The 72089-nt window shown below is 43.7% G+C and overlaps 2 protein-coding genes across 3 annotated transcripts in view; one reads left to right on the forward strand and one right to left on the reverse strand.

Annotated features, from left to right (window-relative positions):
• Window positions 1-22522: 22522 nt before the first annotated feature.
• LOC115149950 (uncharacterized) lies at window positions 22523-32977 on the forward strand. The gene is made up of 2 exons (XM_029692783.1): window positions 22523-22593; window positions 30260-32977. Exon 2 carries the CDS (start codon window positions 30319-30321, stop codon window positions 31249-31251), a length of 933 nt encoding a protein of 310 aa, XP_029548643.1. The 5' UTR covers window positions 22523-22593; window positions 30260-30318; the 3' UTR covers window positions 31252-32977.
• Window positions 32978-60131: 27154 nt separating this feature from the next.
• The window catches only part of nisch (nischarin), a 36496-nt gene continuing 24538 nt past the window's right edge, over window positions 60132-72089 (reverse strand). For both annotated transcript variants that reach the window (XM_029692785.1, XM_029692784.1), the window contains exons 16-21: window positions 70593-72089; window positions 70030-70213; window positions 66170-66320; window positions 64663-64791; window positions 62912-63073; window positions 60132-62684 (exon numbers count right to left, since the gene is read on the reverse strand). The exon at window positions 70593-72089 is cut by the window's right edge and continues 78 nt beyond it. In XM_029692785.1, the coding sequence (XP_029548645.1) occupies window positions 61828-62684; window positions 62912-63073; window positions 64663-64791; window positions 66170-66320; window positions 70030-70213; window positions 70593-72089 (2980 nt within the window). In that variant the 3' untranslated portion in view covers window positions 60132-61827. The remainder of the gene's footprint in view (window positions 62685-62911; window positions 63074-64662; window positions 64792-66169; window positions 66321-70029; window positions 70214-70592) is intronic.

Raw genomic sequence — 72089 nt, forward strand, 5'->3', positions numbered from 1 at the left:
TCACCCTCAGACACAATTCATGTCTCGGCTTAAAAATCCTATTTTAATCATGTCTCCTCCCCGTCATCGACACTGATTTTGAAGTAGATTTAACAAGTGACATCAATAAAGAATCCAAGCTTTCACCTGGATTCACCTGGTCAGTCTGTCATAGAAAAATCAGGTGTTCCTAATGTTTTGTACAGTCCGTGTTTTTTTACAAAGCCATTCTCCACATAGGACTTTTTATTTTGGACTTTTCCACAGCTCAATAACGTAGTCCGCACAGAGCCTGATTCAACAGACGTCCTAGTGCCATTTTCAAAATGTCCTATGTGGCTTCTGCTACCTAGCTTGAGGACGAAAAGGTCAGCATCAGTAGTCAGTATTGGGAAAAGTTCAGGAAAACATCAGGGAAGCTCATCGGGCAGGCTATAGGCCTAGTGTGTGTGTGTGTGTGTGTGTGTGTGTGTACACACAGAAGATCTGCATTGCTTTCAATTGCTAGACTAATGATCATGAGCACTCACCTCTACTTCGCTAACGTTTCCCAGTCTAAATGTAACCAAATATCCAAACGGAGATGCGCGATATCTAATCGTGCTGCTCCTCTAACACGGTTTAGACTGATGTTGATTAGGTTGTTTGCATTCAACTTTTTGATGTCTTTCATACTTTTTAAACTATTCAACTTTTTGTCTTTCTTTTTGTCTGTCTTAATTTACTTTTAACATTAAATATTAAAGTAATATTAACAGGTCGCAGTTGTAAATGAGAACTTGTTCTCAACTTGCCTACCTGGTTAAATAAAGGTGAAATAAATAAAAAATAAAATTAAAATATTTTTTTTTTCCAACATTCTAAAGCTTCCCGTTGCGACATCGTCACTTCCAACATTCACTGAAAAACAATGTCACTTTTGACACATCAGCTACTTTGACCACTTTGCAACCAACATAGACAAAACTTTAAAACAAATGAAATATTCCTTTACTTCTCTGCTTTTCAAATCTGAAATAATAACAGAATTATCTGGTACCGATCAAACGCTACAGCTGTTTAAGTGACCGTATCAACAACATTTTCTCTATCTTTTTTTTATGAACAATGAATTTTTGACCACTTCACCAACAAGTTAAACAAAAAAGTTATAGGGTATGACAACTTTGTCTACTTCTCTATATTCAAATCTGTTCACGGAACAAAAATGTCCACTACGGATCTAACGATACAGCTGTTTTATTAACTGTAGAAATAACAACAACAAAAAACACGAAAGTTGTGCACTGGGCCTTTACTAGTCCCGTATTAGCAGACAGATATAGCTTTCTGTAAGGTGGGCAACAACAAAAATGTCAGCATAAAATAACTCACCAACAGTAGTTCTTGAACCTTTCAAGCTAGGGACACCAAACCAGCTGTCACATGTTCAGGCTATACTCATTTCTAATTCTTTAAATTTTTTATCAACTATAACTATATACATTTGCATAAAATAACCCACCAACAGTAACTCTTGAACCGTTCAGGCTAGATACAGCAAACCAACTTTCATTGTGGTCAGTAGCTGAGGGCAACAAGGCCACCTGCCAGGGCACCAAGGCCACCTGCCAGGGCACCAAGGCCAGCTGCCAGGGCACCAAGGCCAGCTGCCAGGGCAGCAAGGCCAGCTGCCAGGGCAGCAAGGCCACCTGCCATCTGAAGTTTGGAATCACTTAGAAATGTTCTTGTTTTCCATGAAAACATACATGAAATGAGTTGCAAAATGAATAGGAAATATAGTCAAGACGTTAACAAGGTTATAAATAATGATTTTTAATTTAAATAATATTTGTGTCCTTCAAACTTTGCTTTCGTCAAGTAATCCTCCATTTGCAGCAATTACAGCCTTGCAGACCTTTGGTATTCTAGTCGTCAATTTGTTGAGGTAATCTGAAGAGATTTCACTCCATGCTTCCTGAAGCACCTCCCACAAGTTGGATTGGCTTGATGGGCACTTCTTACGTACCATACGGTCAAGCTGCTCCCACAACAGCTCTATAGGGTTGAGATCCGGTGACTGTGCTGGCCGCTCCATTATAGACAGAATACCAGCTGACTGCTTCTTCCCTAAATATACTGCTCAAAAAAATAAAGGGAACACTTAAACAACACAACCTAGATCTGAATGAAAGAAATAATCTTATTAAATACTTTTTTCTTTACATAGTTGAATGTGCTGACAACAAAATCACACAAAAAGAATCAATGGAAATCCAATTTATCAACCCATGGAGGTCTGGATTTGGAGTCACACTCAAAATTAAAGTGGAAAACCACACTACAGGCTGATCCAACTTTGATGTAATGTCCTTAAAACAAGTCAAAATGAGGCTCAGTAGTGTGTGTGGCCTCCACGTGCCTGTATGACCTCCCTACAACGCCTGGGCATGCTCCTGATGAGGTGGCGGATGGTCTCCTGAGGGATCTCCTCCCAGACCTGGACTAAAGCATCCGCCAACTCCTGGACAGTCTGTGGTGCAATGTGGCGTTGGTGGATGGAGCGATACATGATGTCCCAGATGTGCTCAATTGGATTCAGGTCTGGGGAACGGGCGGGCCAGTCCATAGCATCAATGCCTTCATCTTGCAGGAACTGCTGACACACTCCAGCCACATGAGGTCTAGCATTGTCTTGCATTAGGAGGAACCCAGGGCCAACCGCACCAGCATATGGTCTCACAAGGGGTCTGAGGATCTCATCTCGGTACCTAATGGCAGTCAGACTACCTCTGGCGAGCACATGGAGGGCTGTGCGGCCCCCCCAAAGAAATGCCACCCCACACCATCACTGACCCACCGCCAAACCGGTCATGCTGGAGGATGTTGCAGGCTGCAGAACGTTCTCCACGGCGTCTCCAGACTCTGTCACGTCTGTCACGTGCTCAGTGTGAACCTGCTTTCATCTGTGAAGAGCACAGGGCGCCAGTGGCGAATTTGCCAATCTTGGTGTTCTCTGGCAAATGCCAAACGTCCTGCACGGTGTTGGGCTGTAAGCACAACCCCCACCTGTGGACGTCGGCCCTCATACCACCCTCATGGAGTCTGTTTCTGACCGTTTGAGCAGACACATGCACATTTGTGGCCTGCTGGAGGTCATTTTGCAGGGCTCTGGCAGTGTTTCTCCTGCTCCTCCTTGCACAAAGGCGGAGGTAGCGGTCCTGCTGCTGGGTTGTTGCCCTCCTACGGCCTCCTCCGCGTCCCCTGATGTACTGGCCTGTCTCCTGGTAGTGCCTCCACGCTCTGGACACTACGCTGACAGACACAGCAAACCTTCTTGCCACAGCTCGCATTGATGTGCCATCCTGGATGAGCTGCACTACCTGAGCCACTTGTGTGGGTTGTAGACTCCGTCTCATGCTACCACTAGAGTGAAAGCACTGCCAGCATTCAAAAGTGACCAAAACATCAGCCAGGAAGCATAGGAACTGAGAAGTGGTCTGTGGTCCCCACCTGCAGAACCACTCCTTTATTGGGGGTGTCTTGCTAATTGCCTATAATTTCCACCTGCTGTCTATTCCATTTGCACAACAGCATGTGAAATGTATTGTCAATCAGTGTTGCTTCCTAAGTGGACAGTTTGATTTCACAGAAGTGTGATTGACTTGGAGTTACATTGTGTTGTTTAAGTGTTCCCTTTATTTTTTTGAGCAGTGTAGTTCTTGCATAGTTTGGAGCTGTGCTTTGGGTCATTGTCCTGTTGTAGGAGGGAATTGGCTCCAGTTAACCGCCGTCCACAGGGTATGACATGACACTGTTGACGCCTATTCATTGCCTTCCCTCCTTAATCCATTTGCACACACTATATATAGATTTTTCTATTGTGTTATTGACTGTAGGCTTGTTTATTCCATGTGTAACTGTGTTGTTTGTGTCAAACTGCTTTGCTTTATCTTGGCCAGGTCGCAGTTGTAAATGAGAACTTGTTCTCAACAGGCCTACCTGGTTAAATTAAGGAGAAATATATTTTTTTTAATTGCAAAATGGAGTGATAGCCTTCATTCTTCAAGATCCCTTTTACCCTGTACAATTTTTTTTACCAGCACCAAAGCACCCCCAGACCATCACATTGCCTCCACCATGATGACAGATGTAGTTAAGCACTCCTCCAGCATCTTTTCATTTTTTCTGCGTCTCACAAATGTTCTTCTTTGTGATCTGAACACCTCAAGCTTAGATTCGTCTGTCCATAACACTTTTTTTTCCAATCTTCCTCTGTCCAGTGTCTGTGTTCTTTTGTCCATCTTAATCTTTTATTTTTATTGGCCAGTCTGAGATATGGCTTTTTCTTTGCAACTCTGCCTAGAAGGCCAGCATCCCGGAGTCGCCTCTTCACTGTTGACGTTGAGACTGGTGTTTTGCGGGTACCTATTTAATGAAGCTGCCAGTTGAGGACTTGTGAGGCGTCTGTTTCTCAAACTAGACACAATAATGTACTTGTCCTCTTGCTCAGTTGTGCAGAGGGGCCTCCCACTCTTTCTATTCTGGTTAGAGCAAGTTTGCGCTGTTCTGTGAAGGGAGTAGTACACAGCGTTGTACGAGATCTTCAGTTTCTTGGCAATTTCTCGCATGGAATAGCCTTCATTTCTCAGAACGAATAGACTGACGAGTTTCAGGAGAAAGTTATTTGTTTCTGGCCATTTTGAGCCTGTAATCGAACCCACAAATGCTGATGCTCCAGGCCAGTTTTATTGCTTCTTTAATTAGCACAACAGTTTTCAGCTGTGCCAACATAACTGCAAAAGGGTTTCTAATGATCAATTAGCCTTTTAATTAGCCTTTTAAAATGATAAACTTGGATTAGCTAACACAACGTGCCATTGGAACACAGGAGTGATGGTTGCTGATAATGGGCCTCTGTAGATATTCCATTAAAAACCAGACGTTACCAGCTGCAATAGTCATTTACAACATTAACAATGTCTACACTGTATTTTTGATCAATTTGAGGTTATTTTAATGGACCAAAAAAATTTTGCTTTTCTTTCAAAAACAAGGACATTTATAAGTGACCCCAAACTTTTGAACGGTAGTGTAAATTTTATGTTTGAGATTCTTCAAAGATGCAAGCTCCAGCGGGGTGTCTGGAGGAGGAGCGGGATGACATGAGGAGCAGCGGGGTGGCATGAGGAGCAGCGGGGTGGCATGAGGAGCAGCGGGGTGACATGAGGAGCAGCGGGGTGGCATGAGGAGCAGCGGGGTGACATGAGGAGCAGCGGGGGGACATGAGGAGCAGCGGGGTGGCATGAGGAGCAGCGGGGTGGCATGAGGAGCAGCGGGGTAAAATGAGGAGCAGTGGGGTGAAATGAGGAGCAGCGGGGTGGCATTAGGAGCAACGGGGTGAAATGAGGAGCAGCGGGGTGGCATGAGGAGCAGCGGGGTGGCATGAGGAGCAGCGGGGTGAAATGAGGAGCAGCGGGGTGGCATGAGGAGCAGCGGGGTGGCATGAGGAGCAGCGGGGTGGCATGAGGAGCAGCGGGGTGAAATGAGGAGCAGCGGGGTGGCATGAGGAGCAGCGGGGTGACATGAGGAGCAGCGGGGTGGCATGAGGAGCAGCGGGGTGGCATGAGGAGCAGCGGAGTGGCATGAGGAGCAGCGGGGTGAAATGAGGAGCAGCGGGGAGACATGAGGAGCAGCGGGGTGGCATGAGGAGCAGCGGGGTGGCATGAGGAGCAGCGGGTGACATGAGGAGCAGCGGAGTGACATGAGGAGCAGCGGGGTGGCATGAGGAGCAGCGGGGTTGCATGAGGAGCAGCGGGGTGACATGAGGAGCAGCGGGGTGGCATGAGGAGCAGCGGGGGACATCCAAGTTGAAATATCTGCCAGGCATGCAGAGATGTGGGGAAGGAGAAAAGTAGTTGAGTGTCATCCGCATAGCAATGATAGTAGAGACCATGTGAGGACATGACGGAGTAACTTAGTTAATAAAGAGAAGGTGGCCTAGAACTGAGCCCTGGGGGACACCAGTAGTGGGAGTGCGTGGTCCATACACAAATCCTCTCCATGTCACTTGGTAGGAGCGGCCTGCCAGGTCGGATGCAATCCTATCGCTGCAACTCCCCTACGGACTCGGGAGAGGCAAAGGTCGAGAGCCGTGCGTCCTCTGAAACACGACCCTGCCAAGCCGCACTGCTTCTTGACACACTGCTTCGCTTAACCCCGGAAGCCAGCCGCACCAATGTGTCGGAGGAAACACCGTACAGTTAGCGACCAAAGTTTGCGTGCATGCGCCCGGCATGCCACAAGGAGTCGCTAGAGCGCGATGGGACAAGAACATACCGGCCGACCAAACCTTCCCCTAACCCGGACGAGGCTGGGCCAATTGTGCGCCTAATGGGTCTCCCGGTCGCGGCCGGCTGCGACACAGCCTGGGATTAAACCCGGTTCTGTAGTGATGCCTCTAGCACTGCGATGCAGTGCCTTAGACCGCTGCGCCACTTGGGAGGCCTATCTATGGCAATTTGAATGCCGTGACGATATCCTGAGGCCAATTGTCGTGCCATTCATCCACCACCATCACCTCATGTTTCAGCATGATAATGTACGGCTCCATGTCGCAAGGATCTGGACACAATTCCTGGAAGCTGAAAATGTCCCAGTCCCATGGTCTGCATACTCACCAGACATTTCACTCATTGAGCATGTTTGAGATGCTCCAGTTCTCGCCAATATCTAGTAACTTCGCACAGACATTGAAGACAAGTGGGACAACTACTGACACAACTACTGACCACACAACTACTGACCACAGCTACTGACCACAACTACTGACCACACAACTACTGACCACAGCTACTGACCACAACTACTGACCACACAACTACTGACCACAACTACTGACCACAACTACTGACCCCACAACTACTGACCACACAACTACTGACCACACAACTACTGACCACAACTACTGACCACAACTACTGACCACACAACTACTGACCACACAACTACTGACCACAACTACTGACCACACAACTACTGACCACAACTACTGACCACAACTACTGACCACACAACTACTGACCACAACTACTGACCGCACAACTACCGACCACACAACTACTGACCACACAACTACTGACCACACAACTACTGACCACAACTACTGACCACAACTACTGACCACACAACTACTGACCACAACTACTGGCCACACAACTACTGACCACAACTACTGGCCACACAACTACTGACCACACAACTACTGACCACACAACTACTGACCGCAACTACTGACCACACAACTACTGACCACACAACTACTGACCACACAACTACTGTCGGATGGGGCCACAGTGTCTCCTGACCCCTCCTGTCTCAGCCTCCAGTATTTATGCTGCAGTAGTTTATGTGTCGGGGGGCTAGGGTCAGTCTCTGGTCCTGGGCGTAGCTAGCTAGCTAGCTCTGGTCCTGGGCGTAGCTAGCTATCTAGCTCTGGTCCTGGGCGTAGCTAACTAGCTAGCTCTGGTCCTGGGCGTAGCTAGCTAGCTCTGGTTCGTACTAGCTATAGTTTAGCTCTGGTCTGCACTATATAAATGAAAACCACTTAATTGTACATAAATTAGCATATAATATCCACCAACAATAATTGTAACTCTTGAACCGTTCAAGTTAGAGACATCAAACCAACTTTCACATGTTCAGACTATCCTATCCACTGCTACAAAAAAATACTTCCAAAGTGCTGAATCAAGTCGCACAATTTTCCTTCATAGGAAATTACCATCTAGTTTTATTTTTACTAATGACCTGCCACTGACATTAAACAAAGTCTGTGTGTCTATGTATGCTGATGATTCAACCAACCACAGCTAGTTAAATCACTGCAACCCTCAACAAAGAGTAATAAATGAGTCCTAAACATCTCTAAAACTAAGAGCATTGTATTTCAAATCAAATTTTATTAGTCACATGCGCCGAATACAACAGGTGTAGACCTTACAGTGAAATGCTTTACTTATGAGCCCCTAACCGACAGTGCAGGTTAAAAAAATACAGATAAGAATAAGAGATAAAAGTAACAAGTAATTAAAGAGCAGCAGTAAAATAACAATATATACGGGGGTGTCGTTTAGTAGAGGTAGTATGTAGTACATGTGGGTAGAGTTAATTAAAGTGACTATGCATAGATGACAACAGAGAGTAGCAGTGGTGTGGAGAGGAGAGGGGAGGGGAGGGGAGGGAGAGGGGAGGGGAGGGAGTGAGTGGGGCAATGTGAATAGTCTGGGTAGCCATTTGACTAGATGTTCAGAAGTCTTATGGCTTGGGGGTAGAAGCTGTTTAGAAGCCTCTTGGACCTAGACTTGGCGCTCCGGTACCGCTTGCCGTGCGGTAGCAGAGAGAACAGTCTATGACTAGGGTGGCTGGAGTCTTTAGGGGCCTTCCTCTGACACCGCCTGGTATAGAGGTCCTGGATGGCAGGAAGCTTGTACAAATCATTCCGTAAGTTCTAGACCTCAGCTGAATCTGAAAATGAATAACGTGGCTATTTAAAAAAAATTTAACCCTTATTTTTCCGTGGTAACGACCTGGAGAATAGTTACAGGGGAGAGGAGGGGGGCTGAATGATCCATTTGTAAGCCGGGGTTGATGCAATCTCTATTGCACTCCACACTGCTCTTTCCCACCTGGACAAAAGGAACACCTTTGTGTGAATGCTATTCATTGACTACAGCTCAGTGTTTTCAAAGCTCATCACTAAGCTAAGGATCCTGGGACTAAACACCTCCCTCTGCAACTGGATCCTGGATTTCCTGACTGGCTGCCCCCAGGTGGTAAGGGTAGGTCTATACCAGGACCTCTATATCAGGCGGTGTCAGAGGAAGGCCCTAAAAATTGTCATAGACTGTTCTCTCTGCTACTGCATGGCAAACGGTACCGGTGTGCCAAGTCTAGGTCCAAGAGGCTTCTAAACAGCTTCTACCCCCAAGCTTTAAGACTCCTGAGCATCTAATCAAATGGGTACTCAGACTATTTGCATTGCCCCCCCCCCCCACCCCACTATTTTACTCTCTATAGTAACTCTACCTACATGTCAATATTACCTTAACTAACCAGTGGCTCCACACATTGATTCTGTATGAGTTCCCCCTGTATATAGCCTCGCTATTTTACTGCTGCTCTTTAATTATTTGTTACTTTTATTATTATTTAAACTGCATTGTTGGTTAAGGGCTTGTAAGTAAGCATTTCACTGTAAGGTCCTGAATACCTGTTTTATTCAGCACATGTGACAAATAACATTTAATTTGATGACAATGATGGTATGAAGAACAGATTGGGAATTTAGCCAGGACACCAGAGTTAACACCCCGACTTAGTGACTACAGAGAGCTTAACGTCCCATCTGAAAGACATTACCTTACACAGGGCAATGTCCCCAATTACTGCCCTGGGGCATTTTCTTTAGACCAGAGGAAAGGGTTCCTCCTACTGGCCCTCCAACACCTCTTCCAGCAGCATCAGGTCTCCCATCCAGGGACCAACCAGGACTAACCAGGACCATCCAGGGACCAACCAGGACCAACCCTACTTAGCTTCAGAAGCAAGCCAGCAGTGGGATGCAGGGTGATCTGCTGTTGGCCAAGTTGAGGAAACTAAATTACTTGGTGTTACCTTGGATTGTAAACTGTCATGTTTAAAACATATAGATTCAATGGTTGTAAAGGTATCGAGAGGTCTGTCCGTGATAAAGAGATGCTCTGCTTTTTTTTTGACACCACACTCCACCAAGCAAGACCTGCAGGCTCTAGTTTTATCTTATCTTGATGTTTGTCCAGTCATATGGTTCAAGTGCTGCAAAGAAAGTCCTGGTTAAGCTGCAGCTGGACCAGAACAGAACAGCACATCTTGCTCGTCACTGTAATCAGAGGGTTAATATAAATACTATGCATGCCAGTCTCTCTTGGCTAAAAAATAAATAAAGGAGAGACTGACTGCATCACATTTACTAGAAACATTGTGTTGAAAATTCCAAATTGTTTGCATAGTCTAACACACACACTTACCCCACCAGACATACCACAAGGGGTTTTTCCACAGTCCACAAATCCAGAACAAATTCAAGAAAACATACAGTATTATATAGAGACATGATTGAATGGAACACCCTTCGATCTCAGATTGCTCAAGTGATTTATAAAGCAACAGCTCATGGCACAACGCCTCTCCCCTAATTGACCTCGATAGTTTGGTTTAATGTACTGTAGTTAATGTACTGTAGTTTGGTTTAATGTACTGTAGTTAATGTACTGTAGTTTGGTTTAATGTACTGTAGTTAATGTACTGTAGTTTGGTTTAATGTACTGTAGTTAATGTACTGTAGTTTGGTTTAATGTACTGTAGTTAATGTACTGTAGTTAATGTACTGTAGTTTGGTTTAATGTACTGTGGTTAATGTACTGTAGTTTGGTTTAATGTACTGTAGTTAATGTACTGTAGTTTGGTTTAATGTACTGTGGCTCAGCTGGTAGAGCATGGTGTTTGCAATGCCAGCATGGTGTTTGCAACGCCGGGGTTGTGGGTTCGATTCCCACGGGGGGCCAGTACAAACCTACACATACGCTACGGTCACAAGACGCAGGCCTCCTAATTGTCCCTAGAATTTCTAAGCAAACGGCTGGAGGTAGGGCTTTCTCCTATAGAGCTCCATTTTTATGGAATGGTCTGCCTACCCATGTGAGAGACGCAGACTCAGTCTCAACCTTTAAGTCTTTACTGAAGACTTATCTCTTCAGTAGGTCCTATGATTGAGTATAGTCTGGCCAAGGAGTGTGAAGGTGAACGGAAAGGCTGGAGCAACGAACCGCCCTTGCTGTCTCTGCCTGGCCGGTTCCCCTCTCTCCACTGGGATTCTCTGCCTCTAACCCTATTACAGGGGCTGAGTCACTGGCTTACTGGTGTTCTTCCATGCCGTCCATGGGAGGGGTGCGTCACTTGAGTGGGTTGAGTCACTGACGTGGTCTTCCTGTCTGGGTTGGCGCCCCCCCCTTGGGTTGTGCCGTGCCGGAGATCTTTGTGGGCTATACTCGGCCTTGTCTTAGGACGGTAAGTTGGTGGTTGGAGACATCCCTCTAGTGGTGTGGGGGCTGTGCTTTGGTGGGGCTGTGCAAAGTGGGTGGTGTTATATCCTGCCTGTTTGGCCCTGTCCGGGGGTATCATCGGATGGGGCCACAGTGTCTTCTGATCCCTCCTGTCTCAGCCTCCAGTATTTATGCTGCAGTAGTTTATGTGTCGGGGGGCTAGGGTCAGTCTGTTACATCTGGAGTATTTCTCTTGTCTTATACGGTGTCCTGTGTGAATTTAAATATGCTCTCTCTAATTCTCTCTTTCTTTCTTTCTCTCGGAGGACCTGAGCCCTAGGACCATGCCTCAGGACTACCTGGCATGATGACTCCTTGCTGTCCCCAGTCCACCTGGCCGTGCTGCTGCTCCAGTTTCAACTGTTCTGCCTGCGGCTATGGAACCCTGACCTGTTCACCGGACGTCCTTGTTGCACCCTCGACAACTACTATGATTATTATTATTTGACCATGCTGGTCATTTATGAACATTTTAACATCTTGACCATGTTCTGTTATAATATCCACCCGGCACAGCCAGAAGAGGACTGGCCACCCCTCATAGCCTGGTTCCTCTCTAGGTTTCTTCCTAGGTTTTTGGCCTTTCTAGGGAGTTTTTCCTAGGGAGTTTTTCCTAGCCACCGTGCTTCTTTCACATGCATTGCTTGCTGTTTGGGGTTTTAGGCTGGGTTTCTGTACAGCACTTTGAGATATCAGCTGATGTACGAAGGGCTATATAAATAAATTTGATTTGATTTTTGATGAAATGAAATGTATGCATTCACTACTGTAAGTCGCTCGTGATAAGAGCGTCTGCCAAATGACTAAAATGTAAAAAATTTAAAATGTATGTAGGCTATGTGTGACGTTTTAAATGTATCTAGTTCTGTCCTTGAGCTGTTCTTGTCTATTAATGTTCTGTATTACAGTGCCTTGCAAAAGTATTCCTCCCCCGTGGCGTTTTTCCTATTTTATTACAATACAACCTGGAATTTAAATAGATTTTTATTTGGATTTCATGTCATGGACATACACAACATAGTCCAAATTGGTGAAGTGAAATTAAAAAAATAACTGGTTTCAAATAATTAAAAATAGAATAATTATGTAAAAGTGGTGCGTACATATGTATTCACACCCTTTTGCTATGAAGCCCCTAAATAAGATCTGGTGCGACCAATTACCTTCAGAAGTCACATAATTAGTTAGATTGCACACAGATGGACTTTATTTAAGTGTCACATGATCTGTCACATGATCTCAGTATATATATACACCTGTTCTGAAAGGCCCCAGAGTCTGCAACACCACCAAGCAAGCAGCACTATGAAGACCAAGGAACTCTCCAAACAGGTCAGGGACAAAGTTGTGGAGAAGTACAGATCAAGGTTGGGTTATAAAAAAAATCGGAAACTTTGAACATCCCACGTAGCACCATTAAATCCATTATTAAAAAATGGAAATATGGCACCACAACAAACCTGCCAAGAGAGGGTCGCTCACCAAAACTCACAGACCAGGCAAGGAGGGCATTAATCAGAGAGGCAACAAAGAGACCACACACTGCTGTAATTGCTGCAAAAGGTGGCTCTACAAACTATTGACTTTGGGGGAGTGAATAGTTATGCACGCTCAAGTTTTCTGGGGTTTTTTTGTCTTATTTCTTGTTTGTTTCACAATAAATAAATAAAAATTTGCATCTTCAAAGTGGGTAGGCATGTTGTGTAAATCAAATGATACAAACCCCCCAAAATTCCATTTTAATTCCAGGTTGTAATGCAACAAAAAAAGGAAAAATGCCAAGGGGGGTGAATACTTTCGCAAGCCACTGTATGTCATGTTTAGTAATAGCAGCTGCTGCAACAGCTAATGGGGATCCTAATCAAATACAAAAAAAATCCCTAAATCCCAATGCAGCTCAGTGTAAAACAAGCGTAACAACAGTGGGGTCTGTATCTTCTGTCAAGCTAGCTACCTGTGATAACTAGCTAGGCTACATAATGAGCTTTCTAATGAACTAGCAAAGGATTGCTATCTAGCTAATTAGCACAGGATAGCTATCTAGCTAGTTAGCTAGGCCAAAATGAAATGAAATAACTTTAAATTTAATTTGTTCATTGAACAGGTGACAGATCCAAGGTCTGAGAAGAGTAGAGCCTGGAATAACAGAAGGAAGAAGGGGCCGCATGGTAGTCAATAGGAATATTCAATTCAATATAGTGGTGCAGCTGGAAAATGGAGGCTGAGTGTCAACAGTAACGGATTATCAATTTCTTTAGTTTTACAGTTACCTTGGTGATCTGAGTGGTGGGTTGGTTTTACAGTTACCTTGGTGATCTGAGTGGTGGGTTGGTTTTACAGTTACCTTGGTGATCTGACTGGTGGGTTGGTTTTACAGTTACCTTGGTGATCTGATTGGTGGGTTGGTTTTACAGTTACCTTGGTGTTCGTTCTGAGTGGTGGGTTGGTTTTACAGTTACCTTGGTGATCTGATTGGTGGGTTGGTTTTACAGTTACCTTGGTGATCTGAGTGGTGGGTTGGTTTTACAGTTACCTTGGTGTTCTGAGTGGTGAGTTGGTTTTACAGTTACCTTGGTGATCTGAGTGGTGGGTTGGTTTTACAGTTACCTTGGTGTTCTGATTGGTCGGTTGGTTTTACAGTTACCTTGGTGATCTGAGTGGTGGGTTGGTTTTACAGTTACCTTGGTGATCTGAGTGGTCGGTTGGTTTTACAGTTACCTTGGTGATCTGAGTGGTGGGTTGGTTTTACAGTTACCTTGGTGATCTGAGTGGTGGGTTGGTTTTACAGTTACCTTGGTGATCTGAGTGGTCGGTTGGTTTTACAGTTACCTTGGTGATATGAGTGGTGGGTTGGTTTTACAGTTACCTTGGTGTTCTGAGTGGTGGGTTGGTTTTACAGTTACCTTGGTGATCTGAGTGGTCGGTTGGTTTTACAGTTACCTTGGTGATCTGAGTGGTGGGTTGGTTTTACAGTTACCTTGGTAATCTGAGTGGTCGGTTGGTTTTACAGTTACCTTGGTGTTCTGATTGGTCGGTTGGTTTTACAGTTACCTTGGTGATCTGAGTGGTGGGTTGGTTTTACAGTTACCTTGGTGTTCTGAGTGGTGGGTTGGTTTTACAGTTACCTTGGTGTTCTGAGTGGTGGGTTGGTTTTACAGTTACCTTGGTGTTGTGATTGGTCCATTGGTTTTACAGTTACCTTGGTGTTCTGATTGGTGGGTTGGACTTTGATAGCCTGGTTCTGGATGTGTTTATTCTGACTTTTGTGAGAGCCCTCACGACAGCACAAACAGATTTTTGACCAGGCTAGAAATGTGACCCTGGACCAATAGAAATGGATAGCCAGTTTTGTTTTTATCTCCATGTCTCTAGATGACTGACCCGGTGACCCTGAATGTGGGTGGCAGACCTGTATATTAGAGCTGGGCGATACCTGCACATTAGAGCTGGGGTGATACCTGCACATTAGAGCTGGGGCGATACCTGTATATTAGAGCTGGGCGATACCTGCACATTAGAGCTGGGGCGATACCTGCACATTAGAGCTGGGGTGATACCTGCACATTAGAGCATGGGTGATACCTGCACATTAGAGCTGGGGCGATACCTGCACATTAGAGCTGGGGCAATACCTGTATACTGGAGCATGGGCGATACCTGCACACGAGAGCTGGGGCGATACCTGCACACGAGAGCTGGGGCGATACCTGCACACGAGAGCTGGGGCGATACCTGTATATTAGAGCTGGGCGATACCTGCACATTAGAGCTGGGGCGATACCTGCACATTAGAGCTGGGGCGATACCTGCACATTAGAGCTGGGGCGATACCTGCACATTAGAGCTGGGGCGATACCTGCACATTAGAGCTGGGGCAATACCTGCACATTAGAGCTGGGGCAATACCTGCACATTAGAGCTGGGGCGATACCTGCACATTAGAGGGGGGGCGATACCTGCAAACGAGAGCTGGGGCGATACCTGCACACGAGAGCTGGGGTGATACCTGTATATTAGAGCTGGGGGGATACCTTCACATTAGAGCTGGGGCGATACCTGTATATTAGAGCTGGGGCGATACCTGCACACGAGAGCTGGGGCGATACCTGCACACGAGAGCTGGGGTGATACCTGTATATTAGAGCTGGGGTGATACCTGCACATTAGAGCTGGGGCGATACCTGTATATTAGAGCTGGGGTGATACCTGCACATTAGAGCTGGGGTGATACCTGCACATTAGAGCTGGGGCGATACCTGCACACGAGAGCTGGGGCGATACCTGTATATTAGAGCTGGGGTGATACCTGCACACGAGAGCTGGGGCGATACCTGTATATTAGAGCTGGGGCGATACCTGCACATTAGAGCTGGGGCGATACCTGTATATTAGAGCTGGGGTGATACCTGCACATTAGAGCTGGGGCGATACCTGCACATTAGAGCTGGGGCGATACCTGCACATTAGAGCTGGGGCGATACCTGCACATTAGAGCTGGGGCGATACCTGCACACGAGAGCTGGGGCGATACCTGCACATTAGAGCTGGGGCGATACCTGTATACTAGAGCTGGGGCGATACCTGTATACTAGAGCTGGGGCGATACCTGTATACTAGAGCTGGGGCGATACCTGTATACTAGAGCTGGGGCGATACCTGTATGCTAGAGCTGGGGCGATACCTGTATACTAGAGCTGGGCGATACCTGCACACTAGAGCTGGGCGATACCTGTATACTAGAGCTGGGCGATACCTGTATACTAGAGCTGGGCGATACCTGCACATTAAAGGGGGGGGGCGATACCTGTATACTAGAGCTGGGGCGATACCTGCACACGAGAGCTGGGGCGATACCTGCACACGAGAGCTGGGGCGATACCTGCACACGAGAGCTGGGGCGATATGGACAAAAATTAATATCACAATAAATTGACAGAATTATCACAATAACGATAAATAGAACAATACGTTTATAACAATGTGCCCTGTCACAGGCCGGCTCATAGCCTGTGGCAAAAATGAGAGGACATCAACAACCGGTATAGGCCAATTCAAAAAGTTCTTTATTATCAAACAAAACTATTAACTCTAAACAAAGAAAAAGGAATGAGGTGTGGAAATGTCATAATGCAAGGTGTATGTAGGGTGCATGGATGCATGAATATGTGTGTGTAAACATGACTGAGTGGAAACTAACTAAACCAACAAAGGAACCAACAAAACAGGATCATACGAGGAGGAGGAGGAGGAGGAGGAGGGAGGGAGGGAGGGAGGGAGGGAGGGAGGGAGGGAGCCAAGCAAGAAGACAGAGAGGTTAGTGGAGCAGTTTGTTAAATACCCAGAGCCCAGGTGGCTCCAATCACACCAGCTGCAATCACTAACGACCCTCCTCTGCCTGCAGGAGGAACCGCCCCTGCACTGCAGAGGAGGAGCGGTGACAGCCCCTAAACTTTTCATATAACTATTAAAACTATTACTACTACTGCTGCTGCTGCTACTATTAAAACTACTACTACTACTGCTGCTGCTGCTACTATTAAAACTACTACTACTGCTGCTGCTGCTGCTACTATTAAAACTACTACTACTGCTGCTGCTGCTACTATTAAAACTCCTACTACTACTGCTGCTGCTGCTACTATTAAAACTACTACTACTGCTGCTGCTGCTACTATTAAAACTACTATTACTACTGCTGCTACTATTAAAACTACTATTACTACTGCTGCTACTATTAAAACTACTATTACTACTGCTGCTACTATTAAAACTACTACTATTACTACTATTACTACTGTCATTGAAAATAAGAATGTGATCTTAACTGACTTGCCTTGGTAAAATAAAATCTGTAAAATGGCCTCAATAAGTGTTCTGTTAGGTCGTCATGATAATCTGTCTGTGTGATATAGGAATATGACACTACTTCATCAACTGACACCTTGTTCCGCTACGTCCTCAACTTCCTCCTCTCCTTGGAGCTGACGTTACCTTACAACTTAACGGAGATGGATCTGCTGCAGAAGGTAGCCTAGAGGTTAGAGAGGCGGGCTAGCAACCAGAGAGTTGCTGGTTCAAATCTCGGGCACCGACTGGGCAAAATCTGTTGGGGAGTGAACTTTCAAAGCGTGTGTTCCTGGTATCAGTATCCTAGATACAATATCCTACCGTTGTGCCCTTGAGCAAAGAGCTTAACCCCTCAACTGTGAGAGGGCTGAAGGGAACACAGTGGAGCACCACTGGACTTTATTCCGGCTAGCTCGCAAGGTCGACGGCTGACAACGGGTACATTTATTGCTGAATGAATTGCAAATGTTATCTCAAGCACCCAGAACCAAATCTCAAAATTGTATTACTGTAAACCTGAAAGGATTTCATGGAATATTGTACATTTTTAATCTTGCGTTTTAATGTTTTGAAAGACTTCACCATATTGCATCCAAATGTTTCGGATCTACAGGGGTGCTAAGGATGTTGGTATGGAATTCAGCAACAGTGTTTGTAGTGATTGGAGTCTACAGTCCTCAAAGGCCTAAGTGGGGCTCAGTTGATGACTGCCTTGACTGTATGTGGTACATACTGATATTATAATTATGATGGCAATAATCATGAACCTTTATAAAGAGCTTTTCATCATATAGCAGCGCTTTAATTATATAGCACTTTTCCACCATGTTTAGACACGAGTGAGTGATGGGGTACGAAGGTATGTTGAGATCATAGGTTACGTCCCAAATGGCACCCTATTCCTTACATAATACACTACTTTTGGCCAGAGCCCTATGGACCCAATTGGGACGCATGAGATAATCTCAATTGGTTTTGCTCACCTCTTGCCTCCTCTCCTACTCCTATCGTCCTTCCGCTACACCCTCCTCTCCTCCCTCCTCTTCTTGTTTCTCCTACCGTCTCTCCTTGCCCCCTCTCCACCCTCCTCTCGACCCTTCTCTCCTCCTGTCTCTCCTTGCCCCCTCTCCTGCCTCCTCTCCTGCCTCCTCTCCTCCCATCTCTCCTTGCCCCCTCTCCTTTCCCCCTCTCCTTGCCCCCTCTCCTGCCTCCTCTCCTCCTGTCTCTCCTTGCCGCCTCTCCTGCCTCCTCTCCTCTCCACCCTCCTCTCCTGCCTCCTCTCCACCCTCCTCTCCTCCTGTCTCTCCTTGCCCCTCTCCTCCCTCCTCTCCTCTCCTCCCTCCTCTCCTCCCTCCTCTCCTCTCCTGCTTCCTCTCCTCCCTCTTTTTGAACATTTTTAAATGTTAATCGAGGAGAGACAGCAAGGAGGGAACATGGAAACAAATGCTCTTGTACAAGTGAGTGAGCGTGTGTATGCGTGCGTACGTCGCTTTCAGCACTATGAAATGCACTCACACGCACCGCAATGGAGACCACACTGATTCGTGTACTGACCACACCCCTGAGACGAACGCTCTCTGCCAGACCTGTGTGCGCGCGTCGGCACACCAGCCTCATCCTCCACGCCCGCTCTACCCCATCTCTTCGTACACACACCCACTGTCCTCTTCAGCATACACATTGAAACCACACTGTAAACCCCCCCCCCACTCTCCAACCCTCCAACCCCCACCCCAAACTCAGCCACCACCCTTACCACCCAGAATCCAACATCCAAAAGTACAAATGTTGGATTGTATTTTTTTTTACATTTGGGTTCATAGTGCTCAGTATATTATTTTCAGACTTCACTATTACAGGTGAATCACTATTACAGATGAATAAATATTACAGATGAATCACTATTACTGATGAATCACTATTACAGGTGAATCACTATTACTGATGAATCACTATTACAGATGAATCACTATTACGGATGATGAATAACTATTACAGGTGAATACATATTACAGGTGAATCACTATTACAGATGAATAACTATTACAGATGAATCACTATTACAGATGAATAAATTTTACAGATGAATCACTATTACAGGTGAATCACTATTACAGATGAATAACTATTACAGGTGAATCACTATTACAGATGAATCACTATTACAGGTGAATCACTATTACAGGTGAATAACTATTACTGGTGAATCACTATTACTGATGAATCACTATTACTGGTGAATCACTATTACTGGTGAATCACTATTACAGATGAATCACTATTACTGATGAATCACTATTACAGGTGAATCACTATTACAGGTGAATCACTATTACAGGTGAATAACTATTACAGGTGAATAACTATTACTGGTGAATCACTATTACAGGTGAATCACTATTACAGGTGAATCACTATTACTGATGAATAAATATTACTGATGATGAATCACTATAACTATTTTGAACCTTTCTAATCGCTTATTATCAACAGATTGTGATTTAAAAATGAATATTTTTGCTAAAAGTAATATTATGTTGTTGATCGATTGACTATGGCTTTCCAGATCACCCAACATTGCTATTTGTAGGATTCATTTTAGAACAATGTTTTGACTTTTTAGCCACTGCTGAACCTGTGACCCGAAACCAGCTACAGTACCAAAATAGATATCTGCACAGCTGTCACATCCTGACCAGTAAAAGGGGTTATTTGTTATTGTAGGTTGGTCAGGGCGTGGCAGGGGGTGTTTGTTTTGTGTGGTTCGGGGTTTTTGGTTTATGTTCTATATTTTCTATTTCTATGTTGGGGTTTTGGTAGGACCTCCAATTAGAGGAAGCTGGTTGTCGTTGTCTCTAATTGGAGGCCATATTTAAGTGGGTTAATTTTCTCTTGTGTTTATGGGTGGTTATTTTCTGTTTAGTCTGTACCTGATGGGACTGTTTCGTTGTTTGTTTTGTTCATATGTTTTTCCTTCAATAAAATAAGAAGATGATAAATATACCCGCTGCATTTTGGTCTACCTACAACGACGCATGTTACAACAGCTAAATCTGCTGACATGGTTGTATGCCTCATGATATAACATTTGGTTGGTAGCAAGAATTTGGTATAATAATTTATATTGAAAAACTTGAATTGTTGAATCAATCATTGTTTTGTACAGTACCAATCAAAAGTTTGGACACACCTACTCATTCAAGGGTTTTTCTTTTCTTTTTACTATTTTCTACAATGTCGAATAATAGTGAAGACGTCAAAACTATGAAATAACACATATGGAATCATGTAGTAACCAAAAAATGTTAAACAAATCAAAATATATTTTAGATGTTAGATTCTTCAAAGTAGCCACCCTTTGCCTTGATGACAGCTTTGCACACTCTTGGCATTCTCTCAACCAGCTTCACCTGGAATGCTTTTCCAACAGTCTTGAAGGATTCCCACATATGCTGAGCACTTGTTGGCTGCTTTTCCTTCACTCTGCAGTCCAACTCATCCCAAACCATCTCAATTGGGTTGAGGTCAGGTGATGCAGCACTCCATCACTCGCTATCTTGGTCAAATAGCCCTTACACAGCCTGGAGGTGTGTTGGGTCATTGTCCTTTTGAAAAACAAATGATAGTCCCACTAAGCGCAAACCAGATGGGATGGCGTATCACTGCAGAATGCTGAGGTAGCCATGCTGGTTAAGTGTGCCTTGAATTCTAAGTAAATCACTGACAGTGTCACCAGCAAAGCACCCTGCCCAAACAAGTCTCTTCTTCTTATTGGTGTCCTTTAGTAGTGGTTTCTTTGCAGCAATTCGACCATGAAGGCCTGATTCACAGTCTCCTCTGAACAGTTGATGTTGAGATGTGTCTGTTACTTTAATTTGGTCTGCATTCTGAGGTGCAGTTAACTCTAATGAACTTATCCTCTGCAGCAGAGGGAACTCTGGGTCTTCCTTTCCTGTGGCGGTCCTCATGAGAGCCAGTTTCATCATAGCGCACAATGGTTTTTGCGACTGCACTTGAAGAAACTTTCAAAGTTCTTGAAATTTTCTGAATTGGCTGACCTTCATGTCTTACAGTAATGATGGACTGTTGTTTCTCTTTGCTTATTTGAGCTGTTCTTGCCATAATATGGACTTAGCCCTATTTGATAAAATACCATCTTCTGTATACCACCCCTACCTTGTCACAACACAACTAATTGGCTGAAACGCATTACGAAGGAAAGAAATTCCACAAATGTACTTTTAACAAGGCACACCTGTTAATTGAAATGCATTCCAGGTGACTACCTCATGAAGCTGGTTGAGAGACTGCCAAGAGTGTGCAAAGCTGTCATCAAGGCAAAGGGTGGCTACTTTGAAGAATTTCAAATATAAAATATGTTTTGATTTGTTTAACACTTTTTTTATGTTACTACATGATTCCATATGTGTTATTTCATAGTGTTGATGTCTTCACTATTATTATACAATGTAGAAAATAGTAAAAATAAAGAAAAATCCTTGAATGAGTAGGTGTATCCAAATTTTTGACTGGTACTCTATATCAGTTCATAAACCAAAGTGCCATTGGATCGGAACATCGAAGATGTCTTCACAGCTTTTTTGTAACCTGTGTGGCGCAGCTGTCAGCATTTTTGTCCTCAAATGGAATAGGTAAAAAAAAAAAATAATAATTTTATGCCAATACATTTTCGTGTGAATGTGCATTGTACAAGAGAGTCCATCTTCAGTGTGTCTGTCTTGCTGTCTTTCTTGTGTCAATACTGTAACCGTATTGTCTTTTAAAGTGCCAGAGCCTTTATGACATGAAATTCACTGTAAAAACAATAACCATAAAAAGATGCTAACGTCAAGCTATGCACGCCTCATTAGTCTGAAAACACCATGCATGATATGTATCATTAGATCTAAATTGTATACAATATGGCAAATATATTCACAGATGTATTATGTCAACAACAAAAAATCCCCCCAAAAAACCTTGTCCACTGAATTGCATAATTTCATCAACCTACACAACATGGAAAATCCATTGCAATGTTGCTTCTTAGTGAATTTATGTATATTCTTTGATGTAAAGATGCCCCTAATAAATCCATATATCAGAATTGCCATTAAATTGCATTGAAACAAGAGTTGCCTAATATATCATGTGTGTACATATTTAATATCAAATATACCACATGTTCAAGATGCAAGTATTTTCTATGTACTAAAAACCATTTCTGAGCACCCCCATTTATCCGCATATCTAATGAAACATTGCAATCGAAGAACGTGCCATCTTTTTTTTCTTCTTCTTCTTCTGGCGTCCATTGCGCTTATCGAAACGCTTTCGAAATCCGTGAGGTCGAGTGAACGATGACTTAGATAGGGAGGAGAAACGCGGAGAAAATTATACTAGAATCGGAACTCAAATCAAGCCTAAATGGGAACGGAACCGAATGGAACGTTCATAAAACGCCCCTTCTTCCTTATATGGGTTTTCATTCCACCCGGTTTCCTGTTTTTTTTCTTCTTCTCCCCTTCTAAAGCCCCGCCTTTTTTTTTTAACTGACTGTCAATTCGCACCACTGTTGTTGCGGCCATTTTAATCTACACTTCAGTTGTAACTAGACCGAATGATGGTTGCCTAGGACCGTAGAAAGGTAACGTTTCATTTTGGATTTTTTGTTGTTGTTGTTGCTTGTTTGTATTTCTCGGTCGCTGTCGTGTGCTTCAACTAATGACATTTCCCCTCAAAATATTTCGGCGCCAACTTTATCGTTGAACGCAGAGAAAGCGTTTTAGGAAACATCATAAATAGCATAGCAAACTGTGGCTGGCTAACTGTGGGAGGGAAGTGTGGTATAGTGGCCCGGTTAAAGACGCTAGCTAGCTTTGTGTGAAGTCGAATTTACGTCGTATTACTGAGGTTTTATTTGGAAAATAAATGTGATTTTCATTGTTTTGTAACTCAATGTAATCCCCTTTGTTTTCTTAGTAAGATTATTTGGTCATATTTCAATGAAATCTAAAACCACACTGTCTAGCTTTGAAATGGGACTAACCAAAAATGTTTATACCCACTCAAGAAAGGGCACCTGACACTAAGAGAAATTCGGAATAATATTTTTTTTTTTTTGGGGGGGGGGATTTGAGAACAGACGATTGGCTGTCTGAATTTGTTCCTCCCTACCACAAGGGGCGCTACCAGTGTTTGGGTCATTAGTTGTAAAAAGTAATACAGATGACTTGTTACTTCTAAGAACAGTAGGCTAATGTGTTATGTTTTAAGCCAAATTTAAAACCTACGCAAAACGCAACAAACTACACACGCTAACTAACGTTAGCTATCTCCGTTAACCTCCCTGGGCTAGGTTTTGCTCACCTAGGTCAACAGCCAGTGGAATCGCGTGGCGCGAAATACAAATACCCCAAAAATGCTATAACTTAAATTTCTCAAACATATGACTATTTTACACCATTTTAAAGATAAGACTCGTTAATCTAACCACGTTGTCCGATTTCAAAAGGCTTTACAGTGAAAGCAAAAAATTAGATTATTTCAGGAGAGTACCCAGCCAAAAATAATCACACAGCCATTTTCCAAACAAGCATATATGTCATAAAAACCAAAACCACAGCTAAATGCAGCACTAGCCTTTGATCTTCATCAGATGACACTCCTAGGACATTGTTATACAATACATGCATGTTTTGTTCAATCAAGTTCATATATCAAAAACCAGCTTTTTACATTAGCATGTGATGTTCAGAACTGGCATACCCACCGAAAGCTTCCGGTGAATTTACTAAATTACTCATGATAAACTTTCACAAAATACATAACAATTATTTAAAGAATTATAGATACAAAACTCCTTAATGCAATCACGGTGTCAGATTTTAAAATAGCTTTTCGGCGAAAGCACATTTTGCAATATTCTGAGTACATAGCTCGGCCATCACGGCTAGCTATTTTGACACCCACCAAGTTTGGGGCTCATTAAACTCAGAATTACTATTAGAAAAATTGTATTACCTTTGCTGTTCTTTGTCAGAATGCACTCCCAGGACTTCTACTTCAACAACAAATGTTGTTTTGGTTCCAAATAATCCATAGTTATATTCAAATAGCTCCGTTTTGCTCGTGCGTTCAGGTCACTATCCGAAGGGTGACGCGCGAGCGCATTTCGTGACAAAAAAATTCAAAATATTCCATTACCGTACTTAGAAGCATGTCAAATGCTGTTTAAAATCTAATTTTCTCGTAAAATAGCGATAATATTCCAACCGGGCAACGTTGTATTCATTCAAAGGCTGAAAGAAAAAAATGGAGTAGTCTCTTGAACGCGCATCTGTCTCACTGTCCCCAGGCTGACCACTCACAGAGCTGCTGTACTTTGCCCAGAGACAGCAGACACCCCATTCCACTTTCTGGCGGCTTTAGAGAGCCAATGGAAGCCTTAGAAAATGTCACGTTACAGCACAGATGCTGTATTTTCGATAGAGATGCAACAGAAGGTCAACAAATTGTCAGACAGGGCACTTCCTGTATGGAATCTTCTCAGGTTTTGGCCTGCCATATGAGTTCTGTTATACTCACAGACACCATTCAAACAGTTTTAGAAACTTTAGAGTGTTTTCTATCCAAATCTACTAATTATATGCATATTCTCGTTTCTGGGCAAGAATAGTAACCAGTTTAAATCGGGTACGTTTTTTATCCGGCCGTGCAAATACTGCCCCCTAGCCCAGACAGGTTAATAAACTCTGTAAATTTGGGCGACCGCGGCATTCAAACGAGGCTGCAATGAAAACGAATGGGACTGTAGCAACTGTGTTGGCATCAAAAAGCAGGGTGTCAACTAAGTTTCTATTCAGCGTTAATTGACATGGTAATGGTCCAATAGTATTGGAGAAAAGTTGAAAAAAAAGACCCCCTCTGACGCTGTACGTTAAAGTGCGATGTGTCACGATGTAACGTACTTTAAACAATTATGCAACTCATTCTGTGCCGTACACAATTTCCACCAGGCGCAGATTTAAAAACAAGAAGTGATCAATGGTGAGTGTAAAGTGAATTACTCGTGAGTATATCAATAGTTAATTTAATCAATTGTTAATTTTTTGGGGCGTCGTCACTGCGAGCCATCATGACTCTCAAAAGCCGTAACAGCCGCAGTTAACTTCTGAAGATAAATTTAGCCCTAAAAACACTATTAACATTAGACACGAACCTTCAAATAGGTATGTAATGAGACATTATATAAACTATTTTTAGAGTTAGTGTTTTATTTACATTTTAGAGGTGATAAGTTGGACAAATCGGGTGAAAAAGCCGTTTCCCCACACATCTCCCCCTTTCACTATCACTCAGTAGCTTTTGCTTCTCCGCCCGCCATTTTGAAAAAGACCCAGATAGGACTCCATTGCCTTCTTCAATCATGCAGAGACTGGCAGCGTGAGGGTCTCATCATTGATTTAGCTGGAAAGGGGACAAATTGTGCGTTACAATGGTATTTCATATTACAGTTGACCTGCAAGTATGGAACAGAGCGATGTACAAAAGTTTGTTAGCTACACAAAATAGCTATCCTGCGTAGCTATAGTGTGCAGCCCCACAATTTGTAACTCGACACGTAGGATCACAATTTTATCAAGCTAATTGCATTCTTGCGTAAGTACATATGGAATAAATTAGTCTTTACTTTCCATGGAAACTACCGAGTTATATTACTTCATTACTACAACAACATTTCTAATTATCACTGTTCGACTGTCATGGGGCACGCCGACTGCATCCCTGTGCTAATGTGCTGTTCCTTTTCCTCAGAGTAATAACAGGTGTTTCAGACTAACGAGCAAATTCATTTCAATTGGACGTTTGGCGTCAAAACACTGGCAGTCCAAAAAGCGCTTCAGCTGTGAGAATTAAAAAAGAAAAATTGAGATTGAGGATAAGGTGCAAAAATCAACAGGCAAGCTCTGTAAAAACGTTGACGTCGAGCATTATTGTGGATAGTCAGGTTAATATAATAGTTTTGTTTAAAACGTTTTGACAGTGACCGTGTTATTTTTGCGAAGACTATTTAGTTCTGAGTTTGAACATAAAGTTTGTATGTGAAAACCGTAAAATTAATACTTTAGTTTTTTTTTTTTTTTCCCGAACTCATTTCATTCGCACGTAAGAGGGAAGCTTGCGTTACCCATGTGCAGATCAAATACACTACTGGAACTCCTCTTAAGCTGTTTACATGTCTGAGTAATGTGACAGCTTGCTCAGAAAACCTGGCGTTTTAATCACCGTATGCTTACTTAGATTATGACCATATGCCGATTTAAGGTGTTTGAGTAATGCCATACTCTGCCTTGTGCCATAATCAGTTTAATATTGAATTATTAGTGTGCATGTAAACGTACTCATCGTTTGCTAAGCTAACGTGAGCTAACATGGAGGAAGGCTCTTAGCTACGTAGCCAACCAAAGCCACTTGGCTTGAGGGAGAGAGGCACACAAGCGTAAACAGCTTCTGCTCCTATTCTGAAGGCCTTTAAGGCCGATGCACAGATCACTCTGTCATTTACCATGTGTGCGCTTGGGTGGAGTCCGATTGTTTAAAGCAACGGTCGTCTTTTGGCAACATGATGCCCTCGCCGGTCCATGTGATCCTGGACCCCCGAATAGCAGCATTCACAAGGGTACGATAGCAGAGATTCTAATGTTGTCCTCCCATTTTGTGGTGAGAACATCACCACTGTTAGCTAATATCAAAGAAAACCAACTGCATATTTGAACAGTGGCTACATGTAATGAAAATGTAGGTTTGCTTTACATTACCTTGTTTTGTGGCTGAAAATTGGCTGTAGGCTACTCCTCTAGAAGCTTGCTAGCTAGTTTAAAATGGCTGCAAGCCTTTAAGCTTCCCACATCTCCTCCATGTGAAATAATACGATTTAGAATTCAAATAATATGTGACCGACCGGCTCGATTCGGTCTTGTGTAGCAATTTTTTTTATTTCTTTAATTTTTTTACATTGGATAGAAGTAGAGACTCTGAGCTGGAAAATGGTATATCATACACTACAGTTGAAGTACAATGAGAAAGTAATTCTGCTTTGAAAGTTGATGAACTTGTAACTTAACTGGCTAATGTTGGCTAGCTTGCTAGCTACTTCCAGACACAAATGGGAGAACACCTCACTCTGACCATTTTACTCGTCCTAGCAGAGCTGGTTAGGCTGTTTTCATGTTATCCAGAGTGTTGGTGACTGTGCTGCTGGAAACAATTTAATTACGCTTTTTTGCCGACGTTTGCTGACACCAGCCATATTCTGCGGGTGTTGAGCGTTCGTAAACTCATCACTTATTCTGCGCACTCAGGCGAGAGTGCTCTAAAATCAGAGTAGATTTACCAGCTACGTCTATCGACAGTCGCAGTGGCATCAAACATTCTATTGATATAGTTACTTGCATAGTGGAGTCTTTTTTGTTTAGACATGCAGCGGAACAATGAACCATAATACCAACTCATAATGTTACTACCCTGCATGCATCTGTAGGTAGCTTACCAACCAGGTTCAATGTTAGCTAGCTAACATTAGGATTTAACTAGCAATGCAAATGGCTCTGAGATACGAATAATATTACTACACAAATAATACATGTAATGTTAGCTAGCTAGCCAGCTAGCTAGGTAACAGTACACTTTAACTTGAAATGAAAATGACTTTCTGACAATTTAGAAACATGTAATATCTGAAAATGTAGCTAGCTAGACTCTCTTACCCGTATACATGGATGGACGCTTCTCCCTCTGTCACGGATGCCACGGTTGCCCTTAGTTTAAAGATGTAATGCGGAGACAGCTGTTTTATACGACAGCCTTCTGTGTTGTCTTTTCAAAGCAAAGAATTTTCTCCATCTCCATAGCTTCATACTCTAGTTCTGTTGATTTAAAAACTCGGTCCTCCAGGAAGTGTAGAGCAACACTTAAGCATTTCTACTACATGATATCGTTAAAAAAAAGCTACGTTCGAAAGGATTACCTTCACAGGGCCTCCCGAGTGGCGCAGTGGTCTAAGGCACTGCATCGCAGTGCTAGCTGTGCCACTAGAGATCCTAGTTCGAGTCCAGGCTCTGCCACAACCGGGAGACCCATGGTGCGGCGCACAATTGGCCCAGCGTTGTTAGGGGAGGGTTTGGCCGGGATGTCTTTGTCCCATCGCGCTCTAACGACTCCTGTGCCGGGCCGGGCGCATGCACACTGACGCGGTTGCCAGTGTTTCCTCCGACACATTGATGCGGCTGGCTTCCGGTTTAAGCGGATATTGTGTCAAGAAGAAGTGCGGCTTGGCGGGGTTGTGTTTCTGAATACGCATGGCTCTCTACCTTCGCTTCTCCCGAGTCCGTATGGGAGTTGCAGCTATGGGACAAGACTAACTACCAATTAGATACCACAAAATTGGGGAAGAAAAGGGATTTTTTTTTTTAGTTAAAGGATTACCAGCTCATATTATAGACAGACGCGTGCCACATGGCAGACCAATCTGAACTCATCTGTCGGCATGTCCAGCACATCTCAGCCAATCATGGCTAGCGGGAAGGTTGCTCTCACTTTTTCCATTGCTTAGGCTCATAATTTAACTATTGTATTCATATTTACAGATGACATACAAGTTTGTTATTAAGGCACATGAAAGTTCACATGTTCCAGAAGGCATTTTTGCACAAAAAAAATGCATTTTGAAAAACTAAACTAAAAAGTACGCTCAAATGGCGCTCCTGTGAAGTAGTAACGCGCGACATGCGCGTAGTTTCCTGAAATGAATCACGTATGCCCTGGCAAATATTCTTGCACTTGCCGGTGTACCCTACAACAATATCCCAGTTTAATATGCTGCTTGAATGTGTTCGCACCCATATCAGCAAAAAAATTAAATGTCAGAATTTTTGCTCACAGACAAAAAGCACATGGCTCGAAGGTGTTTTTACAGTCACCACCGCCACTAGGCTACCTGGCGGCAGCGTTGGACTAGTAACCGAAAGGTTGCAAGATTGAATCCCTGAGCTGACAAGGTAAAAGTCTGTCGTTCTGCCCCTGAACAAGGCAGTTAACCCACTGTTCCTAGGCCGTCATTAAAAATAAGAATTTGTTCTTAACTGACTTGCCTGGTTAAATAAAACAAGGAGTCGCTAGAGTGCGATGAGCCAGCCTGGGATCGAACCCAGGACTGTAGTGACGCCTCAAGCACTGCGATGCAGTGCCTTAGGCCGCTGCGCCACTCCGGAGGCCCCTTGCTAACTTCTTTAACAGATTTATAACGCTAGTGCATATTTCTTAGAGCAGTTTTATATTGATAAATGTAGAGTTCATTCTTTTGGGAAACACTTTGTCAAAGCTGGCTTCCGAGAGTGTCCCTCCACTGATTTGATTATCGAGATTTAAATAAACGTAACTTTCTCAGCTCTGGTTGTAAAATGTCTCGTCAGTAATGCTCAAATCGCACATTGTCTCCTCTTATCACCTTCCATTAAAATGTAGCCTACCGATTTTCAGTCGCTCAAAGTGTAAGGCTATACAATATGAATCTAGTGACTGCAGTGCGTGCTTCGCTGTAAATCACAAGAATCAACAAAGCTTAACCATTTTTGATTTGTGAAACTTCATAATTTTTGTACGTTCTTTGTGGAGTATCAGTACAGTAGCGCCCCCTCTGGTAGGGGAGGATCAATGTCCAAAGTCATCCCTTTGCCCCAGTTTAGGCTAGACCAATTAATGCCCCTCTCTATCGAAAATAACTGTTAAGCAACACGGCAGTTTTTCACCTAGCTAAATATTTTGGATAATACGACACTTACTAATTTCTGAAAACACACTAATTGAAACAAATGTTATGGTAGCTTGCAAAAGAGTGTAAGTGCGGTTGCTAACTAACTGTAAATTCATTTAGTGCTAACTTGGCTGTGGGGTGAAACAATTCACTTATTTACAGCTAGTTAGCTAATGCACCACTCTTAACAAGCGAACGTAATGCAGCCACCGAAATTGACGTCTCCGCTAATGTTTAGCCTCCATTTTAACTTTTGTGATGTGTTGTCTCCGCTTTCCAAGCTTATTGCCAAGATGTCTGTGCAGATGCAGTCCATATTGCTGCAGCTTATGCATCTGAATTTAGAAGTCTAAATCAGAGTCCCACCCCCCCATAGAATTGATCCCGTTAGGGACCCTTACCATCCGTTACATCAGTAAGCATGCAATGTTTATTTTTATTTTTTAGTTGGTCTTGTTTTATTTGTTGGAAACTGCTACTCTCTGCTTTCTCTCAACAGGGTGAAGAGAAAGACTTGACTTCAGGAGCTCTCAATGGTTTCACCTGAAGGCAGATGTCATGAATTACACAGAACCGGTTGTGGAGAAGGCCATCAACTCCTGGTCCAGAATAGCCTCAGCGGGACAGACTGTCCTTTTCGAGGCATTACAGATCCTCAACCCTATGTCGAAAGATCTTTCAGACACTGAGGAACTGGTATCCTTTCTGCAAGGACTTAAGGAAGAGGGCCATAAGCCCAAAGTGCTACGGAGCAAAGATGTGTACGGCTACAGGTCGTGTACAGCAAAAACCCTCCCGGCAGAGATGTGCCCTATGGACATGGCCAGCAAGGGTCCAAGGCCAGGCAAGAAGAGGGGACGGAAGAATAATAATAATAAGAAGAAGAAAAAGGAGTCTAACAATTACGCATCGTGGAGTAGTGCAAGTGCATCAGAATCTCACAAGAGATCTGTTTTTTCCAGACCTCCGATTCTGACTATTCAACCTTCCCAGGTGCAGCAGCAGTACCTGAAACTAACGAACATTACAGGTTTAATGAGAGGTCACACTGCGAGAATGCAGATTCACTCTCAACCTCCAACACTTTCAGGAATACCGTTACTGCCATCGCCGAACGCCGGTAGAACACCTAAAGCTGTGGCCTTGGTTGGTCAAAGGTACCATGCCTCATGTCCGGAATGGAACAGAGCCCTTATCGGAGATTCTGTCCCCGTGATCTATCAGAACGGTCGAGGAGTTTACAACTACAAGACTGATGTGTCAAACCACAGACGGTCCTGGACGGACGAACAATCTCTGTGGATGATGAGCCGTCAGGAGGAGTGTCGGCTGGACGAGAACAGTTTGCGGTGGAAGGTGATCAAAGTGGACGATTGCGTCACGGTTGAGGAACTGAGGAGGAAGGCCCAACGGATCCTGCAGGTGAACCTATCCCCTGTGATACAGATACGCCCGCTGTATGAAACTCTAGCTGAATACCAGCGTGAATGATGATGATATCTCCAGAGATCTTCTTGGTTTAGCCCAAGGGGTCCATTTTTGCAACGAGGCTTAGCTAAGTCCAGAGGTCTTTCTTTACTGTTGAAGCCAGAAGAAAACATCAGGACGGCATCGTCTAACTGACTACAGTAAAATACGTTCCTTGTATTGAGCAGTGACGGGATGATGTCATGACTACCGCGTCAACAAGACTGAAGGGACTAACGTTGATCAGAAGTTCTACACGGTGCAGCTTTCAGACACTCAAGCATAGACATTGCTGGTCAGAATGTAACTTTAAAAATGTTTTTTTTTTTTTTTTTTTTACCAGCTTCTGTTTTGTACACTGAGGATGGACTGAAACTTGGTAAGCAGTGTCACGGCGCATTGTAGAATAAATATTATTTTTTTGTTGCGAGAATAAAAAAAAAATTACATTTTTACTCTTAGGTACAGTCTACATGACAAATTAAAACAATTTGGTCCCCTGAAATTGTGTAAATGGGCAACCTAATCATTATCCCTTTAATCTACTTTTGTGTTTCCTCTTTTATAGAGTTTGAACTTTCGACAGCCTCAAAATGTTTGCTGAATGTAAGCACTTAAATCTTAACAATTCCATTTTGCAGGGCAGAGTTAAAACGGCCTTATTCTTTTCATTAAACCTAAAATAATGTCTTACATTTTTTTTGTAGTGACTGATTTTTATTTTCTCTGAGTAAAGAATTTGAAACCACCCTATTCTTGTATTTCTTTTTTGTATTTTTATTTTTTTACCTTGAATTTGCTAAAAAAAAAATCCCGACGCCAGACGTTTGAAAAAGGAAACTCGAACAGATATTAGCTTTGACTCTGTCGTAGATCGGGTGCAAACTGCCCATCGGCGCTAACTGGTAATCGGTGAAAGTGCATAGTAAACTAAATCTGTCCGTTTTGTGTAGAAGTTGCCACAGTGTTTTGCGATCTTTCATTAGTTCAGTTGACTGGTTTATGATGAGCTTCTTCATCAGTTATTTTAAGTTAGACACGTTGTATTTTAGTGGCACAGTCAATCAAGGGTACTTCACAGGGACTGTTATCGGTTACGTCCAAAACAGCACCCTATTCCCTTTACACTAGTATAGGGAATAGGGTCCCATTTGAGACTCGCTCTTCATGTTGGTTTAACCTCTCTTAGTGTTTTTTTGTTGTTGTGCCAAACATGTCGTTGGTTCTCTTGCTGTCTTTTTACAGTTACAGCACAACCCGGGATGTTAGGCCACATGATACGATTCACTGTTCTGATTGGATAGCTGCCCCTTCATCCCGCCTCACTCTGGATTTAATTGGTGCATCGTTTTAGTTGCCAATTTCACCATCCCAGAAGTTGCAACAAAAAAAAATCAGGCAAAAACTACAAGTCTAATTTAATTAAGGAATTGGTTAAGTTGAAGGATTTTTGTCAGGTTTATCGTAAGGGAAAGTGAAGAGTTTTTGTTCAAATCGCTTGAATCATCATGTTGTAGCCCAAAATCAGGGCCTTTTTTAAATGGATAATTTGTTGCCATATGTTGAAAATACCGTAAATATTACTGAATGGTTGTGTTCAAGCCAGGGACCAAACAGTCATTGTGATTTGCTGAAGGCATTCAGAAATACAATAAGAACAGATTGGTATGGCTGTAACATGTCTTTTTCGGCCCTTACTATTAATCTTGATTTCATTGTACCGGTATGAAATAAAATCATGAGATGAGCATAGCTGTCTTTTTTTATAAAGCCTAGTTTATGCAATGCAAAAACACAATTAGTTACTTTAAAATGGCAGACCTGAGTTTGCAGGGCTCCACATCTTTGCCCCGAAGGACCCAGAATGGCCATTTTTTTTTACGTTAAGGTATACATTAGGATAAAGTCTAGAGTCACATGGTAGTGATTAATTTATGCAGGTTCTCAACCAACTATTTATTTTGTATCCTAACAGATGTGTCCAATTCTTGCAGTTTGTTGATTTTGGAGTCTATTGGATAATTTTTTTGAAATGGTTTAATAAAATATCTTATCTTTAGGAGCGGTAGAGACACTCTCAAAGATCGGCTATGAAAAAGCCAACAACATCTAGGCCATGTGCTGCTATAATCTCCACCCGGCACAGCCAGAAGAGGACTGGCCACCCCTCATAGCCTGGTTCCTCTCTAGGTTTCTTCCTAGGTTTTGGCCTTTCTAGGGAGTTTTTCCTAGGGAGTTTTTCCTAGCCACCGTGCTTCTACACCTGCATTACTTGCTGTTTGGGTTTTTTTGGCTGGGTTTCTGTACAGCACTTTGAGATATCAGCTGATGTAAGAAGGGCTATATAAATAAATTCGATTTGATTTTGACTAATTTAATTTTCCAGGAGGTGTTTGAATGAGATGTACCCCAACGATGTGGCGTAGTCTGGACACCACTATTTGACTTTAAGCTTATTCAGATTAACTAAAATTGGAAGAGGGGCATCGGGACGGAATGTAAAATGTACGTAAAGCATTTGAATTTACATTAGCGATGGAATATTCCGGGCCAAGAGAAGGTTTAGGTGATGTTCTTGCTTCGTAGCTTAAATGTACTGCAAATATCACAGTAGCACTTTTCATGCATCTACAATATTACACTTTTGATTTATGTAACAAAACCATATTACACTCTTGAAAATTGCATCAATTCACATGCAGACATTTTTAAATGGTTTCTTTTTTTTCATCCATACACTAAGTTAGCTACAAGACAGCTGAAGTGGCACAGCTACTAGATGGCTAACGTTAGCTAATTTACGTTTTCTTCAAGTAACTTCAGCGTAGCAAAAATGTACTTTAACACCTTCGTACAAATATAAAAGTACAGTAACGTTATCATGCAGTGTTATTCATATTATACAGAGCTAGGTAGCAAGCTAAACAAAATATCTACATTCTCCTCACATACGAATTTACTAGCTAGTTAGCTAATGTTAGCCAACATTAGCCCGTAGTTTGATTTGCATTTCAAGAGCAAACCATGCTTCATTTTATCAATATCATGCAAATCATTACACGGGGGGGATCAAATTGCAACAAAATGCCATGTTCTGAGATTCCCTTAAAGCTACAATGTCAATTTCAGGTAAAACTCAAAACAAGTCCCCTAATGTAAGGAAAATGCTTAGACATTTCAGTTGTTTCAAAAACATTGCTCTGCCATTACGGCTCAACGAGACAATCGTGTTTACACTGCCCTGCTTGGAAGGGAGGCAAGTGTCGTGGGCAACCTCCCAGAGGTAGCGGTCGAGACGTGACATGTTTCCAACTTTTACATTTCAGTAAAAGGCCAAGCAGAGACTATTTTCTTAACATCTCTAGGCAATCTTAGTGAGAAGTGGCTATTTCAGACTAATACATTTTTGTTAAATGTCAAATATTTTAAATACTTGAACTGTGTTATTTAGTTATCCCAGTACAATGGAACCAATGAACTAGGCTTTGTCCCAAAACTAGATCCACAGAGCCTTCTGTGTTTTTGATCTAGGTTTACTTAGCAGTCTAACACAGCTGGTGAAACCAAGCTTAACTGGACCCTGGCAGGCTGGAGCTATAGGCTGATAAGGCCCTGGGAGCAAATGGTGGAAATTGGCTGTGTTTACTGAGCGGGAACTGCCAAGGATAAGCAGTGGTCACGGGCCAGCCTCCATTTTCTCATTTAGCAGTGGTGTGTGTGTGTGGCCCAAATGGTACCCTATTCCCTAGGTAGTGCCCTACTTTAGACCGGGGCCCTATTCCCTAGGTAGTGCCCTACTTTAGACCGGGGCCCTATTCCCTAGGTAGTGACCTACTTTAGGCCGGGGCCCTATTCCCTAGGTAGTGCCCTACTCTAGACCAGAGCCCTATTCCCTAGGTAGTGCCCTACTTTAGACCGGGGCCCTATTCCCTAGGTAGTGCCCTACTTTAGACCGGGGCCCTATTCCCTAGGTAGTGCCCTACTCTAGACCGGGGCCCTATTCCCTAGGTAGTGCCCTACTCTAGACCGGGGCCCTATTCCCTAGGTAGTGCCCTACTCTTGACCGGGGCCCTATTCCCTAGGTAGTGCCCTACTCTAGACCGGGGCCCTATTCCCTAGGTAGTGCCCTACTTTAGACCAGGGCCCTATTCCCTAGGTAGTGCCCTACTTTAGACCAGGGCCCTATTCCCTAGGTAGTGCCCTACTCTTGACCGGGGCCCTGTTCCCTAGGTAGTGCCCTACTTTAGACCGGGGCCCTATTCCCTAGGTAGTGCCCTGGTGTCATTTGGGTGCATCCAGTTTAATGTGGCTACTGTATGCCTATGGGTTTACATTCTCACTAAAATCCTGTAGCTGAAGTCCAATGTAGATATCCAGTGTAGCCTGAGCTTTGCAGTGACTTGCTGACTGGTGGACTTGTTTCGACATTAAAGACCCTTTTTTTTTATAGCTGACTGCCCTGGTTTTGCCGTTCTCTTGTCCTGTATATAAAGTCAGATTTTTTGGTTATTTTCGTCTTTCCGTTGTCCCAGTTCACCGCACATAGAGTACCAACAACTGTGAAAATGTCATGCTGCCATTAAAAACAAGATGGTGGATAATAATAATAATCCAAACAGATTTTTGGGGAGATATTTCAGTCACATTTCTTTGTCTTGTTGCTAGAGGCTTTCGTCACTATTTTGTTAACACTGGCTGTTAGAAATATTTTGCTGCAATGGCCTCAAAGGCTTTTATTTTTAACCTTTTTGATTTTTTAAATATCTGATTATGCCAAAAATATTTGTCTTTTTGTTTACAATTTCATTGGTTTAATATGATTTTTTTTTTTCTTCAACCCAGCAGTCAGTCGACAAAGATGATGAAATTTTTTTAATCCATTCATATTAAACCATTTTCATGCTGCTCCTGTTAACACTGCAGCTCGCCTCCCTCTCTGCTTTTCTTCCCTCTGTTCTGTGGGGGATGGGTGTGCTGCTTTGTGGAAGTGGAGTGGAGGGGGGTTGTTATGCTCTGAGGAGGTTGGAGGCTGTAAAGGGAAGTTGAGGTGGAATTCTCGGAAGTTGTTGAGAAAAATTCTATGTACTAACTGAAGTCAAGAGGGTAAAACAAGAAACAGGCTAGCCTGATCTTGATCTGTTGGTGCTTTTACCTACGCTATTATCATGAGATCAGAAACAAACTGATACCCAGGCTAAGAAACCAATTGCTCCTCCCCCACCCCTAATAGTCCAGTGAGCACAACTTTTCAACAAAAAAATACATAAAAAAATGTAAGAATCTTTTTCTCATAGCATCCCATGTGGCTCAGTTGGTAAAGCATGGCGCTTGCAATGGGTTGTGGGTTTCGAGGAGAGAGAGAAAAAATCATAAATGTAGGCGCTCGCTACTGGAAGTCGCTGAGAATGAGAGAGTCTTCTAAATGACTAAAATGTCAAATCGGTTGGAGGCGCTGCTCCTGAGGAGGTGTTGGAGGGGGCGCTCCTGAGGAGGTGTTGGAGAGGGCGCTCCTGAGGAGGTGTTGGAGAGGGCGCTCCTGAGGAGGTGTTGGACAGGGCGCTCCTGAGGAGGTGTTGGAGAGGGCGCTCCTGAGGAGGTGTTGGACGGGGCGCTCCTGAGGAGGTGTTGGACAGGGCGCTCCTGAGGAGGTGTTGGAGAGGGCGCTCCTGAGGAGGTGTTGGAGAGGGCGCTCCTGAGGAGGTGTTGGACGGGGCGCTCCTGAGGAGGTGTTGGACGGGACGCTCCTGAGGAGGTGTTGGACGGGACGCTCCTGAGGAGGTGTTGGACGGGGCGCTCCTGAGGAGGTGTTGGACGGGGCGCTCCTGAGGAGGTGTTGGAGGGGGCGCTCCTGAGGAGGTGTTGGAGAGGGCGCTCCTGAGGAGGTGTTGGACAGGGCGCTCCTGAGGAGGTGTTGGAGAGGGCGCTCCTGAGGAGGTGTTGGACGGGGCGCTCCTGAGGGGGTGTTGGACGGGGCGCTCCTGAGGAGGTGTTGGAGAGGGCGCTCCTGAGGAGGTGTTGGAGAGGGCGCTCCTGAGGAGGTGTTGGACGGGGCGCTCCTGAGGAGGTGTTGGACGGGACGCTCCTGAGGAGGTGTTGGACGGGGCGCTCCTGAGGAGGTGTTGGACGGGACGCTCCTGAGGAGGTGTTGGACGGGACGCTCCTGAGGAGGTGTTGGACGGGGCGCTCCTGAGGAGGTGTTGGAGGGGGCGCTCCTGAGGAGGTGTTGGAGGGGGCGCTCCTGAGGAGGTGTTGGACAGGGCGCTCCTGAGGAGGTGTTGGAGAGGGCGCTCCTGAGGAGGTGTTGGACGGGGCGCTCCTGAGGGGGTGTTGGACGGGGCGCTCCTGAGGAGGTGTTGGAGAGGGCGCTCCTGAGGAGGTGTTGGAGAGGGCGCTCCTGAGGAGGTGTTGGACGGGGCGCTCCTGAGGAGGTGTTGGACGGGGCGCTCCTGAGGAGGTGTTGGACGGGACGCTCCTGAGGAGGTGTTGGACGGGACGCTCCTGAGGAGGTGTTGGACGGGACGCTCCTGAGGAGGTGTTGGACGGGGCGCTCCTGAGGAGGTGTTGGACGGGGCGCTCCTGAGGAGGTGTTGGACGGGGCGCTCCTGAGGAGGTGTTGGACGGGGCGCTCCTGAGGAGGTGTTGGAGAGGGCGCTCCTGAGGAGGTGTTGGAGAGGGCGCTCCTGAGGAGGTGTTGGACAGGGCGCTCCTGAGGAGGTGTTGGAGAGGGCGCTCCTGAGGAGGTGTTGGACGGGGCGCTCCTGAGGGGGTGTTGGACGGGGCGCTCCTGAGGAGGTGTTGGAGAGGGCGCTCCTGAGGAGGTGTTGGAGAGGGCGCTCCTGAGGAGGTGTTGGACGGGGCGCTCCTGAGGAGGTGTTGGACGGGACGCTCCTGAGGAGGTGTTGGACGGGACGCTCCTGAGGAGGTGTTGGAGGGGGCGCTCCCGAGGAGGTGTTGGAGGGGGCGCTCCCGAGGAGGTGTTGGAGGGGGCGCTCCCGAGGAGGTGTTGGAGGCCGCCCCGCTCCCGAGGAGGTGTTGGAGGCCGCCCCGCTCCCGAGGAGGTGTTGGAGGCCGCCCCGCTCCCGAGGAGGTGTTGGAGGAGGGCGCTCCCGAGGAGGTGTTGGAGGCGGCGCTCCCGAGGAGGTGTTGGAGGCTGTGAAAGGGTAAGCTGAGGTGACATTCTAAAAATAGTTGTTCCACCAAATTCATAAAGTAAACAAGAAACAGACTGACCGTTTCCCAATACCAGTTTTTAGTCTAGTTTAATGGGTCCTGTAGAGGTAACATCCTAACTGGCCGTGTCCCAGTACCATACTTGAGTCCTAAATAGCAGGCCGTTTTTGAGTATGTATGTATGTATGTATGTTTTTGTAAGAATGGTGACTTTCGGAAATCGTGTATACTTTAAATGCCCGGATGTCTCACTCATTTTGGCTTTTCATTATAGTTGCATTCGCTGCACAGTATTGAGGAAGATAAAACATTTAATTCACACCCACGTGTGTTTGACTGCAGCTGATAATGAATGAATGAATGAATGAATGAATGGCAGGGAACAAGCACATTCGATGACACCTTGATATTTGTTGCTTACTGCATCCGTTTTTACTAAATGTTGTAAATTTAGTATGTAGTACGACTAGTCCACAGTGTGTAGTTTTAAGTAGGTAGTAGAAGAGCCAGATTTCTGACACGGACACTATTTCCTAAGGCCCAGTATAAACACAGGGTATACAATGCAATTCACTCAAATTGTCATACAATGGAGAGTTTTGGGCTCCATTCTGTATCGGTGGAAGTTCATCCAGGCCTGTAGCCTTTTGGGGTCCTTAAGCGAGATTTGGTTGGAGGGGGGGCCCCCCCACCTTAAGGCAAAAACTTGTCAGTGGTTAGAGAAATTTGTTTTAAAGTTAATTTCCTGTAATTCTACACATTTTTTTGCAATGTCGTGGAGAGAAAGATTTTCACTTTCTTTAAAGCTAATTTCCTGCAATTCTACACATTTTGTAATGACATGCAATATATTATTATATCTGAGTGAAAATGACTAGCAAAATCAATGGGTGTCCATCTGAAGGTCAAAGCCTCTACCCTGCCGGTATTCGGCCATAATTACTACAAGTTTAAATAACTGGCTAGACTAACTACCAATCTAAACATTGTTAGCTGACGTGGCTAATTGAGGAAAAACTGCATCAGATGCAGAAACCAAATTTTTGAATTTGCACCTTGTGTACTTTTTTACTATTCTAACTCTCAACAGTAAGTTTGAGACCCCGACTAAGATCCTAAATGTTTATGCATGGAACTGGCCCTGATGTTACAACGCTATAACAAAATTTAACGGTCATTTACGTTGCAGAGTTTACTGTGAATGAAGTATCCACCAATGTGGGAACTTTTTAAATTTTTTAAAAATTAAATACATTTTAAATCACACTATCCTGAATTTTCACGCTCCAGATTGGCTAGAGCCCTTTGTGTTGACAACCATTGTGTGATGTCTTCAGTGTTTTGTCATTAACTTGTTTGTGTATAAATAAATAAAAAACTATTGTAAAAGATAACTAATCTGGTAAAATAACATTTTCTATAACAACATATTATTGAGTGTAGATGAAGTCAGACATTTTAAAGTAACTTCTATGAATAAATGATTGTTATAGTATCAATACTATACCATCAAATAATGACCCATATTCTGTACAAGGGATGCATAGAATAAATATTTGAATACAGTGTCATATAAACATGGCATTGCAATAGTTAACATTTTAACATCAGTGTTTCTATGGATGATTGGGCCACAACCAATCAAAGCCCATTTATAGAGAGCAGCACCATGGACAGACCACAATATGCCTTTTTTTTTTTTTTTTTCAAGCCGTTTTCCCTGATGTTTGCAGAGATCACGTTTACAGTAAACTCTGCAGATGCCTTAGGCCGGAATTCATCCGAGGCCACGTAATGTATTTTTTTTAGTTTTTTTTAAGGTAGTTTCCAGTTGACCTGACATCTGCGGCGCTTACCAGTAATGACATCACCGCAAACACGGAAACGTTGCCTTTAAAAGACCCATTGCCTTTGGAAAGTAGTTGAGTTGGTTCTGCTGCTGCCAGTTCAGCGCTCTGGTTCTGGTGAGTCCGAGAGAAAGAGAATGTTCAACTATAGAATCTAGAAGACAAGAAATCTATAGACATTTTAGAATCTATAGACTAAAAAAATACCTCATGTGGAATCATCTTTCCACTTGGTCATTTCTGAACAAGATTTCGGTCCATTTTAGGGGGCCCCTTTTGGCTCAAGCGCACCCCCAGAGGCAGAAGGAAGTACAGCCTCTTTAACAAAGCATACAGGAGTTCAATACAGCGTCTTTAACCCTTTGACTTGTACTATCACATATTTGTGATCATTGTTGAGTCTTCCTTGCAGCGTAACATCGCAAATACAGTACCAGTCAAAAGTTTGGACACACCTACTCATTCCAAGGTTTTTCTTTATTTGTAAAATGTTCTACATTGTAGAATAATAGTGAAGACATCAACTATGAAATAACACATATGGAATCATGTACTAACCAAAAAAAGTGTTAAACAAATCAAAATATATTTTATATTTGAGATTCTTCAAAGTAGCCACCCTTTGCCTTGATGACAGCTTTGCAACACTCTTGGCCTTCTCTCAACCAGCTTCATGAGGTAGTCACCTGGAATGCATTTCAATTAACAGGTGTGGCTTAATTTGTTGAATTTCATTCCTAAATGCGTTTGATCCAATCCGTTGTGACACAGTATCTTTTTTTTAAATGGGTGGATCAGCTTTAATGTAGATTGTTGCTTCCATCAATGTAATTGTTTGCATCACTTCCAATCCACCATATTTTTTGTGTAAAAAAATATATATATATATATATATACACACACACACACACACACACACACACACACACACGAACAGGCCCCCATTAACATCGACGGGGCTGTAGTGGAGTGGGTGGAGAATTTCAAGTTCCTTGGTGTCCACATCACCAACAAACTATCATGGTCCAAACATACCAAGACAGTTGTGAAGAGGACACAACAGAACCTTTTCCCCCTCAGGAGACTGAAAAGATTTGGCATGGGCCCCCGGATCCTCAAAAGGTTCTACAGCTGCACCATCGAGAGCATCCCGACCGGTTGCATCACCGCCTGGTATGGCAACTGCTCGGCATCTGACCGTAAGGCGCTACAGAGGGTAGTGCGTATGGCCCAGTACATCACTGAGACCAAGCTTCCTGCCATCCAGGACCTCTATACCAGGCGGTGTCAGAGGAAGGCCCATAAAATTGTCAGACTCCAGTCACCCTAGTCATAGACTGTTTTCTCTGCTACCGTATGGCAAGCGGTACCGGAGCACCAAGTCTAGGACCAAAAGGCTCCTCAACAGCTTCTACCCCCAAGCCATAAGACTGCTGAACAATTCATAAAATCGACTTGACCCTCCCCCCCTTTTTTTTTTGTACACTGCTGCTTTTCAATGTTTATTATCTATGCATAGTCACTTCACCCCGACCTACATGTATAAATTACCTCGACTAGCCTGTACCCCCTCCACATTGACTCTGTACCGGTACCCCCTGTATATAGCCTCCACATTGACTCTGTACCGGTACCCCCTGTATATAGCCTCCACATTGACTCTGTACCGGTACCCCCTGTATATAGCCTCCACATTGACTCTGTACCGGTACCCCCTGTATATAGCCTCCACATTGACTCTGTACCGGTACCCCCTGTATATAGCCTCCACATTGACTCTGTACCGGTACCCCCTGTATATAGCCTCCACATTGACTCTGTACCGGTACCCCCTGTATGTAGTCTCCACATTGACTCTGTACCGGTACCCCCTGTATATAGTCTCCACACTGACTCGGTACCGGTACCCCCTGTATATAGCCTCCACATTGACTCTGTACCGGTACCCCCTGTATATAGTCTCCACACTGACTCGGTACCGGTACCCCCTGTATATAGCCTCCACATTGACTCTGTACCAGTACCCCCTGTATATAGCCTCCACATTGACTCTGTACCGGTACCCCCTGTATATAGCCTCCACATTGACTCTGTACCAGTACCCCCTGTATATAGCCTCCACATTGACTCTGTACCGGTACCTCCTGTATATAGCCTCCACATTGACTCTGTACCGGTACCCCCCTGTATATAGCCTCCACATTGACTCTGTACCGGTACCTCCTGTATATAGCCTCCACATTGACTCTGTACTGGTACCCCCTGTATATAGCCTCCACATTGACTCTGTACCGGTACCCCCTGTATATAGCCTCCACATTGACTCTGTACCGGTACCCCCTGTATATAGCCTCCACATTGACTCGGTACCGGTACCCCCTGTATATAGCCTCCACATTGACTCTGTACTGGTACCCCCTGTATATTGACTCTGTACCGGTACCCCCTGTATATAGCCTCCACATTGACTCGGTACCGGTGCCCCCTGTATATAGCCTCCACATTGACTCGGTACCGGTGCCCCCTGTATATAGCCTCCACATTGACTCTGTACCGGTACCCCCTGTATATAGCCTCCACATTGACTCGGTACCGGTGCCCCCTGTATATAGCCTCCACATTGACTCTGTACCGGTACCCCCTGTATATAGCCTCCACATTGACTCTGTACCGGTACCCCCTGTATATAGCCTCCACATTGACTCTGTACCGGTACCCCCTGTATAAAGCCTCCACATTGACTCTGTACCGGTGCCCCCTGTATATAGCCTCCACATTGACTCTGTACCGTAATCCCCTGTATATAGCCTCCACATTGACTCTGTACCGGTACCCCCTGTTTATAGCCTCCACATTGACTCTGTACCGGTACCCCCTGTATATAGCCTCCACATTGATTCTGTACCGGTACCCCCTGTATATAGCCTCCACATTGACTCTGTACCGGTACCCCCCTGTATATAGCCTCCACATTGACTCTGTACCGGTACCACCTGTATATAGCCTCCACATTGACTCTGTACCGGTACCCCCTGTATATAGCCTCCACATTGACTCTGTACCGGTACCCCCTGTATATAGCCTCCACATTGACTCTGTACCGGTACCCCCTGTATATAGCCTCCACATTGACTCTGTACCGGTACCCCCTGTATATAGCCTCCACATTGACTCTGTACCGGTACCCCCTGTATATAGCCTCCACATTGACTCTGTACCGGTGCCCCCTGTATATAGCCTCCACATTGACTCGGTACCGGTACCCCCTGTATATAGCCTCCACATTGACTCAGTACCGGTACCCCCTGTATATAGCCTCCACATTGACTCAGTACCGGTACCCCCTGTATATAGCCTCCACATTGACTCTGTACCGGTACCCCCTGTTTATAGCCTCGTTATTGTTATTCTTATTGTGTTACTTTTTATTATTACTTTTTATTTTAGTCTACTTGGTAAATATTTTCTTAACTCTTCTTGATCTGCACTGTTGGTTAAGGGCTTGTAAGTAAGCATTTCAAGGTAAAGTCTACACTTGTTTGATTTGATATTTACGTACATATACACACTTTTTATTTTTTAGAATCATCCTTTATTATTCCCCACAAACCCTACCACCCTTCCCCCGAATGGAGTAAACTATTAAACAATAACACTTAGGCTTCTACCTTCAGTTTATACATCTAATACACATTTTACAGACACAATCTATTTTACAATAGTTATATTTTGTTTGTTTTTAGTCGTGGCCTTCCTCTATTTCTGATCCAGTTTGATTTCTATTTGTAACTGTGCTATTTCACAACATTTCTGAACCTATATACATTTTACAGACCCCTGTATGTTTTACATTGGTTATCTTGTTATTAGTTGTTATTAGTCCCGCCCTTCAGCTCCATTCTACCCCTTCCATCTATCTCTTAACACCATCCATATTGGATTTCTATTTACCATATATTCTTCAACTGTGCTGTGATGCTTCACAAAAGTACTGAACATTTCTATTCTCATAGTTTTTACAGATTGTAAATTAGATAAACATTTTTGCTAAAATAATTATCATATTATTGATCGTTTTGACTATGACTTTTCAGATCACCCAGTATTGCTATCTGCAGCGTTAGTTCTAGGCAAATGTTGCAATTCTTCAGCCATTCCTGGACCTGTGACCAAAAACGAGCCACATACATGGGAAGATTATATCCCCCATATATACACTACCATTCAACAGTTTGGGGTCACTTAGAAATGTCCTTGTTTATGAAAGAAAAGCAACAAAAAAAAGTCCATTAAAATAACATATAATTGATCCTAAATATTGTGTAGACCTTGATACTGTTGTAAATGACTATTGTAGCTGGAGGCCAGGATGCCAGAGTCGCCTCTTCACTGTTGACGTTGAGACTGGGGTTTTGCAGGTACTATTTAATGAAGCTGCCAGTTGAGGACTTGTGAGGCGTCTGTTTCTCAAACTAGACACTAATGTACTTGTCCACTTGCTCAGTTGTGCACCGGGGCCTCCCGCTCTTTCTATTCTGGTTAAGGCCAGTTTGTGCTGTTCTGTGAAGGGAGTAGTATACAGCGTCTTCAGTTTCTTGGCAATTTCTCATATAGAATAGCCTTCATTTCTCAGAACAAGAATATACTGAGTTTTAGAAGAAAGTTCTTTGTTTCTGGCCATTTTGAGCCTGTAATTGAACCCACAAATGCTGATGCTCCAGATACTCAACTAGTCTAAAGAAGGCCAGTTTTATTGCTTCTTTAATCAGTACAACAGTTTTCAGCTGTGCTAACATAATTGCAAAAGGGTTTTCTAATGCTCAATTAGCCTTTTAAAATGCCAAACTTGGATTAGCGAACACAACGTGCCATTGGAACACAGGAGTGATGGTTGCTGATAACACCCACTAAAACCCCTCCTCATCCCGAGATGGGTTGTCATCCCAATGCCCGGCAGACCCCCCCCCCCCCCCCCCTGACCCCCGGAGAGACCGGGACCCATCCTTCGAAAAGAGCACACAGTGCCACCCATAGAACAGAAGCAGATCAACCTCTAAATGCATTTCCATCACACTCACCTCAATTTGTATTATATATAGCCATAAAAAAATATATTAAAATTCTGTTTTATCTTATTTTCTATAATTAGCTATTAATATTTGTAGTAATGTAGGCAGTATATGCAGAGGATTTTTACCTCTCACCAGTCTCACTATTACCAAAATTACATTATGGCAAGCAATTATTATTTTAGGAAGCAATTATTGTGATTCATCCTATATTGTCCCTAACATCTTTTACTCCCTCGCAACAGTTGTGGGATACATACACACTCAACAACTTTCCCCCACAACAACCATAGACTCAGATTCTCAACAGTTGCACCATCCCAGAGCCCAACTCAAAAAAGGTCTCTGATTTACGAATGCATATACAGTTGCAGCTGTTTGAGAAGGCCTGCAAGACCGTGCAGTTGCAAAAACCATCAAGCGCTATGATGAAACTGGCTCTCATGAGGACCTCCACAGGAACGGAAGACTCAGAGTTACCGCTGCTGCAGAGGATAAGATCATTAGAGTTACCAGCCTCAGGAAATTGCAGCCCAACTGAATGCGTCACATAGTTGAAGTAACAGACACATCTCAACATCAACTGTTCAGAGGAGACTGCGTGAATCAGGGCTTCATGGTCTAATTGCTGCAAAGAAACCACTACTAAAGGACACCAATAAGAAGATAATTGCTTGGGCCAAGAAACACGAGCAATGGACATTAGACCGGTGGAAATCTGTCCTTTTGATCTGATGAGTCCAAATTTGAGATTTCTGGTTCAAACCACCGTGTCTTTGTGAGACACAGAGTAGGTGAACGGATGATCTCCGCATGTGTGGTTCCCACCATCAAGCATGGAGGAGGAGGTGTGGGGGTGCTTTGCTGTTGGCACCGTCAGTGATTTTATTTAGAATTCAAGACACACTTAACCAGCATGGATATCACAGTATTCTGCAGCGATACGCCATCCCATCTCCAGGCTGTGTAAGGGCTATTTGACCAAGAAGGAGAGTGACGGAGTGCTGCATCAGATGACCTGGCCTCCACAATCATCCAAACTCAACCCAATTGAGATGGTTTGGGATGAGTTGGACCGTAGAGTGAAGGAAAAGCAGCCAACAAGTGCTCAGCATATGTGCAAACTCCTTCAAGACTGTTGGAAAAGCATTCCAGGTGATGCTGGTTGAGAGAATGCCAAGCGTTTCCAAAGCTGTCATCAAGGCAAAGGGTGGCTACTTGGAAGAAACTAAAATATATTGATTTTTTTTTAAACACTTTTTTTTGTTGGTTACTATGTGATTCCATATGTGTTATTTCATATTTTGACATCTTCACCTATTATTCTACGATGTAGAATCATGGTTAGCGTGAAGGTTGCTGACTTTTGTGGCTAAACCAATACAAAAGGCATACAAGTTTGTTATTAAGGCAAATGAAAGTTCACATGTTCCAGAAGGCATTTTAAGTTTCCTTTCAAATGGCTCTCCTTTGACGTAGTGATGCGCTAGTTTCCTGAAATGAGTCACACGTGTGATCGGAACATATAATGATGCACAAACATGGCTGAACAGCACTGTTGTCTGAAAAGTACCATCACAATGTTTTGTACTGATGGGGGGAAATAAAGGTCTTCACAAATGTATTCCTCAATTTAACCTTTTTATTGTAAAAGATAAATGCGAATTTCATCATCCAAACATCACACGGAACACATGCACAGCCAAACTCGTTCTATAAAACATTTCAAAATAACAGACAAAAATAAACAAAACATAACTTAGCTTTACAATATACCACATCTCTGGTGAAACGTAATATGCACTTTTACTTTCTTCTCCAACACTTTGTTTTTGCATTATTTAAACAGAATTGAACATGTTTCATTATTTATTTGAGGCTAAATAGATTTTATTGATGTATTATATTAAGTTAAAATAAGTGTTCATTCAGTATTGTTGTAATTGTCATGATTACAAATAAATAATAAAACAATCGGCCGATTAATCGGTACCGGATTTTTTTGGGTCCTCCAATAATCGGTATCGGCGTTGAAAAATCGTAATCGGTCGACCTCTAATCCAAGCATCACACGGAACACATGCACAGCCAAACTCGTTCTATAAAACAGTCAAAATAACAGACAAAAAAACATAACTTAGACTCCTTTACAATATACCACATCTCTGGTGAAACGTAATAATGTTTAGAAAAGAGATGTGTGTCAGTTAACAGCAGCTAAAGTTATTTATGATGACAGCCATGTTTGTTTGACAAGCGAAATCTCCCTAATGCCCAAATGCCATTCACTATAAAGACGCAAAATAAAATAAAGTCAAAGATGGCTACGCCCCATTGCCTGAAAATATTAACTCAAGTTTGGCAACTTTTCAGCATATTCCAAATCTTCAATGTACTTGTTACGGTGTATACAAGAACCAGCGCACATGACATAAGTAGTTTTACAGTTTTTGACAAATCACAAAGCGAATAGAAAATTAGCACCTCACAGATCATCACCCCAAATACAATCCTACTGTCTAGAAAGCTAAACAGGGATTAAACCATTTTAGTGGGGTTTGTGGGGGGGTTCATTTGTGGGGGGGTTTCAAGTCCATGGGGTGTAGAAATGGGGGAAGGTATTGCGGGGGGGCTATGATGTTGGAAATATTAGTATGATGGTGGATTTATCAATAAATGGGGGGCAAACACAGAAGTTTATACGCTAAATAAAACCCCTGGAAAGCGGTGTCTGAGCTGGCAACCCTGAATTATCATCATTACAATCTGATGCCGCGTTCAAAACTCCTGGGAACTTGGAAATCTCCGACTTCCGAGCGTTCAAGACAACTGGGAACTGGGGGAAAAAAAACGATCTCAGACTGGGAGAAATCGTTTTGAACGGTCATCCAACTCGGAATTTCAACTCGGGGAACTTGGGCCTCTTTTCTAGAGCTCAGACTTTCAGACCTGAAGATCACAGACGTCATAATTTTTCCCAGTTGTCTTGAAAGCACAAGAAGTCAGTCCCTTCACCTCGTTTTGTTATAACATATTTGGTCTGACATGCATTCTGGTTGTCACGTAAATGTATTGTATGATGTCAACAAACATGGTGCCACACATAGCTGGCAAATAGCTTAGCATTAGCTCATCATAAAAATGTTTTATACATTTTACACATATGTGTCCATTACTATCTATGCAAGATTCAAAATGCATGATTTGTTACCAGTACTTGAAAACGTGACTAAAACAGTAAAATGCATTATGCTCCATACATACAGCGCATTCGGAAAGTATTCAGACCCTTTGACTTTTTCCACATTTTGTTACGTTACAGCCTTATTCGAAAATGGATTAAATAAAACATTTTACTCATCGATCTACACACAATACCCCATAATGATGAAGGGAAAACATGTTTTTAGAGATGCTTGCTAATTTATTAAAAATAAACATTCCTTGTTTACATATGATGTGTGCAGCTCACAGATCACTGCATCTGTGCATAGCCCATCTGTAAATAGCCCATCCAACTACCTCATCCCCATATTGTTATTTATTTTTTGCTCCTTTGTACCCCAGTATCTGTACTTGCACATTCATCTTCTGCACATCTACCATTCCAGTGTTTAATTGCTGAATTGTAATTATTTCGCCACTACGGCCTATTTATTGCCTTACCTCCCAAATCTTACCTCATTTGCATACACTGTATATAGATTTTTTTACCTATTGTGTTATTGACTGTATGTTTGTTTATTTATAACTCTGTGTTGTTGTATGTGTCGCACTGCTTTGCTTTATATTGGCCAGGTCGCAGTTGTAAATGAGAACTTGTTCTCAACTTGCCTACCTGGTTAAATAAAGGTGAAATAAAACTAAAACTTAAGTATTCAGACCCTTTGCTATGAGATTTGAAATTGAGCTCAGGTGCATCCTGTTTCCATTGATCATCCTTGAGATGCTTCTACAACTTGATTGGAGTCCACCTGTGGTCAATTCAATTGATTGGACATGATTTGGAAAGGCACACACCTGTCTATATAAGGTCCCACAGTTGACAGTGCATGTCAGAGCAAAAACCAAGCCATGAGGTCGAAGGAATTGTCCCTAGAGCTCAAAGACAGGATTGTGTCGAGGCACAGATCTGGGGAAGGGTACCAAAAACAAAATATGTAACATTGAAGGTCCCCAAGAACACAGTGGCCTCCATCGTTCTAAAATAGAAGAAGTTTGGAACCACCAAGACTCTTCTTTGAGCTGGCCGCCCGGCCAAACTGAGCAGGGAGGTGACCAAGAACCTGATGGTCATTCTAACTTAGCTCTGGAGATCCTTTGTGGAGATGGGAGAACCTTCCAGAAGGACAACCATCTCTGCAGCACTCCACCAATCAGGCTTTTATGGTAGTGGCCAGACGGAAGCCATTTCTCAGTAAAAGGCCTATGACAGCCTGCTTGGAGTTTGCCAAAAGGCACCTAAAGACTCTCAGACCATGAGAAACAAGATTCTCTGATCTGATGAAACCAAGATTTGAACTCTTTGGCCTGAATGCCAAGCATCACGTCTGGAGGAAACCTGGCACCATCCCTACGGTGAAGAATGGTGGTGGCAGCATCATGCTGTGGGGATGTTTTTCAGTGGCAGGGACTGGGAGACAAGTCAGGATCGAGTGAAAGATGAACGGAGCAAAGTACAGAGAGATCCTTGATGAAAACCTGCACCAGAGTGCTCTGGACCTCAGACTGGGGGCGAAGGTTCACCTTCCAACAGGACAACAACACTATGCACACAGCCAAGACAACGCAGGAGTGGCTTCGGGACAAGTCTCTGAATGTCCTTGAGTGGCCCAGCCAGAGCCCAGACTTGAACCTGATCAAACATCTCTGGAGAGACCTGAAAATAGCTGTGCAGCGACTCTCCCCATCCAACCTGACAGAGCTTGAGAGGATCTGCAGAGAAGAATGGGAGAAACTCCCCAAATACAGGTGTGCCAAGCTTGTAGCGTCATACCCAAGAAGACTCAAGACTGTAATCGCTGCCAAAGATGCTTCAACAAAGTACTTAGTGAAAGGTCTGAATACTTATGTAAATGTTATTTCCAGTTTTTTTTTTTTATAGATTTGCAAAAATTTCACTTTGCTTTATTATGGGGTATTGTGTTTAAAAAAAAAAGTATAATCTTTGTAAATTATATCATAAATAGGACTGGTGGAGTTGTAACACATGCAGCTAACAAAAAATATATGGAAATATCTGCTCTACGCAAAATTACAACCAACTAATTGCAGCATTACCGCAAAAAGGGAAGAGGCAAGTGGAATGAAGAAGAAGAAAAACTTGTTTGTTGGCATTAAAGACCCAAAATTGGTTAAAGAAAATTGTGACAATGAAAAAAGAATTCCAGTTTCATTTAAGTACCAAAAAAATGACAGCTGTGCCATATAGATTGCAAAACAGTTGGGAAGAGATTAAGTGTACCGATTCCATGGCACATACGCAAAACGTCTCATTTTTCTAATTAAATTATACAAAATTCTTGCAACCAATAGGATGATAGATAGATAGATAGATAGATAGATAGATAGATATATATATATATATATATATATGGAGGATATTACCATCCCAGCTCTGCAGATTTTGCTGTGAAGAGACGGCCATTAGACAATATGTAGCTTGTTTTTGGTCACAGGTCCAGGAATGGCTGAAGAATAGCAACATTTTACCTGGAGCTAACGCTGCAGACAGCAATACTGGGTGATCTGAAAAGTCATCGTCAAATCGATCAATAATATAATAATTAATTTAGCAAAAATATTTATCTTTAATTTACAATCTGTAGAAAGTATGAGAATAGAAATGCTCAGAACTTTTACTTTTTTAAGTAATTCATTTGCATTTTATTGCATGACATAAGTATTTGATACATCAGAAAAGCAGAACTTAATATTTGGTACAGAAACCATTGTTTGCAATTACAGAGATCATATGTTTCCTGTAGTTCTTGACCAGGTTTGCACACACTGCAGCAGGGATTTTGGCCCACTCCTCCATACAGACCTTCTCCAGATCCTTCAGGTTTCGGGGTTTCGGGGCTGTCGCTGGGCAATACGGACTTTCAGCTCCCTCCAAAGATGTTCTATTGGGTTCAGGTCTGGAGACTGGCTAGGCCACTCCAGGACCTTGAGATGCTTCTTACGGAAGTGTGTTTCGGGTCGTTGTCATGCTGGGAGACCCAGCCACGACCCATCTTCAATGCTATTACTGAGGGAAGGTATGTCACTGGCGGTCCTCAAGAGAGCCAGTTTCATCATAGCGCTTGATGGTTTTCGCGACTGAACTTGAAGAAACATCAAGGCTTCTTTGCAGAATCTCAAATATATTCAGATTTGTTTAACACTTTTTTTGGTTACTACATGATTCCATAGGTGTTAATTCATAGTTTTGATGTCTTCACTATTATTTTACAATGTAGAAAAAACCCTTGACTGGTGCTGAATATGTATTTTTGTATATTTGTATGTATATATATTTACATAAAATATTTATGGGGGATTGGAAGTGATGCAGACGATTACATTGATGGAAGCTACAATCTATCTGCAATATTAAAGTTGATCTACCCCCATGCTTTATACCTGTGCAGGCCAGTCAAGTTCTTCCACACCGATCTTGACAAACCAGTTGGCACTATGCGTTGGGGCAGGTAGCTTTCTCCTGCCATCCGTCAAACCAGATTTGTCCGTCTGACTGCCAGATGGTGAAGCGTGATTCATCACTCCAGAGAACGCGTTCCCACTGCTCCAGAGTCCAATGGCGGCGAGCGTTACACCACTCCAGCCGACGCTTGGCATTACGCATGGCGATCTTATGCTTGTGTGTGGCTGCTCTGCCATGGAAACCCATTTCATGATGCTCCCGACTAATAGTTTTTTGTGCTGACGTTGCTTCCAGAGGCAGTTTGGAACTCGGTAGTGAGTGTTGCAACTGAGGACAGACAATATTTTAAGCCCTACACTACCAACGGGCCCGCTACCAAGGACTGTGGGCTTTCCTTCTCTGTGGCCGATGTAAGACATTTAAATGTGTTAACCCTCGCAGGGCTGCCAGTCCAGACGGCATCCCCGGCTACGTCCTCAGAGCATGCGCAGACCAGCTGGCTCGTGTGTTTACGAACATATTCAATCAATCCTTATCCCAGTCTGCTGTGCCCACATGCTTCAAGAGGGCCACCATTGTTCCTGTTCCCAAGAAGGCAAAGGTAACTGAATTAAATTACGTAGGACTCACTTCTGTCAACATGAAGTGCTTTGAGACTAGTCAAGGATCATATCACCTCCACCCTACCTGACACCCTAGACCCACTTCAATTTGCTTACCACCCCAATAGGTCCACAGACGATGCATTCGCCATCACACTGCACACTGCCCTATCCCATCTGGACAAGAGGAATACCTATGTCAGAATGCTGTTCATTGACTACAGCTCAGGATTCAACACCAAAGTACCCTCCAAGCTCATCATTTCTCTTTCTATTCTAGTTAGAGCCTGTTTGCGCTGTTCTGTGAAGGGAGTAGTACACAGTGTTGTACCAGATCTTCAGTTTCTTGGCAATTTCTCGCATGGAATAGCCTTCATTTCTCCGAACAAGAATGGACTGAAGAAGAAGAAAGTTATTTGTTTCTGGCCATTTTGAGCCTGTAATCGAACCCACAAATGCTGATGCTCCAGATACTCAACTAGTCTAATGTAGGCCAGTTTTATTGCTTCTTTAATCAGGACAACAGTTTTCAGCTGTGCTAACATAATTGCAAAAGGGTTTTTCCTTTTAATTAGCCTTTTAAAATAAACTTTGATTAGTTAACACAGCATGCCATTGGAACACAGGAGTGATTGTTGCTGATAATGGGCCTCTGTAGATATTCCATTAAAAATCAGCCGTTTCCAGCTACAATAGTCATTTACAACATTAACAATGTTTACACTGTACTTCTAATCAATTTGATGTTATTTTAATGGGCAGAAAATGTGCTTTTCTTTCAAAAACAAGGACATATCTAAGTGACCCCAAACGTTTGAATGGTAGTATACATATGAAGTGGACAGCAGTAGTTATATAGAATACAGTATATACATATGAAGTGGACAGCAGTAGTTATATAGAATACAGTATATACATATGAAGTGGACAGCAGTAGTTATATAGAATACAGTATATACATATGAAGTGGACAGCAGTAGTTATATAGAATACAGTATATACATATGAAGTGGACAGCAGTAGTTATATAGAATACAGTATATACATATGAAGTAGACAGCAGTAGTTATATAGAATACAGTATATACATATGAAGTGGACAGCAGTAGTTATATAGGATGAACCAGGACTAGAATACACTACCATTCAAAAGTTTGGGGTCACTTAGAAATGTTCTTGTTTTCCATGAAAACATACATGAAATGAGTTGCAAAATGAATAGGACATATAGTCAAGATGTTGACAAGGTTATAAATAATGATTTTTAATTTAAATAATAATTGTGTCCAAACTTTACTTTCGTCGAATAATCCTCCATTTGCAGCAATTACAGCCTTGCAGACCTTTGGTATTCTAGTTGTCAATTTGTTGAGGTAATCTGAAGAGATTTCACTCCATGCTTCCTGAAGCATCTCCCACAAGTTGGATTGGCTTGATGGGCACTTCTTACGTACCATACGGTCAAGCTGCTCCCACAACAGCTCAATAGGGTTGAGATCCGGTGACGGTGCTGGCTACTCCATTATAGACAGAATACCAGCTGACTGCTTCTTCCCTAAATACTTATTGCATAGTTTGGAGCTGTGCTTTGGGTCATTGTCCTGTTGTAGGAGGAAATTGTCTCCAGTTAAGCGCCGTCCACAGGGTATGGCATGGTGTTGCAAAATGGAGTGATAGCCTTCCTTCTTCAAGATCCCTTTTACCCTGTACAAATCTCCCACTTTACCACCACCAAAGCACCCCCAGACCATCACATTGCCTCCACCATGATGACAGATGGCGTCAAACACTCCTCCAGCATCTTTTCAATTTTTCTGCGTCTCACGAATGTTCGTCTTTGTGATCCGAACACCTCAAACTTAAATTTGTCTGTCCATATTTATTTTTTCCAAATCTTCCTCTGTCCAGTGTCTGTGTTCTTTTGCCCATGTTAATCTTTTATTTTTATTGGCCGATGTCGCACATCCGCATCTGCGGTGAAAGGTGACAGAGAGAGAGAGAGCGGTTTGTCAGACCATGAGACATCCCAAAAATCAGCTTTCTCACAAAAACATCTGTAGCATCCGAACGGTTTGGTCTACACACTAATATGACCCCTCTGTGGAAAGGTGAGACTCTTGTTTTGCTCTAGGATGCCCACAATACTCCTCTGAAGGTCCCCTGGTACCAGTTGAAAAAATGTAAGTGTATATATGGAGATTGTTTAGTGCCAAAAATAAGTTAAATACCTGTTTAAAAAAAAAAGAATGCTAATCGTTCTTATCTCTCAGATACAGTCACTTCAGAACAAATTTCCTATAGATTATATTTTGGGGACTATCTGTTGTTCCATGTAGTGAATCTGTTATTCAATGTGTTTCTATGGACTAATAGCAGTAATCTGTTATTCAATGTGTTTCTATGGGCTAATAGCAGTAAGGACTATCTGTTATTCAATGTGTTTCTATGGGCTAATAGCAGTAATCTGTTATTCAATGTGTTTCTATGGGCTAATAGCAGTAATCTGTTATTCAATGTGTTTCTATGGGCTAATAGCAGTAAGGACTATCTGTTATTCAATGTGTTTCTATGGGCTAATAGCAGTAAGGACTATCTGTTATTCAATGTGTTTCTATGGGCTAATAGCAGTAATCTGTTATTCAATGTGTTTCTATGGGCTAATAGCAGTAATCTGTTATTCAATGTGTTTCTATGGGCTAATAGCAGTAATCTGTTATTCAATGTGTTTCTATGGGCTAATAGCAGTAATCTGTTATTCAATGTGTTTCTATGGGCTAATAGCAGTAATCTGTTATTCAATGTGTTTCTATGGGCTAATAGCAGTAATCTGTTATTCAATGTGTTTCTATGGGCTAATAGCAGTAAGGACAAATAAAATGTTTCATCACATATATTTTTGTACTTCCAGATCAAATAGTTAAATGATCTTTGGTATGACCTTCTTAAAACAATTCCATATATCAATGTATATTGTTTTTTTTCATACATATACACACACACACAGTACCAGTCATAATTTGGGACACACCTACTCATTCAAGAGTTTCTTTAATTTTACAATTTTCTACAATTGCAGAATAATAGTGAAGATATCAAAACTATGAAATAACACATGAAATCATGCAGTAACCAAAAAAGTGTTAAACAAATCATATATTTTAGATTCTTCAAAGTAGCCAACCTTTGCCTTGATGACAGCTTTGCACATTCTTGGCATTTTCTCAACCAGCTTCACCGGGAATGCTTTTCCAACAGTTCCCACATAGGCTGAGCACTTGTTACCTGCTTTTCCTTCCCTCTGGGGTCCAACTCATCCCAAACCATCTCAATTGGGATGAGGTCGGGGGATTTGTGGAGGCCAGGTCATCTGATGCAGCACTCCATCACTCTCCTTCTTGGTCAAATAGCCCTTACACAGCCTGGAGATGTGTTGGGTCATTGTCCTGTTGATAAAACAAAACAGATTTCCACCGGTCTAATCTCCATCGCTCGTGTTTCTTGGCCAAAGTAAGTCTCTTCTTCTAATTGGTATCCTTTAGTAGTGGTTTCTCTGCAGCAATTCGACCATGAAGGCCTGATTCACACAGTCTCCTCTGAACAGTTGATGTTGAGATGTGTCTGTTACTTGAACTCTGAAGCATTTATTTGGGCTGTAATCTGAGGTGCAGTTAATTGCCAATTTCTGAGGCTGGTAACTCTAATGAACCTCTGCAGCAGAGGGAACTCTGGGTCTTCCTTCCTGTGGCGGTCCTCATGAGGCTGGTAACTCTAATGAACTTATCCTCTGCAGCAGAGGGAACTCTGGGTCTTCCTTCCTGTGGAGGTCCTCATGAGGCTGGTAACTCTAATGAACTTATCCTCTGCAGCAGAGGTAACTCTGGGACTTCCTTCCTGTGGAGGTCCTCATGAGTGCCAGTTTCATCATCGCACTTGAAGAAACCTTGAAATTTTCCACATTGACTGACCTTCATGTCTTAAAGTAATGATGGTAAAGTAACGTCCAAACTTTTGACTGGTACACACGCAGAAGCAGTGAAAACATTACCATGCACAAGGATAAAATGGCAATCCCTTTAAATCTCCCATCACAGACACCATAGAGTTGGATAGAGTCCTTGACAAAAAGCCTGTTGTTTTAGCAAGGCCAGCAACATCAAGAACTTTGAAGTAGTCAACTGGCCGGGACTTCCTATGGGTTAAGGAAGGATCACATAATTCCATTCAGGTCAGCAGGGGGGATCAGCCAATTAATTAATTATACTCCTGAGCAAACATGACATAAACTGCAGGTGGGAGTAAATCACCAACCTTGACTTTAAAGCATAACTTTACTCAAAATCCAACCTGTTCAGATTGCATACACCAGCTGGCAATTTGTTTACCAACTGCCAATAAACTCCTAGAAGAAAAAATGGACTACTTTAAAATGAAGATTTCCCTCAATGGCGCTGACCGTTACAGAAGCCATTACAGCAAAGATTTGTCTTGTGTCAGAAACCAGACAATTGAACCGTGTTGGTGGTGTTGTAATGAAGAAGCAGTTCCCTCAACAGTCTGTCTGAAACAGGATCACAACATGTTTGGTCAGAACACAAGGACATTCTGCAGACCCAGAAACCTTTGTGTTTTAACGTGTTCTACTGACGATGGTTCTTGTTCCACACACACACACACACACACACACACACACACACACACACACACACACACACACACACACACACACACACAGAGAGAGCGAGACACTAGAGAGAGAGACCAGAGCGAGAGAGAGCGAGACACCAGAGAGAGAGAGACCAGAGAGAGACCAGAGAGACACCAGAGAGAGAGAGACCAGAGAGAGAGAGAGACCAGAGAGAGAGAGACACCAGAGAGAGAGAGAGAGACCAGAGAGAGAGACACCAGAGAGAGAGAGACCAGAGAGAGAGAGAGAGAGAGAGAGAGAGAGAGAGCGAGACGCCAGAGAGAGAGAGACCAGAGAGAGAGAGAGCGAGACACCAGAGAGAGACCAGAGAGAGAGAGAGAGACCAGAGAGAGACACCAGAGAGAGACCAGAGAGACAAGGACATTCATTGAGTTTTAACGTGTTCTACTGATGATGGTTCTTGTTCCGGGCAGAGTAAAGTGCATGTTCCTTCCTGTTGACTGAGGCATCTGTATCCCAAATGGCTCCCTATTCCCTTTATATAGTGCACTACTTTTGACCGGGGCCCTATTGCTCTAGGGAATAGGGTGACATTTTTTGGGATTCAGCCCTGGTCAGAAGTAGTGCACTATATAGTAAGTATGGTGTCTCTGATAGGGCTCTGGTCAAAAGGAGCAGGGTGCCTTGTGGGACGTAGCATGAACATAATGAGGATATATAACAGAAAACGTGAAAGAGTGGTTTGGTTTCCTATTGGTAGAACCGTTCCTAATGAACCTTAGATCAACTAAAACAACTGTGCGTCCCAAATAGCACCCTTTTCCCTTTTATAGTGCACTACACTGAGTGTACAAAACATTAGGAACACCTGCTTTTTCCATGACAGGTGAATCCAGGTGAAAAGCTATGATTCCTTATTGATGTCACCTTGTTAAATCCACTTCAATCAGTGTAGATGAAGGGGAGGAGACATGGTTAAATAATATTTTTTAAGCCTTGAGACAATTGAGACATGGATTGTGTGTGTGCCATTCAGAGGGTGACAAAATACAAGACAAAATATTTCCAGTGCTTTCAGAAAGTATTCACTCTGCTTGACTTTTTCGACATTTTGTTTTGTTACACCGGAATTTAAAAAATGGATTAAATTTAGATTTTTTTGGGTCACTGGCCTACACACAATACCCCGTAATGTCAAAGTGATTATGTTTTTAGAAATGTTTACAAATTAATAAAAAATGAAAAGCTGAAATGTCTTGTCAATAATTATTCAACCACTTTGTTATAGCAAGCCTAAATACATTCAGGAGTAAAAATGTGCTTAACAAGTCACATAATAAGTTTAATGGACTCACTCTGTGTAATAATAGTGTTTAACATGATTTATGAATGACTACCTCATCTCTGTACCCCACACATACAATAATCTGGAAGGTTCCTCAGTCGAGCAGTGAATTTCAAACACAGATTCAACCACAAAGACCAGGGAGGTTTTCCAATGCCTCGGAAAGAAGGGCACCGATTGGTAGATGGGTATAAATAATGAATAAAGCAGGCATTGAAGATCCCTTTGAGCATGGTGAAGTTAGTGATTTCACCATGAGGCCAATAATGACTTTAAAACAGAGTTTAATGGTTCTGATAGGAGAAAACTGAGGATGGATCAACAACATTGTAGTTACTCCACAATACTAACCTAAATGACAGAGTGGAAAGAAGGAAGCCTGTACAGAATAAAAAATATTCCAAAACAAGCTTCCTGTTTGCAATAAGGCACTAAAGTAATACTGCAAAAAATGTGGCAAAGCAATTCACTTTTTGTCCTGAATACAAAGTGTTATGTTTGTGACAAATCCAATACAACACATTACTGAGTACCACTGCATCATGTTATGGGTATGCTTGTAATCGTTAAGGACTGGGAAGTTTTTCAGGATAAAAAATAAATGAAATGGAGCTAAGCACAGACAAAATCCTAGAGGAAAACCTGGTTCAGTCTCCTTTCCACCAGACACTGGGAGATGAATTCACCTTTCAGCAGGACAATAACCTGAAACACAAGGCTAAATCTACACTGGAGTTGCTTACCAAGAAGACAGTGAATGTTCCTGAGAGGCCGAGTTACAGTTTTGACTTAAATCTGCTTGTAAATTTATGGCAAGACCTGAAAATGGTTGTCTAGCAATGATCAACAACTCATTTGAAAAGATTAAAATGGGCAAATGTTGCACAATCCAGGTGTGGAAAACTCTTGGGAGATTTACCCAGAAAGACTCACAGCTGTAATTACTCCCAAAGGTGATTCTAACATGTATTAACTCAGGGGTGTGAATACTTATGTAAATGAGATATTTCTGTATTTCATATTTATTCAATTTGATAACATTTCTAAAAACGTATTTATGGGGTATTGTGTGTAGATGGGTGACAAATGTTTTATATTTAATCCATTTTGAATTCAGGTTGTAACATAACAAAACGTGGAATAAGTGAAGGGGTATGACTATGTAAGTGCCTTTGAATGGGGTATGGTAGTTGGCGTCAGACGCACTGGTATGTGTCAAGAACTGCAATGCTCCTGGGTTTTTCCACTCTCAACAGTTTCCGATGTGTATCAAGAATGGTCCACCACCCAAAGGACATCCAGCCAACTGGACACAAGTGTGGGAAGCATTGGAGTCAACATGGACCAGCGTCCCTGTATTATGCTTTCGACGCCTTGCAGAGTCCATGACCCCGACAAATTGAGGCTGTTCTGAGGGCAAAATGGGGTGCAACTCAATATAAGGAAGGTGTTCCTAATGTTTTGTCCACTAAGTGTATAGGCGTGAAGGTGCCATGGGGGAGGAAAGGAAAACTGTAAACAAACAAATGACTAGCAATAATAATACTTTCATATTTAAAAACCAAAAAAAGATAATATTATTTTTGATAAATACAAAATAATATTTAAGATTGGTATCATTCCATAATAAATGTACTTCAGCGACTATGGGTTGGGGGAGGAGCTATGGGTTGGGGGCTATGTACAAAGATAACAAATAAATATCACACTTGTGTGGACTGTACAAATTCCCAGGATGCATTTGGATTATAAACGATAAGAAACATCACAGAACTTCCTTTGAGGAGGAGGAAGAGGGGAAGGAGGAGAAGAAGAGGAATCTTTAAGGGGTTTGATTCCCTGTTTGTCCCTTGTGTCTTGTTTGGTTAGTCCATCCACCAGCCTGTGAAGGCGGGTTATGGTAACGTAGTCCATCCACCAGCCTGTGAAGGCGGGTTATGGTAACGTAGTCCATCCACCAGCCTGTGAAGGCGGGTTATGGTAACGTAGTCCATCCACCAGCCTGTGAAGGCGGGTTATGGTAACGTAGTCCATCCACCAGCCTGTGAAGGCGGGTTATGGTAACGTAGTCCATCCACCAGCCTGTGAAGGCGGGTTATGGTAACGTAGTCCATCCACCAGCCTGTGAAGGCGGGTTATGGTAACGTAGTCCATCCACCAGCCTGTGAAGGCAGGTTATGGTAACGTAGTCCATCCACCAGCCTGTGAAGGCGGGTTATGGTAACGTAGTCCATCCACCAGCCTGTGAACGTTGGTTTGAAAGCCACCATCTTTACAGGGCTCAACAGTGCCACCATTTTACTTGTATATGTGTCTAAATATTTAGCTGTGTGATTCTAGCTTTAATATCTCAAATATTTTTCATTGTGCTCCTAAATTTTTCATTGTGCTCCTAAACCAGTCAGTCAGCCAGTGAGTTCTACCAGCAGAAGAACTAGTCAGCCAGTGAGTTCTACCGGCAGAAGAACCAGTCAGCCAGTGAGTTCTACCGGCAGAAGAACCAGTCAGTCACCCAGGGAGTTCTACAGACAGAAGAACCAGTCAGCCAGTGAGTTCTACAGACAGAATAACTAGTCAGCCAGTGAGTTCTACCGGCAGAAGAACCAGTCAGTCACCCAGGGAGTTCTACAGACAGAAGAACCAGTCAGCCAGTGAGTTCTACCGGCAGAAGAACCAGTCAGTCACCCAGGGAGTTCTACAGACAGAAGAACCAGTCAGCCAGTGAGTTCTACCGGCAGAAGAACCAGTCAGGCAGAAGAACCAGTCAGTCACCCAGGGAGTTCTACAGACAGAAGAACCAGTCAGCCAGTGAGTTCTACCGGCAGAAGAACCAGTCAGGCAGAAGAACCAGTCAGTCACCCAGGGAGTTCTACAGACAGAAGAACCAGTCAGCCAGTGAGTTCTACCGGCAGAAGAACCAGTCAGGCAGAACAACCAGTCAGTCATACCGGCAGAAGAACCAGTCAGCCAGTGAGTTCTACAGGTAGAAGAACCAGTCAGTCCGCCAGTGAGTTCTACAGGCAGAAGAACCAGTCAGGCAGAAGACCCAGTCAGTCAGCCAGTTAGTTCTACAGGCAGAAGAACCAGTCAGTCTGCCAGTGAGTTCTACAGGCAGAAGAACCAGTCAGTCAGCCAGTTAGTTCTACAGGCAGAAGAACCAGTCAGGCCACCAGTTAGTTCTACAGGCAGAAGAACCAGTCAGTCAGCCAGTGAGTTCTACAGGCAGAAGACCCAGTCAGTCAGCCGGTGAGTTCTACAGGCAGAAGAACCAGTCAGTCAGCCAGTGAGTTCTACAGGCAGCTCCCTACTACACAGCACTTCCCACTGTCTCGCTAACAGACATATCAGCCTCTCCCTGCTGTCTGCTCCGGGAACATAGATACACCACAGTACCTCGTTCTCTGTTCCCTCACATCTCCTCCTCCTCCTACCATTCTCCCCTCCTCCTCCCACCTCCTCTTCTCCAAAGTGGTCCATGGTAAGCTGACAGAGGAGGTCTGGCCCAGGGACATCGTCGAAGACTAACGTCAGTGCCTGCGGGTACGTCTGGTAACCCATGAGGACTCGATCCAGGTCTCTTATTCGTCGAGCGTCGGTCAGTTGGTACTTATCTCGGGGAGGGGGCTCCTTGGCAAAATCCGGCAGCGGGTAGCTGATATAATCCTCATCCAGCAGGAAAACGTCTGTACTGGTCAGGATCAGAGTCTTAGGATGGAGGACAGGCCTGGGAGTGGAGGGAACCTGGGGAGGCAGGCTCTGTTGGGGGATATGGGGTCTGATGGAGGGGGCTGGTCCTGGAACCTGGGGGTAGGGGTGAAGACGGGGCTGGCTAGCAGAGACCGGGCTCTGGGGGTGGAGGTGAGACTTTCTATCCCCCTGCAGACCCCCAGTGCAAGTCTGTCTGTCAGCAGCTGGGGCCTTGGTCTGTGGGAGCACATTGAGGCCCTGTGAGAAACCTAGCCCCTGGGTCTGCACCTGGAAGACCAGTACGTAGAGCAGGATATTGCAAGAGGACGCCCCAGAAGGACCTTTCCTCTCGGCTACGATAAAGGTCAGGTCTCCAATCTCTTCTTCACTGGGGTAGATGAACTTTACCCTGCTAGAGTGGACAAGTTCATAGTTCTCCATCTTACCTGGGAGTAGACAACACATTGGGAAAGACAGGACTCATTTAGTTTGGTACGTCAACACAGTAGGACAAAAAAAGGACCCATTTATTCTTAATCCCGAATAGAACCTCCTAGATTCTAGCCCCCATGTTATTGTGGAGATCTGTTTCTTAAACCTGGACAATCCACACACATCTCCACAAAGGGGCATTTTACTGATGAAAACGTACAAACATTAATATTATTAATACCTGTGGATTTATTTCCAAACTGTGTGTAGAAGTCTTGTTCAGAGGGTTCGGGAGAGGGTAGTTTGTCCTGTAGAGAGAGGACCATCATCAGCTGCTGCAGGAAGCGGTGTGTCCCGTAACTGTCCCTCGTCAGACAGCAGATGATGTGGTCCGCTGAAGGCCCTGGAGACAAATAACACACAACACAGATTACAGCCAGCCCAGTCCAGCAGCCAGCCAGCCCAGTCCAGCAGCCAGCCAGCCCAGTCCAGTCCAGCAGCCAGCCAGCCAGCCCAGTCCAGCAGCCAGCCAGCCAGCCCAGTCCAGCAGCCAGCCCAGTCCAGCAGCCAGCCAGCCCAGTCCAGCAGCCAGCCAGCCCAGTCCAGCAGCCAGCCAGCCCAGTCCAGCAGCCAGCCAGCCCAGTCCAGCAGCCAGCCAGCCAGCCCAGTCCCCGGCAGCCAGCCAGCCAGCCCAGTCCCCGGCAGCCAGCCAGCCAGCCCAGTCCCCGGCAGCCAGCCAGCCAGCCCAGTCCCCGGCAGCCAGCCAGCCCAGTCCCCGGCAGCCAGCCAGCCCAGTCCAGCAGCCAGCCAGCCCAGTCCAGCAGCCAGCCAGCCCAGTCCAGCAGCCAGCCAGCCCAGTCCAGCAGCCAGCCCAGTCCAGCAGCCAGCCAGCCTAGTCCAGCAGCCAGTCCAGCAGCCAGCCCAGTCCAGCAGCCAGCCAGCCTAGTCCAGCAGCCAGTCCAGCAGCCAGCCCAGTCCAGACAACACAAGTAACATACTACTTTTTGTTTTAAGGTATCTGTGACCAACAGATACATATCTGTATTCCCAGTCATGTGAAATCCATAGATTAGGGCCTAATGAATTAATTTCAATGGACTGATTTTCTTATATGAACTGTAACTCAGTAAAATCTTTGAAGTTGTTGCGTTGATATGTTTGTTCAGTATTTATTATCAGGTGAAATTATCTAGGATAGGGATTTCTATGAATCCTGAGATTTCTATGAATCCTGAGATTGGGATTTCTATGAATCCTGGGATTGGAATTTCTATGAATCCTGGGATTTGGATTTCTATGAATCCTGGGATTTGGATTTCTATGAATCCTGGGATTTGGATTTCTATGAATCCTGGGATTTGGATTTCTATGAATCCCGGGATTGGGATTTCTATGAGTTCTGGGATTTCTATGAATCCTGGGATTGGGATTTCTATGAATCCTGGGATTGGGATTTCTATGAGTTCTGGGATTGGGATTTCTATGAATCCTGGGATTGGGATTTCTATGAGTTCTGGGATTTCTATGAATCCTGGGATAGGGATTTCTATGAGTTCTGGGATTTCTATGAATCCTGGGATAGGGATTTCTATGAATCCTGGGATTGGGATTTCTATGAGTTCTGGGATTGGGAGTTCTATGAGTTCTGGGATTGGGAGTTCTATGAATCCTGGGATAGGGATTTCTATGAATCCTGGGATTTGGATTTCTATGAGTTCTGGGATTGGGATTTCTATGAATCCTGGGATTGGGATTTCTATGAGTTCTGGGATTTCTATGAATCCTGGGATTGGGAGTTCTATGAATCCTGGGATTTCTATGAATCCTGGGATTGGGAGTTCTATGAATCCTGGGATTTGGATTTCTATGAATCCTGGGATTGGGAGTTCTATGAATTCAGATAACACTTCGCAGTATGTTCCACTGTCTTTAACATCCTGATCCTAGTCCTCCCTGTGACACCGTAATCATCCATTCATTCTCCCTACTCACCCACCACCCTGAAGTACTGGTCGAACAGGCCCACGTTGACAGACTGGAGGTCGTGGAGGTCGATGGTGAGACAGTAAGACATGATCAGCTCTGGGTCCTGATGGTCACAGTGGCTCCAGTCCCACAGTACTGAAGGATAAAGACAGCACACATTACTACAGTCCCACAGTACTGAAGGATAAAGACAGCACACATTACTACAGTCCCACAGTATAAAGACAGCACACATTACTACAGTCCCACAGTACTGAAGGATAAAGACAACACACATTACTACAGACCCACAGTACTGAAGGATAAAGACAGCACACATTACAGTCCCACAGTATAAAGACAGCACACATTACTACAGTCCCACAGTACTGAAGGATAAAGACAGCACACATTACTACAGTTCCACAGTATAAAGACAGCACACATTACTACAGTCCCACAGTATAAAGACAGCACACATTACTACAGTCCCACAGTACTGAAGGATAAAGACAGCACACATTACTACAGATCCACAGTACTGAAGGATAAAGACAGCACACATTACTACAGACCCACAGTATAAAGACAGCACACATTACTACAGACCCACAGTATAAAGACAGCACACATTACTACAGACCCACAGTACTGAAGGATACAGACAGCACACATTACTACAGACCCACAGTATAAAGACAGCACACATTACAGTCCCACAGTATAAAGACAGCACACATTACTACAGACCCACAGTACTGAAGGATACAGACAGCACACATTACTACAGACCCACAGTATAAAGACAGCACACATTACTACAGTCCCACATTACTACAGACCCACAGTACTGAAGGATAAAGACAGCACACATTACTACAGATCCACAGTATAAAGACAGCACACATTACTACAGACCCGCAGTACTGAAGGATAAAGACAGCACACATTACTACAGTCCCACAGTATAAAGACAGCACACATTACTATAGACCCACAGTATAAAGACAGCACACATTACTACAGATCCACAGTATAAAGACAGCACACATTACTAGACCCACAGTATAAAGACAGCACACATTACTACAGATCCACAGTACTGAAGGATAAAGACAGCACACATTACCACAGTTTCACAGTATAAAGACAGCACACATTACTACAGTCCCACAGTATAAAGACAGCACACATTACTACAGATCCACAGTACTACAGACCCACAGTACTGAAGGATACAGACAGCACACATTACTACAGACCCACAGTACTACAGACCCACAGTACTGAAGTACTTACATTCCTACAATCTTCGATTAAGATAAGCAGAGTAAGGTGTTTACATGACTAATGCCATACTCTGCCTACTCCCATAATCAGTTATATGTAGAGTTATTGGTGTGCATGTAAACATACTCACTCTGACAGACAGACTCTCCCTCAAACTCATGCAGCTCTTTCTAACTAGACCTTGTGATTGATTTTTTTCTTACGTCACTGAGAGTAGCTGCCGTGCAGCGTGTGTGTATCTTACGTGATTGGTCGTTGAGTGTGGAGGCGGAGTCATCCAGCAGGAAGTAGAGGGCTTTAGTAGAGAGCATGATACAGGAAGTGGCCTCGACGTCAGGTGACTTATAAAAAACCACCGATGACCACAGGATGTGATGCAGCTCCTCCTTCTCTTCCTGGTCAAAACACACACAGACCATCCCCTTTAAACATCTCATAGACGTCACAGGCACACGCCATCCCCTTTAAACATCTCATAGACATCACAGGCACACGCCATCCCCTTTAAACATATCATACATCACAGGCACACGCCATCCCCTTTAAACATATCCTTTCATCACAGGCACACGCCATCCCCTTTAAACATCTCATAGACGTCAGGCACACGCCATCCCCTTTAAACATCTCATAGACGTCACAGGCACACGCCATCCCCTTTAAACATCTCATAGACGTCACAGGCACACGCCATCCCCTTTAAACATCTCATAGACGTCACAGGCACACGCCATCCCCTTTAAACATCTCATAGACGTCACAGAAACAAAATCATCCTCTAAACATCACAGGTGGTAAGAAGTCATTGTTGTTGATGAATGTGTGTGTCAAGGTTTCAGTTAGCTGGAAATTAACGGTTTTTAGCTGCAAAAATAAATAAATAAATGATATGAAAAGCTGATTTAAAAAAAATTGTTGCCTGCCAAATTGTCCGGGATAAAAATTTTTTTTTAAAAGTCACATGGCAAAATAATTATTTTTATTAATTAATGGAAATACCAGCCGATGCCTTCCATCTTCAAAGGAAAATATACTTCATATATCCTCTGATTGGCCAGGCGTGTTTCTATTCTTACTCACACAGAAAAAGGAAAAATCCCTCCTTTACCATTGCGAACCAATAATGGACAAAAGCCTAGACTAATCCTAATTGAAATATCACAAAAGGATTAAAATTAGTTAAAAGTTATAGAGAGTATATCCAAAATATTATAATAATGTGTTTGATGTCCTAAAGTTGCAGCTTTTAAAAAAGGAGGAATAAAGGGGAATAAATAAAGTTAATAATAAATAGTTATGAAAGTCACAGTGTATGGCTTGGCTATTCTCAATCACAGCTTTATTTTGAATGACAAATATTTCAGGCCACAAGAAGCGAAATTGTACAAACAAAACCAAAGGTAGAACAATCGAATGAGAACTCAAAAAAAACGTACAACTGTCCAAAGCTTATGAAAGAACCCATGCATATAGATGACCTAGGCCCCCCTGCCATAGTATTCTAACAATGTACAACCGATCTCCAACGAATATAGTAGCCTAATAGGAGAGGATGAGGCACAAATATGAATCTTTTTTTAAAAAAATTTAAAGGCCAACTCCACCATTTTTTAACCTCATGTTCATGATCTCCAGCACAATACCAGTGTCAACACATTTCGAAATTTTGAAGATTTTTTTTTAAGTTACAAAGTTCTACCCGATGACATCATCAAAAGGTAAAACATTTTAAAAACAGTGATTTTTAAAACACTATGAAATTCGCCGAGACGTGAGGAGCAAGAAAAATACCCTCCTTTGGGCTAGAAACTCGTTGCAGGTTTTGAAAGTCAATGTTTTTTGGGGGGGTTTTTTTTACTTCAAAATCGTACCCTGAGATGTCACAGAGAAGCATTTTAAGGACATTTCTTCTCTTTTTAACCAGATCATAGAAACTGTTTTCACATACAGTACATTCGGAATGTATTCAGACCCCTTAACTTTTTCCACATTTTGTTACATTACAGAGTTATTCTAAAATGGATGCAATTGTTTTTTTTCTTGTCATCAATCTACACACAATACCCCATAATGACAAAGCAAAAACAGGTTTTTAATTTTTTTCCCAAATGTATTAAAAATAAAAAAACATTCAGACCTTTTACTCAGTACTTTGTTGAAGCACCTTTGGCAGCGATTACAGCCTTGAGTCTTCTTGGGTATGACGCTACAAGCTTGGAACACCTGTATTTGGGGAGTTTCTCCCATTCTTCTCTGCCGATCCTCTCAAACTCTGTCAGGTTGGATGGGGGAGCGTCGCTGCACAGTTATTTTCAGGTCTCTCCAGAGATGTTCGATCGGGTTCAAGTCCGGGCTCTGGTTGGGCCACTCAAGGACATTGAGACTTGTCCAGAAGCCACTCCTGTGTTGTCTTGGCAGTGTGCTTTGTGTCGTTGTCCTGTTGGAAGGTGAACCTTTGCCCCAGTCTGAGGTCCTGAGCATGTTTTCATGAAGGATCTCTCTGTACTTTGCTCTGTTCATCTTTCCCTCAATCCCGACTAGTCCTCCAGTCCCTGCAGCTGAAAACATCCCCACAGTATGATGCTGCCACCACCATGCTTCACCGTAGAGATGGTTCCAGATGTGACGCTTGGCATTCAGGCCAAAGAGTTCAATTTTGGTTTCATTAGATTGAACTGCAGCACTCCACCAAGGCCTTATTTATTAGTGGAGTGCTGCAGAGATTGTTGTCCTTCTGGAAGGTTCTCCCATCTCCATAGAGGAACTCTGGAGCTCTGTCAGAGTGACCATCGGGTTCTTGGTCACCTCTCTGACCAAGGCCCTTCTCCCCGATTGCTCAGTTTGGCCGGGCGGCCAGCTCTAGGAAGAGTCTTGGTGGTTCCAAACTTCTTTCATTTAAGAATGATGGAGGCCAATGTGTTCTTGGGGACCTTCAATGCTGCAGAAATGTTTTGATAGCCTTCCCCAGATCTGTACCTCGACACAATCCTGTCTCGGAGCTCTACTGACAATTCCTTCGACCTCATGGCTTGGTTTTTGCTCTGACATGCACTGTCAACTGTGGGACCTTATATAGACAGGTGTGTGCCTTTCCAAATCATGTCCAATCAATTGAATTTACCAAAGGTGGACTCCAATCAAGTTGTAGAAACATCTCAAGGATGATCAATGGAAACAGGATGCACCTGAGCTCAATTTCGAGTCTCATAGCAAAGAGTCTGAATACTTATGTAAATAAGGTATTCTGTTTGTTAGTTTTTATACATTTGCAAAAATGTTAAAATAACTTTTCGCTTTGTCACTATGGGGTATTGTGTGTAGATTGATGAAGAAAATGTTTTAATTTAATACATTTTAGAATAAGTCTGTAACATAACAAAATGTGGAAAAAGTCAAGGGGTCTGAATACTTGTACTGAATCCGAATACACACGTTTGCAGACACTGGTTTGGTGCTGGAGATGAGGTTGAAAAGTGACAGAATTGCCCTTTAATAAATATCCAGTTCTGAGGACAGCCGAGTGGATGATTTCACGACCCATCATACAACAGTCATCGAGGCTCGTTAACCGTCACTCGCTCCAGATGCGCGCTTCGGCACACATAGACACACCTCTTTCCTGCACAGCTCATACAAATAGCCAATAGGAGAGGTCGTTTCCAAATTAGATCATAAAAAAATACTATATTTTGAAGTTGTGTTTTATTACTGTGTAGGGAGACTTGTTCTTCTAGCCTGAATGTTTAGTAAAAAATAAAAAATAAATAAAAAAATGTAATGATATAAAATTGATTATTTGTAGTAGGGATGAAGACCAAGGACAATGCTTTGCTTTTCAATAAAACCTGTCATGTTGGTATAAGAGCTTTACAGGCTAAATCATTTTCTGTTAATATGAATTACCATAGCTAATCTACATGTGAATTCTGTCATTCTGAGCCCCGTGGGTGGATGCCCTAATGAGTTATACACCCAATGCATACGGGTCTGGTAAATTTATAAAAACGTCTGCTAAATTTAAATCTTACCAGTCACATTCTACAGCGTCCAATTTTTGTGCCTGCGTGTGTGTGTGTGTGTTCGAGCGCATCTCTCTCCCTCTACCTCTGCAATGTTTGTGTGGAAGAACCCCAGCAGCTGGTGTCCCCTAAGCCCAGAGACGAGGGACAGGGCTGGGGACAGGGACAGGTGGGATGGGACCTGGTTGTCTCCGGTCAACTTGTCCACCAGGATGTCTGTTGGGTAGGACATGGACAGGGACGGCCGAGGACGCTGGGAACCTCGAGGGCTAGATAGATAGATAGATAGATAGATAGATAGAGATAGATAGAGAGAGATAGAGAGAGAGAGAGAAACAATATGTCATGAAAAATTGAATAATCTCGATCTTGATAGCTAACTGTTAGCTATAGAATACATTTTTATATTCACAAAACATTTCAATTTAGCTACATTTCTATTTGACAAAAAAAATAAAAAAATCGGACAGCCCGTCCTTCAGTAAATCGGACAGCCCGTCCTTCAGTAAATCGGACAGCCCGTCCTTCAGTAAATCGGACAGCCCGTCCTTCAGTAAATCGGACAGCCCGTCCTTCAGTAAATCGGACAGCCCGTCCTTCAGTAAATCGGACAGCCTGTCCTTCAGTAATGTGTCCATGCGTATCTACCTGTTAACCTGCAGCCTGTCTGTGCTCTTGGTCTCATTGGGAGTGGACGTGTATATGTTTATCGTCCTGGGACTGTCCCCGTCACTGTGGCTATGTTCGTTCCCACCCTGCAGGAAAGCCACAGTCTTGATGTCCCTGAGGCTGGAGCGCAGCAGGGTGAAATGTCTCTGGAAGCGGAGCCTGTCGTGAGGCAAGGGGAACACCGCCGTGACCCTCTCCTGTCCCACTAGGAGCTCCATGACACGGCTGTCTCTGGGGGAGCGGTGGTGCCAGGGCAGGGGGCAGCTGGGAGAATAGGCAGGGATAGACCCCTGCCTGGACGCAGCACCAGCCCCATACAGGGCACTCGGCCTGGGGTGGGGCAGCACGGAGGCCAGGGGGATGCGGGTGAGCCTGGAGCAAGAGCGGATCCTCTGGTTGTGGTTGTCTGACGGTTCATCACCGGTGGTTCCCCGAGCCAGAGCTTTGAAGTCCACCTTCAGCACACAGAGATGGCGTTGGGTCAAGAACAAGACACAGGGGACACAGCAGGAGAAGTCTCTGTCCTCTCCTGGAACTATGTGGGATAGGATGTCAGAGAGAAGGGGATTGGTTAGAGTTTGGTAGGGGGCGAAGGTGTTGGGGTCAGTAGGGGTCTTCATAGGAGTGAGAGTCGGGTTGGTAGAGGTGGTTGTCTGTTGGCTGGTCTGTCTGATCTGGGATGACAACATAGAAGTCTCCACTAAATGTGCTGTATAACCACTCTTCACACAGCCCTGGTTCTCTTCAAACTCCCAGGAGGTGAAGAGCAGGTGGAGAAGCTGCTGAGGGGTGGAGGGTCCTCCTGACGGGGAGGAAGGAAGCTGGGCCAGGGAGCAGAGCAGGGAGTGGGTCTCCTTTAAACCCTGGGGGTCTGAGAAGAGGTACCAGCGAACGTTAGAGGACTTCACCCTCAGAGAAAGGCAAGTGTCTGGGATGTAGAAAAGGAGAGAGTCTAGCTGGTCGTAGGGAAGGACAAGGTCTGGCTCCAGGTTATCTACGAGGGTCTGGACTGTGACTGAGCCAAGGTCGTGAGGTTGGCTCTGGGGTTGATGGGTTGGAGCTGTAGAGGGGTGACTAGGACAGTGAAACAGCCCCAGTAGACTGTTTGTTAGCACCACACACACCGATCTCTGCTCCACAACATCATCGACCCTGATGCAGTGGCACCACATGACTTTGGTCACACGTAACACCTCTGTCTCTGGGGCCTGGTTCTCTCCTTCTACCTGGTCAGTCGGGGACCCCTCCTCTCCATCCCTCTCCTTTCCCTCCCCTAGACCCATCTCAAAGTATCCATCTCCAGAGGAGGGGCTGGGACTGGGGCTAGGGCTGCCCAGATCGGTCTCTTCCTGGCTGGGAAGATCTCTGAGTCTGCTGGGCCTCCTGTCCTCTTCTCCCAGGGCTTTGGTGATGCGGGCAGACAGCAGGGAGGTGAAGGACGGACAGGAGGAGGTGGAGGAGGAGGGGAGGTAGAGG

The sequence above is a fragment of the Salmo trutta genome, chromosome 16, assembly GCF_901001165.1.
Source record: "Salmo trutta chromosome 16, fSalTru1.1, whole genome shotgun sequence".
Taxonomy (NCBI): Eukaryota; Metazoa; Chordata; class Actinopteri; order Salmoniformes; family Salmonidae; genus Salmo; species Salmo trutta.

Excerpts from the sequence above, each read along its gene's own strand:
- LOC115149950 (XM_029692783.1), top strand. The coding sequence starts at position 30,319 with ATGAATTACACAGAACCGGTTGTGGAGAAGGCCATCAACTCCTGGTCC.